This window comes from Pseudochaenichthys georgianus, chromosome 2 (genome assembly GCF_902827115.2).
Source record: "Pseudochaenichthys georgianus chromosome 2, fPseGeo1.2, whole genome shotgun sequence".
NCBI lineage: Eukaryota > Metazoa > Chordata > Actinopteri > Perciformes > Channichthyidae > Pseudochaenichthys > Pseudochaenichthys georgianus.
The window spans coordinates 3,735,142-3,796,089 of NC_047504.1; the positions used below are offsets into that span (position 1 = coordinate 3,735,142).

At 42.4% G+C, this 60,948-nt stretch overlaps 3 protein-coding genes across 5 annotated transcripts; 2 read left to right on the forward strand and 1 right to left on the reverse strand.

Annotated features, from left to right (window-relative positions):
- Positions 1-32,546: 32,546 nt before the first annotated feature.
- On the forward strand, positions 32,547-39,410 carry LOC117457935 (cyclic AMP-responsive element-binding protein 1-like). 3 transcript variants are annotated; one of them, XM_034098204.2, is made up of 8 exons: positions 32,547-32,829; positions 33,677-33,770; positions 33,864-34,043; positions 34,450-34,550; positions 34,701-34,840; positions 34,995-35,162; positions 35,277-35,433; positions 37,517-39,410. In XM_034098204.2, the coding sequence occupies exons 2-8, from the start codon at positions 33,684-33,686 to the stop codon at positions 37,659-37,661; spliced, it is 978 nt and encodes a 325-aa protein (XP_033954095.1). In that variant the 5' UTR covers positions 32,547-32,829; positions 33,677-33,683; the 3' UTR covers positions 37,662-39,410. The 3 variants fall into 3 exon arrangements, with proteins under 3 accessions (XP_033954095.1, XP_033954096.1, XP_033954094.1); XM_034098205.2 differs by having other exon boundaries at positions 32,547-32,657; positions 33,897-34,043; XM_034098203.2 differs by having other exon boundaries at positions 32,548-32,657.
- Positions 39,391-43,846, reverse strand: mettl21a (methyltransferase 21A, HSPA lysine). Its single transcript, XM_034098206.2, has 3 exons — positions 43,435-43,846; positions 43,240-43,351; positions 39,391-39,872 (listed from the first exon to the last, which is right to left on the reverse strand). The coding sequence occupies exons 1-3, from the start codon at positions 43,579-43,581 to the stop codon at positions 39,472-39,474; spliced, it is 660 nt and encodes a 219-aa protein (XP_033954097.1). The 5' UTR covers positions 43,582-43,846; the 3' UTR covers positions 39,391-39,471.
- A 906-nt stretch (positions 43,847-44,752) lies between these two features.
- Positions 44,753-50,406, forward strand: LOC117457983 (cyclin-Y-like protein 1). Its single transcript, XM_034098217.1, has 10 exons — positions 44,753-45,591; positions 45,707-45,781; positions 45,880-45,914; positions 47,090-47,190; positions 47,577-47,612; positions 48,507-48,558; positions 48,639-48,758; positions 48,971-49,137; positions 49,234-49,396; positions 49,768-50,406. Exons 1-10 carry the CDS (start codon positions 45,432-45,434, stop codon positions 49,882-49,884), a joined length of 1,026 nt encoding a protein of 341 aa, XP_033954108.1. The 5' UTR covers positions 44,753-45,431; the 3' UTR covers positions 49,885-50,406.
- Positions 50,407-60,948: the final 10,542 nt, after the last annotated feature.

The following is a 60,948-nucleotide window of genomic DNA, read 5'->3' on the forward strand; positions in this document are numbered from 1 at the left end:
GACCCATCTCTGCTTTTAGAGCATCCTACAGGCCTGTAGTAATTGAACACTCTGTTATGTCTGTGACTTTGGATGTGAATACTTCTTAAAATGACCTTAGGGTCCATCCGGGTCTTTACGAGACGCCGCTTAAACGAAAGCACTCGCTTCAAGGTCTATCTCAACGCTGTAATGTATAGTCGAGTGTCGGGGCCTATTTGCCGTTATAACACTTGAATCTAATCAGCAGATAGGCCACTTTTAGAGTGTTTGGAGAAACCACTTGTGCCCACAGGCAATCAACACCTCATCAGAGGCCCCCCTCTCATGTGGAGAGAAGGGGGCACGAGGCCCAGCGGTGAAGAGCACAATTTCACCTCCTCGTCTTCCTTCCCCTTTCTTCTTCTTTTCTGTTGTGTTGATCTGCTCTTTATCGTGTGTTTCAATTCTTGTCAGACTGAGTTTTGTGAGATGGTTGCAAATGAAACAGGTGCACACGGTCACAGGCTTTTGTCTGCTTTCGCTGATTTTTATCATCTTTTCCTGTTGTCATGAAGGCAAGAGGAGTTGTCTGCAGCCGACAGGCCTATCAGAAGCGAAACAAATGATGAAACGTACTGTTATTAACTGAGAAACTGGGTGTTCTGCTACATAGCACACAATAGCAGCTGCATCCCAAAAGGACGGATCCCAAATCTCGACCGGTTAAATCGAGTTACCGCTGTTTTAAAGATGGCAGGAGGAGTTTGTGCTTCCTGTGATCCTGCAAGGCAGCATTAATGTCCAATATTTACTTTGGTGACTAAGGGGCAAAGGAATCAGTGTTTATCTATGTTTTCATTCATGTCTCTCTTTGGAATTAATAAACTGAAACTCATCTAAAGTAGCATAGACTTAGTGAAAAGAGAAAAAGGAAATGGGCTCTCAGTTTCCTTTCCGAGCTTTCTCTGACTATACGCTTTGGGGAATCTTATCAGATCACTTTATATAGCCTCCATAGTAAAAGGTAAGTTGAAATCTCTTATCAGCATGATAGCGAAATATGGTCCATGCAACAGCTAGAAAGTGGATGCAGGAGAGTTAGCGTGAGCTCCCCTGCGAGAAATACTGTACTTGGGCCCAGACTTAGATTCCCACCAAGTCTGCGATGCGGGAATTATCTCCCATTGTCACCGAGTTGCGGTTGCATATCTCCGCCGCGGCACATTGATCTGCTTCCGAGACATAACAGAGGGAACGTATGATCTCTATGAATACTCTTCCACCTGTTTCCCCCCGCGATTCCCGTCAAGAGAGACAGACAGCGGGGGAGAGAGGTAAGAGCGGGAAGAAAGGAGACATAATACACACAGACACACTAATGATGTTGTCAGACAGCTTTTTCGAGCCTTTGAACACACTCCCAGTTGTGTTTGCGGGTGCGCTTCCCCACGCACACATGTGGACTAACACATCATTGTATTAGACAGGCACTCCATCACTGTCAAGTGGCACATTTGGAGGGAGAGGCGGGTTCCTGCAGTTGCAAAAAATCTCAAAAAGCCCTTTTGTGTGTGTCAGTCCAGGAGTCTTTCCTTTTGACGGCAGAGAGAAGCAACAACATCAGACTGAACAGCGTTCTTTCTCTTCTTGCCTGGGATAAAGGAAGACAAACAAACCTGTTATGGCCCCCCCTCCTCTGTTTCTCTGTCACGTGGTCCAATTTGTTTTTACTGGAGAGATGCACCTGCTATTTGGATCAAGTGGGATTATCCTGCTGGTTTTACCACCTAAAGTGGCGTTTAGTGGCCATTAAACAATATCACCCACTGTCATATCACTTTTCAGGGATTCTTTTAGCTTTAGAAATATCAAAACACTGCATGTTTCTGTTAGTAAGCACCACACATACGGAGCAGAACTTTTCCCCTACATACTCAGTAATGTTATTCATGGCCTCCCTGACTGACACTTTAATCAAAAGCACAATCTACCGATTATCCGACATGATCAAGTGTACGGTGCTTTGTGTCAAATGCCCCGACCGCTTGATGTAGATTGTATGGTTTAATAGTTGCACTCAGGACAGGGACAAGTAAACACAATCAGTTACGGTGATGGCGTACTGCTCACACACTGACAGGTGTGTCTGGGACAAAATGCTGCTACCACGTCGACAACTACAATCCATGCAGCGTGTTTCTGGCACTGCTGGTACAATTAAATGAATGAATGCTTTAAGGACAATATTACCAAATCAAGAACATAGTAAGAAACTACCTGCCCTTGCTCACCGTGGAAGTGTGTTTGGATTTCCCCCCATGTGTTTGTTTTTAGCTCCTACATGAGACTTTCCATTTGTATCAGTTGTTCTAAATGCAAGACATTTCCTCAAAAAACCATTTCAATCTTTACAGAAATATAACAAAAGCATATTGCAATGTTATGACACAGCAGTATGCAATTAAATACAGATTGCTGAAATAATGCTGTTTTACCACTTGTCATATGAATGCAGCTTTAGGGTATTACCACTGTTACTAATACAATTATAGTATAGTATTGCTGTTAATACTACTATTTCTATAACTCCTACTGTTACCTCTACTCCTATTACTTTACTAATACTGAGCTGTAGGCTTACTGCTTCTTCTACTCCGATTGTCAATTCTAAATAATGCTGCTATTATTACATCTATGGAAAATACTTCCCTAAGGATTGTATACACTGTACACAGATGCAACAATGAAGGCTTCCTGATAGCAAATCAAAACTAATATAAAGGTGCTATTCTTCACTTTTGTTTATTTAGTGTAATACTGACAGTTCAATTCTGCTTGTCAAAGTCTTATTGAGTATTTTCTGCGTTGTGGTATTGCTACTTTTTCATAACAGATACTCCTTCCTCCACTGACTAATATTACACCTGCTAGTACCACAACAACTCATTTAAGCAGCACCAGCGCCGCTGCTACCTCGCATAGCGGTAACTGTGGGGTGCACCGTGAATGAAGCAGACAGGAGGTAATGCATTATGTAAAAATATGCTTTAGGAATGATTCAGAGGATGATGCATTGGTTATTAAATTCAGTAACGCAGCAGAGCCGTTAGCTAACCAAACAGACAACAAAGACAACAAAATGCCAAGACTGTGATACAAATCTGTCGTGTTGTGTCTTTGTGGATGAATTGTTTGCCGCCCCCCCCCCCCTTCCTCGTCATGCTCCCCCACCCCCTCCTCATCCTCTTCATCCAACTTGAGAGACAATTCCTCTGTTCCTTAATGATGTCTGTGTGGGAGGGGCTTTTTTTTTTTTACAGCATCAAAGACAAAATACTCAAAGGCGAGTATAAGAAATGACTTAATCATTGCAGCAGCACTCAATCTCTCTGTCTCTCAACCTTTCTCTCTCCGACACACACACACACACACACACACACACACACACACACACACACACACACACACACACACACACACACACACACACACACACACACACACACACACACACACACACACACACCACACACACACACACACACACACACACACACACACACACACACACACACACACACACACACACACACACACACACACACACACACACTTCTCTCTTTCTGTGTAACTTTGCTAGAGGCGGCGGCTTGGCACCTTCTCTCTTTCTTTAGAACATTCTCGCACTAATCAGTGGATCCCATGTCCTCGCCCAACACACAAGGGGAGCATGTGGGGGGGCATGAATAAGCCACAGATTCAAACATGTTCTCTCTTTCTCACCCTGAAATAAAAAAAATAAAAAAAGACAAACCCCTCCCCTTTGAGCCCTGGGTGAGTTTTTTTTCTTCTGGAGACAGCACCCTTCTTTTTGATGTTTGACAACCGAGAGAGAGGAGAGAGGAGAGAGGAGAGAGGGGAGAGGAGAGAGGGGAGGGTTTAGGGGAGTGGGGTGACGGCACCTTTCATCCAGCGGATGCTATCCTAAAGGGAAAAAAGGGATGTGTGTGTGTGTGTGTGTGTGTGTGTGTGTGTGTGTGTGTGTGTGTGTGTGTGTTGTGTGTGGTGTGTGTGTGTGTGTGTGTGTGTGTGTGCGTGCGTGTGTGTGTGTGTGTGTGTGTGTGTGTGTGTGTGTGTGTGTGTGTGTGTGTGTGTGTGTGTGTGTGTGTGTGTGTGTGTGTGTGTGTGTGTGTGTGTGTGTGTGTGCGTGCGTGCGTGTGTGTGTGTGTGTATATTTTGGGTTGCTACTGTGCAGGATGTAAAAATGACACAGGTACACTTTTAGTCCAAACTACAAACCACACATTTTGTACATGTTCAGGTTTCAGGTTCAAGAATTGATCTACTTTCTCCATTTTATTTAAGGGTAATTTCATCATAATTGCATAAATGAACTGCTCCTCTGGATGTATTTTCATGCAGGGATCTTTTGAGCACCATAGCAATAAAGTGAAAGAGAGCAATTTGGTTCCAAGTGGAAACATCCGGTAATAAAAAATGCCATAATTGCTAAAACGGGTTTATCCCCATAAAATACCCAACTTTACAGCAGAAATAAACTGGCTTTACGTTCACAGCCTGGTACGAAATACGTTTCTGCTTGCTAATTAATCCCTTTTTATATAACTCAGGTGGGCTGAGTGACAGGTGGGCTACATTGCAAGATGCTTAGTGTTAGCTGTCTGCTAGCTCCAACAACGCTCCACCTCGTTGCCTCTTTTTGAATGAAGTTAGTGTTAGACGGCACTGCCAAGATGTCCACAGCTGGAGCCGCCCACATTAGGATTTGCAAAAGCTCATAAGAATGCTATAGGTGAGGTCACAGGAGCTACTTCTATATGTATTACACAGCTTGGTCTAATACTTGATTCTTATTGGTCAATTTGGACATTTCAGACGTTAGTGATACTCGCAAATACACCGCTGCTAAGGATAACATGACCATTACCGTTACTTATATGGTATATTGGTACAAAAAATGGATTCTTCGTCTTTATCCCAAATTTGCCATAACAAAACACAAAGGCCTGAATATATCAAAAACATCAATTGATCTACAAACAAGTAGTGCCAAAAATAACCAGAATTGACACCTGCAGGACGCTCACAGCACATGTCATGAAACCAGGCTAATGCATGTGTTTGAATGTGCATGCATGCCCACGTGTGTGATGCTCTGAGATGAGATGTGCAGTAATGAACCACATTCCACCACGCTCTCCACACAGCAGGGGTTAAGATGCGCGGGCCGTGTCCCTTCAGTAGCATAAAGCGGGACAGAATTGAAGTCACATGTGCCCTTGTCCCCGCGTGGAGGCTCCTGTCATTGTGCAGCAATAGGCCTATGATCCCCCCCACGCTCTCGCACACTAACATAAAGCCCCCTCAGGCTCCTCGCTTTGCCCACCTAAGGTTTCAAGGTTGTCGCTCCGCTGTCACATTGTGACAATTCGTCTCTCTTTTCTCCCTTCCTTCCCTGCGCTGTGAATAGACTATAATCACATCCCCCTCACTGACTTCACTGTGCGCTTATCATTATGCCCGGATCAGGCTTTGGTAATGGGGTATTAAAGTCAGTTTATATATACAGCACCTCCTACTACTGTTTATTTCCTTGACATAGAGTATCCCCACTTCTAAGCTGTAAGCATGTAGCATTCGTCTTCTCTTATTATTATTATTCAATATCTCTGCTTACATGTCATTCAAAAAGCATATCAGTGTGTGCATGATACGGTCAGGATGTATTTCTATTCATATCATTTACATACATTTACATAACTGTACATTTAATTAAAGGTGACATGTCATGCTTTTCCGGTTATTGCCCGTCCCCTTGTGTGTTATGAAGGTTTGTATGCATGTAAACAGTGTGCAGAGTCAAAACCCTCAAAGTACACCATGTAGCGAGTAAAACTCTAAAACAGAAAATACCTCCCCAAAACGCCTCGTTGGAGATACGTCACTGTCCATTTGATTCTTCCGGGGACATCATGATGTCATGTCGTCCCCGGAACGAAATGGACCAATCCGTGGAGCCGTTACGTTACGTCCGCGCAGCCGTTACGTTAAGCCCCCGCTGATTGGTCCAAATTGACCAATCCACGGACTTCCTCACACACACTCAGTGCAGGCAGCTCTGCTGATCTCTCCTCCCTGGCTGCAGGCTGATAACAGACAGTTGGGATCGCGGCGAAATTCTCTCTGCAGACCCATTCTCACAGCGTTTATCAACCTTTTGCTTCCTCAATATCAAGCCACACTTATTGTTTTTACTTCGGCTGTGACTTTGTGTGTGCTCAGGGTGAGTTTGGCTGTGTATCGCTAAACAAGGAAATCACACCTCCACGGAGTTTAGCGTGATTCACAACGTTCCGACTGATCCCGACCAATCGGAGCACACTGGGCTCACAGGGGGGGGGGGGGGGGGCAAGAGCTGCAGCGAGCCGTTTAGTGGAGAGAGTGAATACACATACTTTACAGAGATGCATATGAGAAACCAATGTGAGTTTGGAAAAATGCACAGTATACATCTATTCTAGTAGACCACAACAATGGAATTATGATCAGTGGAAATGGCCATGACATGTGACCTTTAAGATTTTCCCTCAGCTTTTAAAAATAAATAAACAATAATAATTGCTCTGTTTCTCCATTTTTAATCATCCAATCTCCAAAAACATTTGCAACACCGCATGACACAAATGTCTTCCATGAATGTATAACTCGTGCAAAAAAAATATGCGCAAATGTAACGCTAATTGTGTTTTTGTATGGACTTTGTGTGTAAACGAAAATACGCTTTGAATTTGGTGTTTTGCTGTTTCACGAAGAGATGCGTCTTAAAAGTATTGTTTTTTAGTCATTGTCTGAATGAAAGACAAGAGCCTTTTTTCAAACCACTCATTTCACACCAACATCCAACACGTAAAAAGCAGGAAATGCTTTATAGAGAAATAAAATTGTGCACATCAAAGAATGAGGCTGTAACATTTAATCACGAAATAACTCCCGCATGCCTCAAAGATCGCACAGTCATGATTTATTGCTGTATGAGTGTCTGAGGGCAGATCTGTCTTTTAAGACCCTCTTAAAATATCCGTGTATTGCTCCTCACTTAATAAACCCGGTGTAAATTGCCAGTGTCATTGCATTGAACAAATTCAAACACAGCTTTTAGGAGTTTCACAAGGTCGGAAGTGGAGTTAGGACTTGTAGTCTTTCACACACATGCACACGCACACGCACACGCACACACACACACACACACACACACACACACACACACACACACACACACACACACACACACACACACACACACACACACACACACACACACACACACACACACACACACACACACACACACACACACACACACACACACACACACACACACACACACACACACACACACACACACAGGGCCACGAACACTCTCATGTTCATAAATCCAAGCATGTCGGCCTTGGTGTAGTAAACCCGGCAGTCTCTCTTTTCTGTCTCTTTATCATTTCTTACAGAGTCGTCACACACCTCAACACATTCGTCCTCCATCTCTCTTTTTGCCCACTCGCTTACCTTCAGCTTCATTCAGCCTCGCTCAGACCTTGGAGAAGTCGTAATTGAAAGCATTCAGAAACGTCTAAAAAAAGCACAAGGTGCACTCAAGTCGTCTTTTCATGGATTGTCCCGCATGACTCTGAGAGTGGTGCAAGACAACCAAGCGCACTTCCTCAAACTTCAAACATTGGAGGTCACATCTTGCGTGGTATGAAAACTTTTCTTTGAGAATGTTTCAAAAGTCCAGAGATGTTGCCAATTCTCGAGCGCATGGAGGACAGTTGCTGAAAAACGAGGGCCTGATGTCATGCCATGGACCAACTCTAGACTGGTTTGCAGGCCAACCCTAACCCTAACCCTAAAGTAAAAAAACATCATGTCCTGCCTCCTTCACACTTCCAGCAGCTCAACTCAACCAAACACAGTATTTCAAGGAATGAAACGCCTAAACAGTGTTACTTGTGTGCTACAAGGGAAACTACGGACAATGTAGACCTCATTTTCCGGATGTTGTCCCAAGAAAAAGGCTTTAGACTTACCTCTTTTGTCAAGCTGGGGACGTTTATCCTTTGATGGTCTTGGGCAGAAATATGGAATTAACAACAATGTATCCCATTGGAGTCCAACTAATGTTGAGTAAGGTTAGATTTGCATTGCAACAAATGTCAACCAGATTTTTTACGAGGTTTTGCAACACTTCCACCCCCTCTAGAGTCAGCGATCCTCCCTTTCTTCTTCACATATCTCACCCCATCCCTCTTGTCCACACTCGTTCAGCTTTATTTTTTACGAGGACATTTACAGGCAGGATGACATACTGCCAGTAATTGCCCATCGTCCCATATCACAGCATTCCTGCTGTTGTTGGCCAGAGTGGTGGTACTCCAATATCTGTCAGGTAAAAAAGGATTTAGGGTAATGTTCGCATCATGAAAACTGTTTTTTATTGTTTCAACACTTGCGAAAAAATATCACCTGCTCTGTCAGAAAAAGTGAAGCAGACGTGGTGCAACAGGACAGAAAAACCGAGCGCGGAAGAGCTTGAAGAAGGGGTTTATCTGTGTGTAGTACATGATATTTTCTTCACTTTAAGACTCTTGAGCTGTGCTGCTGTCAACATGACGGATAATGTTTAAGGCTAGGTCTCCTGGGAGTGATCTGTTGTCTGTATCACGGACTGTGGAGAGCGGAGACGGGAAGAGAAAGAGAGAAGCTGACAGAGGGCGGCAGGAGGGAGAGAGCAGAAGAAGGAGCCCTCATTACAGACACATCCTGCTGGGGGTTGACCAAACTAGGGCGATTTGAAGTTTAAAGTATTTCCATGCCTAGCACTATCTCACAGTGCTTCTTTAACAAGGAAAAGACACACATGCACCTTCAGACAACACACACACATGTGGCGCCCGATCTCCAGCCTATGGGAACTCATTATCTGACGAGTGTGCCACGAGTTGCCAGGTTGGGCTCCTGCCAGGGTGTCATGTTGCACCGTTGGGATTGTCGAGACACTCGGGTGAGAGGAGACGGAAAGAAAAGGGAATGGTGGACACATGGGACCCAGCATCGGTCTTTGGGGACTCTCATGGTGCATTCGGTCGAGGTTTGGATGAGTCAGTGTTTTAAAATGCCAACAAACTTCTAACTTGAATCTATTTTTCTGCTATCTGTGGCGCAGCAGTGAGCGTTACTACGGTGACCCTGGATGGAGGTTAGCAGGTCATCCACTCACCTCCGAGCGCATGATCTACGCACCGCCTCACAGAAATAGGTCGATGGCATAAACTAAATCCAATAGGAATATTGCTTTTCATTGATTTTTTTATCCAGCTTGTGATAATACACGTATTTCAAGGAATGGTACGTGCGTGTGTGCATAAACACATGATGGATACAACCGCTGATGATTGGTCGTTACAGTATGTGTTGACTAATGCCTCCATCATGGGCGTGAATGGAAACGTAACTCTTCTCAGGCATGTAGGAGACATAATACAGTAAAAGACTATAACTAAGAGCGAGTGTGTTATTATTAGTGTGCCGGGGCTCCGACAGAGGAGAGTTATTTGTTAAATGCCACTACGACTGTACCGGGGTCCTAATTGGATTTCCTCTCTCGCTCAAAATGTCCCCTTCACTTTTTATGGGAATGACCTCTGAGTCGGTCACACACACGCACACACGCACACACACACTCATACTGAAACACTCCTATTCAAATACACACATATTTCGCAAATGTGTTACTTATTCAAATGATAGAACACATCCAGACAGAGTCGTCACTCGGACTTTCTTTTCAAATATCTAGGAAATAAATGACATTATGCATAATCAAGGTCACTTATTATTCTTTTTGTCCATGTGCATTTGTATGGGACTGAGAAAAGGAGGAAGAAGATGAAGGTAGAGATGATTTCGTTTCTATTATTCTTTGCGCGCACAGAAGACCGCATGAATTCCAGATAATGAAAAGAAAAAGATTGACAGGAAAGGTCAAGAGGCTTAGGCAACTGACCTCCCTCCTACTTAAGGATACAAAAAGAACAATACAAATACAAGGGGGGGAAATATAAGCATTTAAATAAATAAGAAAAAGAGAGAAAAAAATCAATGACAGAAAGCACAATGAAAGCCAACCAAACATCGGGAAATATCCAACAAAAATAAAATAAATATAGAATAATTAACAGAAAAAGAATTAGGAAATAAATGTGTGAGTAAGAGTAGAAGCCATGTTTTGTTTAAAAAAAAATTATATTGATATTACTCAGACTAAGATATTCTAGCATCTATAGTACTTATGCAATTATTCCATAATGCTACATCTGGCCAAATTGCTATAATAGCCTGCTTTTGTCCCAGTCAGTAGTGTTGTGTTGTACTGCAGTGCAGCCAGACTTTGCTCAAACAGACATAAATACATTATGTTCATAGTGTTTCAAAGATATATCTAATATGTCAAGATGAATTTTGGGGGGGAAATATTTTAAAGTAGCTAAAATGGTGCAGTTGCCATAAAAAAACCTTTGAATTATTCTGCCCGTGTCAACATCATACAGCTTGAATGAAGAGCTGGGAAAAGATATGGAATCTATAATACTGTCAGACAAATGATGAACAACCTTTAAGCTGTCTCGATGTGTTTGTGTGTGCGTCTGTGGGCGTCTAAAGCTGTGCAAACAATATGTGCTTGCAAGCTGGAAAAGAAAAGATGTTGTTTTGTTGTTCGAAAGTTTTATTACTATACGGCACCAACACTCGAATAGCTGCATTATGCTGAGATTTGTGTGCCAAGTTCACACAGCAGGCCATTCAGGTATACCTGCATTATGTATGCCCAAGCTCCTAGGGCAAAAACACATAGAATGCAATCGGTCCCACTCTCTTTCACACATGAAAAGGAAAGACTCTTCCTTTCTTACCCATAACAACAGCAAGAAAAACAATCCTCATTTATAGCATGCTGACTTTAAAATATTTATTTATGCTGTGTTCTGTCTCATCATTGTGGAAACAAACCTGTCCGCCTGTTTACAGATGGCAGAGCTCAGAATAATCCTCATCCACACACACGCACACACACACCGGGCTCTTTTTCCCCCCCTGCCGCTCTGACATTTTCTACACCTACTTTAATAACTGCTTCTGTATACAGGCCTCTAAACACCCACACATGTGAATGTATATGTTTGCCATATGCCTTTTATTATAGAATTCATTGCTGTGCAGTGAATAGTGAAGAAACTACAGGTGTGATAGATCGCTTCGTTTTCCTAATTAGACTTAATTAATGCTAACGAGCCTATCAACGGAGAATCATGTGTGTCGGCACTGTTTAATCACCGTATGAATAAATAAAGTGAAACGTTAACACCAAGTCAGCATATTGTTTACTGTTTGTATTTGGCCAACATGGATCCGGCAAATGTGTTAATTTACATACATGATAAGGAAATTGCCCCGCATGGCTATTAGCATGTAAATGGCCTCATTCACCACCTCGCCCATTGAGGCACCACTCAACCCACTCAGAGGATGTAAGGAATAAGCCGTTTTTCAACGCACGTGATTTAAATGCGGTTTTTTGCGCATCACATTTCAACCACGACTCAAGAAGGAGAAATTAAAATGCCACAAAGAACGATATTATCTCCAGTGGAAGTAAATGGTGGCAGTTTTCACGTGAAATGATTACTCCCTATCTATCTTTTTTTTCCTCTCTGAAAGGCAGAATGTCACATTTGATATTCACAACAAGCTCCTCGCCCAATCCCCCAGAGTTCAGCGGTGCCAGATGACGAGCAGGCTGCCAGGGGTCACCCGGGAAACGGGTCGCTCTCTAAACACCCGCCGGTTCTCTGCGGAAGTGACCTAATAACGGTGCCAGAGCCTCACTGCGCCCTTCCATCTCTGCGGCCACAGATCGTGATCTCGCCCACGCTGCCATTGAGGATTACCCCCCCGCCCTCCTTCCCTTCCCTACCTCAACCGCCTGAAGGAATCCTCACTTCTCAGAGCCGCTCAACAGTTTTACGAGTTAGGGTTTTATGAGCTTCATCTACTTATTTTTTGCTTCTGTTTTTTTTCTTTGTAACAGACGTTCCTGCACCGCCTTCCCAGCTCATTTCCATCGGATGCCCTACAGGGAATCGCCGAGCGTAAAGTTGTGTCTATCCCCTGCCACCACTCAACTCCTGCGCCCATAAAGCAAAATAAAAATGCGCTTTAGTGATTTGTCAACTTCTGTCCTCGGGGAGATATAATGTGAAGATGGGCTATCCTTGAAATCTCTTGTTCGGAACCATCTTTCAAAAGTGTTTGTGTGCTGAGACACATGTAATTCTGTTTGTGTGCCCCTGTGATATGATCTATTAAGTTGTTGCCATTCATCTGCAGACAACTTATCCATATGTTTTCACACGTTGTCCTTTGTCTCATTCGAAATCAAACCCCCCTCAGCCCACCACTCCATATCCTTTGTCATTCAAACACGACTCTCTTTATCCTTAACTCTCTCCAAACATGCATCCGGATGAAAGACGGCTTCCGCGTGACCTCCCGTTATCTCCCATCCACTCCTGTTTCCCGGACCCGCCCTCACATTCACACCCAGCCCGTTCCCGTCACACAGGCCGCCACGTGTCGCTCCCCCCCTGTCCCTCACCGCTCTGACGGGCGGCAACAATAGAGACAGGAGAGCCAAAATGGCAGCCGTCTAGCATGTCCCCGGGGGCCAGTCGCATATCGGCCCAGCCAATCTTAATGCACGTCTTCCGCAACAAATTGGCCAGTTTACTTAAGAGTCTGCTGTGGCCCATGAATATTTGATGCGGTCAGGGCTGTGGAGTGGAGGGATACAATGACAGGGTCTTATCTTATTTAGCCAGACAGAGGGGGTCGGTTCCTGGCCCGACCCAGAACACTCCACCGAGATCTGGAAGAGCCCGATCCAGGAGAAGTCAAAACATCTTTTTTTTTTTCATTCGTCCACACCTTTTGAAGTCTTGAAACGGTACCAATCATGGCATTTGGATGAGAACCAAATTGAGAGCCGGCTTTCTTTTCACCGTGATTGACATTTGGGAAATGACACAATGGGCTTTGAACAGGTTTAATGGACCAGGAGTGGTGTAACACACCCCGGAGAGCTCACTCTACTCACTTAAATAAAAATGTACATTTCTATCCAAACAACAAAAAGAAGTGCAGTGCTCATGTTCCTGTGTGTCATTAAAGATGTGGAGATTCCAGTCAGTGTTGTAAAACGAGACCACATTGTTCAAAAGGAAATGCGAGAAGAAATTGTGAAAAAATCTAAGCATTGAGGTGGGTAAGGCACGGAGAGGAAACAAAATAAGGATAGTTTTCCCAATTATCCATCCCCACCATCCCCCTCTTTTCTCTCTCTCTGTCCCTCTGGGCTCGGGGTGGCTGTGTGATTTAAAAAAGGCCTCTCATATTGCCTTGGCTGTGATGGCTAGTAATACTGTAGCCTCCAAATCAATGGAGCCTGTCCTAGATTTCGCTGCGGTCTCAACTCTCTCTCTATAAAGGGATCTGGAGGGCACTCTATATTTTTATTACCTGCAGAGAGAAATGGAGAGGCCGGGACCTGGATCTCATTTCACACAAACACACACACACACACACACACACACACACACACACACACACACACACACACACACACACACACACACACACACACACACACACACACACACACACACACACACACACACACACACACACACACACACACACACACACACACACACACACACACACACACACACACACACACACACACACACACACACACACACACACACACACAGATGCAAGTACATGCTCAAAAGCAGGGTTGCATGCATGCAAACATAAATAATGTCACACTTGCATACACACACACACACACACACACACACACATCAGGTGTTCAAGCGTGGAGCAGTACACACACCGACTGTCCACCTACTGTACCTGAGACCCCTAGTGGCCGGTATATAAAAAAAGGGACCCCAGCAGAGACTGTCTCTCTTCATTAGGCGCTGAACACACACGCACGCACACACACGCACACAGGGGCATGATGCAAATGCCACAGTGGGTTACGCTGACTTATCTGCTGACTGTGCACATTGGGAGGCTGCAGCAGGAAAGGTTGCATCCACTCTCCAGAGCGAGGGGAGGATGAGAAGGCTCGGAAGCAAAGGAGTGAGATGTGTCGTATGTCGTGTGATAGCATACCAAGCATCACCAACACACACAGAGACGATTTCCCTTCTTCAGCAGCAACAATTTATTAAAGACTTTAAGGAACGACAAATTCTGTTGCTATAGTTAATAAGGCAACACCACGAGAATAAGACACACAGTGTGTATGTTTATGTTGTAGAAGTACTTCTCTGTAACATCCTGAAAACAGTATTGATATGCCACATGTGTGCATTTTAAGAATAGTAACTTTCGCCAGCGAGGATTTGTGTTTATTCTCCGTTTGTTTGATCGTTAGCATCTTAAGCATAGCATAGCATTGGCCTATTCTCCATTGCAGCATAGGCCAATGAAGAACCCCTTAATATTGGTCTGAATCACAGGGCAGATACACAAATTAAGTTTTGTCTTCAGTTGAAATGTGGAGAAACGGGATTCTTGTTATTTGGGAGGAGAAATGTGTTTCCGGCTGGGACAATTCACGTGAACGCCGTCTAGGAAAAACAACTTGTAAAAGCTATTAATGTGTTAAGAACTAAACTACCTTCTTCTGCAGCTTCCATTCTATTTTTACATAAAGCTCATTATCACTTTCCAACTTGGGAAAAAGGACCACCTAATGCGTGCGCTACCATTGGCTTTAACGGAGGTTTGAGTATCACGCTAGTCAGTTGCTGTAAGTCTTCCTTTTATCCATAATGGCCATGAAGAGCTCCACGTACACATGGGTATGTGAGAAGTGTTTTGAGATTGACTGGAAGAAGTTCAATCTATCCTTAAGGAAAAACATGTTGTGAAACCCTGAGTTGCACAAGCTGAATTAGTCAATCATATTTCACACACAGTAGCAGCGCATGCAAAACCTTTGCCAACTCATCAGCTAGCGCTCCTCACCCCTCGACATCGTGGGGGTGAAGGGGAACAACGCTCGTCTCCCCCCATGTGCCCCGGCGCCCCATCAGCCCACCCGACTGCCAGGCAGCCAACCTTCGTCAGCTGCTAATTAAATCTACCACTATTCATTTGGCTCTAATGTGCTTTTAATTGGATTACAGGGCCGGTCATGGGGAGGGTTCAGGAAGGGGTGAGGAGGAAGACAGAGAGCAGGGCGCGAGGTGAGGGTACGAGGGAGGAGAGGTTGTTTGACATGAGCGTGAGTGAGCGAGGTAACCTTATTACTCCGTCCGAGGAAAGGAGGGAAAGATGGATGGGCGGGAGTAGGAGAGGAAGGATGGAGCTTTCATAATGATACGATGAGTGTTTGTTTTTCGCAGTCAGCAGGATTTGGGCTTTAAGAGAAAATCTGCACATCTGTACCCGGCGGGGGGGGACAGAGAAGGGAGACGGGGGGCTCGTGCGTAGAGAAGAGACAAGGCTTTGATGTGGTGATAAGAAAGTTACAGTGTGTAACTGCACCCAGGAAGACAGCACCCAGTGATAGCCAGAGAGGGAGGAAAAGATCAGAAGAGTGCGAGGAGTGACGAGAATACGAATGGCGGAGAGACGAACGGAGGTTTTGGCGCGGCGCTGAGACATTTATGAGTTGTTTATTGTCAGAAGTGGAAGTCCTGAGGGTTTGGGAGATGCAGCAAAGCGGGAGCTGCAGAGTAGAACTTTTTTTTGCACTGTTCCGGAATAAAAAGGTCCCCACTTTTTTTGACTCCTCACTTTGTATTCATGACACCGCGTCGGACGAGATTACAATTTCCAAAGAACGAGGTCAATGTTTAATTTTTGGTTGAATTGATAAATAAATTACAGTTGGATCGATGGAGTTTTAATCTGCGGGTGCTGTTGACAGGCAGCCATGTCTCGCCCCTCCCCTTCCCCTTCCCCTCCCCGCCTACCGCTTGCAGCCCGTGTCGGATGCCTGATTATGGATGAAACTTATGTCCAGCAAGATGACCCTTCATCTCTGCTGCTCGGCCCACTTTCAGCATGATGGTATTGATTCATTTGTTTATTACTTCTGTGTTCTTTACACCGTTACGGAGGCTGCCAGAAAACACCTATGTGAGGAGAAACGCGCTGCACTTTAAAAAACAATGATTCAAAACACAAATGTGCAATATGCAAATTAAAAAACATCTTCACAACCTGGCAACACATGAGCAGCATTTAGAAAACATTCGCCAACTTGACGAAACATGGGTAGGGTTTACGCATCATAAACAAAAATGCATCATGCAGCGCATTTCTACTAATGTGTGTGTTTTGGGCCTCATTTGCCCCCGTACATGGCCGACAATACAAATGCCATAGAAGCTGGTAATTGGTTCCATTTGTTTACAGTAGTTAAACGAATGCCTCATTTAATCAATGCAGCACTGATTTATAGATATTTAAAGATATAGCAGTTTAATTTATTTCCCCGTGCATGCAGTATACGGTATGTCATAAGCCCACCAATGGTGTTGCTGTGTGTTCCTCTGCAGGATTGTCTTACCCCCCAGAGCTCGCAGCCTCCCATTGTTTCCAAAAATCCATTAATGGGTACCTTTTCGTGTTTTCTATTACAGTGCACGGTTACATACTTCTTCTGGCCGCAATGAAGTGTCAAAACAAAAACTTCAGGCAGAGTGGCAGGCAAATTTAGGCGGAGAAGTGCATTGATTTCTTTCACTTGCAGTTCCAGTAGAGTGGAGTTACTTTCAATACAAATGAAATGACTTTGTTTTTATGGAGCGACAAATCCATGTTTGGCTAAAAAAAAAATTAAAAGGGTTATCATCCATCAAGTGATGAATTACATTTGCCAGTGCGGTAACAACTGCTTTAATGCACTTTTGAAAACAATGGGAGACTGTGACCTCTGGAGTGGAAGGAGAACCTGCAGCAGAACAAACATTAGTAGTCAGACATGTTGCTGCTTCGTTAAAGGGGAACGGACAGTTTTCAACATTAGGATCAGACTACACAAACACAGGGTTGTCTGCCGAAGAAGGAACAGTTTGGTTTGGTTGCTTTTCTCACTGGTTTTAAGAAAGCCAGGCTCAATTTGAAGTGTGTCTTCTGTTTTTAACTAATCCATTCTCCCCTTCCACCTGCCTTGTCTTGCTCTTAAAGCTTAAACATTTGCTCTGACTATCTAATAATGACATGGATGGTTTCACATTGGATTTGAAAGCCTGGTGCTTAACGGTGCCGCGGACAATCTGTATTTGTTGGAACTCGAGTAGGGTTAGAACAGGGTGTGTGAGCACCATTGTATTTGGGTTAAATTAGAAACACCAAAACCTGCTATCACAGAACTCAGGCAAATAAAAACAGAACTATTTCCCTGACAGCTAGAGTAAACCCATTTAAAGCAGGAGCATATACAATCATACTTTCTACACGACATTAACATAGTAATGTTAAGCTCATGGACGCAGAGTTGGGACCTTGGTGGCCCTTTAAGCATGCTGACACAAACAAGGTGACACTTTGGTCGCCTTGGTTTAAGACCCGGGCCTCTAAAGCACATCCCAAGCAGATGATGTCAAAATCAATATGGCAATGTCATCAGGTCGGCTCCAGGAGTAATGATGGTCCCTCAACCTGCTCGGAAGTCATGCACATGCACGCACTTAAACACACCCACATCACTCCCCCACTTCTTCATCATATCATCAAGCCCATCAGCAGTCTTAATGGGGATGCGATCAATACATCGCAGGGGTCGAGGTGAGGAGGCGAGTACAACGGCGGTTCGTGACACTCGTACTAATAGCGTCGCGGGCGGACACCACGCCACCCGTCACTGTCAAAGCAACCATCCCGTACGAGCCGCCCATTGTCCTTATCGCCGTCCCGCTTAAGCCACTCGCTGCCACAACGGGTGACCGATGTGTCGTCTGATAACGGGGCGAAGGTCAATCCCTCTTGATACTACTAAGTTAAGTGTAGGAAAATCTTGACATCCAAATTGGATCACTAGATCCTAGGATGGATGGAGCATGCTCAGTTCGCTTGTTGGCTCGAGTACCGGTTTACGTTTCCTCGCCATAACCCCTCATTACAGTCGGTTTATCATGCCAAGAAGAAAGTGGCAAAAACAAATTAGTCCACGAGAGGGGAAAATAGCCGGGGATATCGATTTAGCCTTTTCATGCCAGAGTGGAGCACAGAAAATATTGGGCTATAAAAGGGAAACAAGGATATAAAGCCATTACAGTGCGCACTTAATTGATCCCACTTCCCATAACAAATTAATTGAGCGGAAAATGGCAGATGGCTTTGATGAATGTCATAAAAAAGGCTTGTCAGCAAGCCCGGTGTGTGCGACCCCCTTGCTCACACACTGCATCGCATGAAGGAGCTGCTAAGGAAGGAGGCTTGTAGCGAGTGTGTGTTTCTTCCAGTATTTACATCCCAGTGATCCTGATGTTAATCATGTTGACTTACTGACACCGTTGCTAATTGTCTTCTTTCTTTTTTCCTTTCCTCATTGTCTTGTTTCATTCCTTCCACGTTCCTTTACTGCAGTTTGTGTACAGGTGCATGTTTGTTTGCCCACGTGGGAGTGTGTGTGTGTGTGTGTGTGTGTGTGTGTGTGTGTGTGTGTGTGTGTGTGTGTGTGTGTGTGTGTGTGTGTGTGTGTGTGTGTGTGTGTGTGTGTGTGTGTGTGTGTGTGTGTTTCACTGTATGTTTATACTGACAGGCTGCTGCCCCAGTAGCAGAACAAATGCTAATTTAATCAATTGGCCATAAATCCTACTGGCCGCTGACTCATGCGTCTTCTGCCCTGGGGACTCCAACAAAAACCCTGCCAGTGCAGTTTGTTCAGCATACACACACTCGTCTGCACACACACACACACACACACACACACACACACACACACACACACACACACACACACACACACACACACACACACACACACACACACACACACACACACACACACACACACACACACACACACACACACACACACACACACACACACACGCAAACGCACACGCACACACACACGCACACACACAAGTACAAGCATCCATCTTCCATTCTCATGTATCCCCTATTCCATCACTGCAACATTAGAATCATTTAAAACACACATGCAGATGTTGACACGAAGCTGCAATTGATCCATGTTAGGATTCTCTCACACACACACACACACACACACACACACACACACACACACACACACACACACACACACACACACACACACACACACACACACACACACACACACACACACACACACACACACACACACACACACGCAACTTTCCTGTTAGCCATCTTAACCAGAGAATTATTTATCGAGAGCATATTCCATCTCATTTCCGCCCCCTCTCGCCCACACACACGATGCTGACACACCTGCAGTTTCATGACATCCAAATCTGCTAAAGCTGCTGAGACAGCGTCTTCAGCCGGAGGGGGGTGGGTTTGTGAGACTGGTTGTGAGGGGGGGGGGGGGGCACAGTGGGGCGATAGAGTGACAAAGAGACAGAAAAACAGGGATGCAGAAAGCGGCAGAGTGACAGAGGGAGAAAAAATGGCAGAAAGAGCAACAGAGCGATAACGAAAAGTCAGAAAAAAGAATAACAAGAGAGCGAGCGGGGAAGGAGAGGAGCTGCTGTCTGCTAGCAGCATGGCTGGCTGCTGCCCACAGGCTCTGCTCAGAATTCTGCAGGGCCTCTGTGGCCCGCGTGTTCCCCATCAATCTCAGCCGGCTGTGGCAGACGCCAGCGGCTGCATCTTAATCTGCTGGGGCCGGACGTGAGGACGGACAGGTCGCCTGGGCCACGCAGTAAATAACCCTTCTCCTGACTGTCCCCTTCTATTCCCCTATGCATACACAGCCATGGAAACACACACACATTCTGGCTGCTCTGCCTCTGCACACATTTTTCTGCAAAATCCGGACTTTGGAAAGACAGCGGAGTGAGCGCCGTGGCAAGTTTTGAGCATAAAAAATGCATGCTGCAAGATTGCAAAGTCAAATTCCTGCAGTCGAGAGGGTAAAAAGTTGAAAGTGAAGCATTTTATTCACATTTTTTTGTAATAAACACTGCAAGAAGGAAATGTTCTATTAAATCAAGTGTTAGGATTATGGATTTATATGAGCATAAGGCGAAAAAGACACCCGGACTAAACAGAGCAACTTGATGAGATACTTGTTCTTCTTTAAGAAAATGAGCAGTATTTACTAAGACAATATGTTGAGCATGAAAGTAAGATAGTAATTCAACACAATGTTCTAATCTCTTGCTCTACGTACAATCTTTTTCATCAACTATTGCAATTGTCTCCATTGGGGGATATAGTGTGTAGAATATTAAACAAATGTTTAAAAGTGGTTAAAAGCTATGGAAAAAGCTGGTGAATGGATGAAAGAAATCTGATTTGACTTTACTAAAGATCAACTGGTACAATTCTGTTGATTTAACCATACCTCTGATAGCCTCACTGGATAATTTCTCAAATATCCTGACACATCTAGCATAAATATTTCAAATGTATGATATTTTATTTGTGACATTCCCTGACCCATGGGTTTGTTATGGATGGGGGAAGGGTTTGTAAAGGCACGTCTCTCATCTTTCACTATTTTATGTGTTTTTCTTTTCCGTGCCTCTGTCTCAGATTCACACACACACACACACACACACACACACACACACACACACACACACACACACACACACACACACACACACACACACACACACACACACACACACACACACACACACACACACACACACACACACACACACACACACACACACACACACACACACACACACACACACACACACACACACACACACACACACAAAGCCGGCATCATCCTTACAAGCCGCCGCGGTGACAGCTGCAAAGATCGGACACAAAAGATGCACTATCAGGGGAACACGGAGGAGGCAAGGTGAGAGAGACTCGCGGATTAGAGGGTCGGCTATCTCGCGCGCCCAGGGGTCTCTGAAATCCAGGAGGCAGCCGGCACGAGTCTCCGGGCTCAGGAGCTAAAGGCCACTCCGCCCACAACGCCGGCGCGTGGATCAGTTGAATTTACAACCTCGGCGCGGCCCTGCTTCGCTAACCCCCCTCTTCTCCTCTCTGTTAGCGAGACCTTGACGGGTCAAAGGTCACCGTATCCTCCCCACCTGCCACGCAAGCTTGCTCCGATGGCTCCGGGGGCAGAGCACACTGTGTTCCCACCGGGACGCCGGTAGCCATGGCAACCTTTGAACTCCACAAGCGAGAGGAGGTGAAGGATGAGAGCGGGGTTTGTAAGCTGACAGTGTTCTGCCTGTGTGAATGACAGCTTCCCAGGGTCTAACACACATATAGCCTATATATATATATATTTATATATCTAAAAACAACATATATAACATATGTAATCACAAGCCCATGGAGGAGATATACGGGCGTGTTCTCGAACTGCACGGACACACACAAACACACTTGGCTTCTCTGTTTGACAGATGACCTTATACGCTGTGTGTGAGTGAGCGGCAGTCGGCCTCTGCTGGGAGTAATAGTGTCCAGAATGACATGTTATGACAGGAAGTAGCACTGCGGCAAGTCACACACACACACACACACACACACACACACACACACACACACACACACACACACACACACACACACACACACACACACACACACACACACACACACACACACACACACACACACACACACACACACACACACACACACACACACACACACACACACACACACACACACACACACACACACACACCTAGCCAACAATGTGTGTGGCTTGTCTTGTCTTTAACACCCTCATACCAGCTCGCCAAAGGAAGAGAAGGCATTGAGGATTTGTTTTAAGAAAGAAAACATGCTTAAATGTAATAAATTGACTATTTTGATGTTAAACTTGACACATGTCGTCAATGAGACCGTCACCTGTCATGCTATTTTTAGGCAATAGCAGGTCATATGCCTGCTCATGCGGGAGATTCTACCGGCAGATTCTACCGGCAGATTCTACCGGTAGATACTGCCGTGATGAAACTCCATATCATGGATTATCAAGGATTCTCTCTGAAACAGTCTGGAGCTCAAAGGCTTTCTCTCTTGCCGGTTATACCACAAGGTGAGTTCCTTTCTATTTCCTGCTTCTTCACACACATGCTCTGTGCAGTACAGGTTAGCTCTGAGTGTTAGCGATGCTAATGTAAACACCGACCATATTACGTCCAAAACAGTCGGGCATTGTTTCTGATCAACCCTGTCTCCTAAAAATTACGTTCCCACAGAACTAAACTGCATTCTCAATTACGTTTTGCTAGAAACGTATTTTCTCCCACGTTACGTTCGTTATGAACGTATCTTAAAGACGTTTATTTTCTACATATCTTTGCCATTTATCGTCTTGCTTATGATAATGATAATAGTCATTTATAAATATCATTTTAGAGCACACATTTGAAATCAGTAGGCGAGGCTGTAATTTTGTCAGCTGTTACTCTCATGAGCGAGGCAGAAAATAATACTTTTAACATGCCAAAAAGCTGCTGTGTCGTTTATTGCACCTCAAACATTAAAACAAATCCAGAGTTACGTGTTTCTGTACTTCCTCTAAGAAGAAAGGACAGTAACAGAAAATCTCTGTGGCTTTAGGCTCGATCGCCGTTCAAATGACAGCATTGGTTTCCCCAAAAGTGGGCGGGGCTGTAAAGTGATGTAGATTTTACTCTCATACAACACGTTCTCACTCCCAACCCGTCACATATTGACGGACGGTCAGGGCCCCTCCCCGTGACTCTATTACGGACAGGGTACCCCTTGGAAGTCAGTTTTCAACGGGCAGGGCGTCCCATTGACTTGCATAGAGCTCCCTGAACGTTGGTAATAGAGGAGTTGGGATCGCGGCGAAATGCTCTCCGCAGATCCATTCTCACAGCGTTTATCAACCTTTTTCTTACTCAATATCAAGCCACACTTATTGTTTTTACTTCTTTATTTTAATTGAATAATGTAGGACTTTTGTTGCCGTCAGTTATGGGGAGAGTAGGGGCTCAGAATACTGAAATCTGTATTGTTTCATCGTTTTTTCCTTCTAATTTTGTATTATTTTCTAAACCACACACTGTTATTTACTCAACAATAACACATAATTATCCTTGTGTTTATTTATTTGTTTGATAAATAAACACAAGTTGGAGTTCGTCAGGACCGAGGGTCGGAGCAGCTCATAGTAGTTGCTTTAGAAAATGTTACACCCGGAAGTAAGTATTCTCTCCGCTTCGCTTGACAAACCCTGTGATAGTCCTCAAGCTCTGTGATTGGATGGTTGAGTGTGCACCGAGGGTTACGCCGAGCCTCGAACAGCACTTGAAATGGGATGGAACCACGGCAGACTGTCCAAAACTGGATTTGAACGGGTCCAACCCGTCCCCGCCTCCCCCACCCCGTCCCCAGAACTACACATGCTGGCTATTGTGTTTCGCAACATGTTCTCTATCTATGGCACGTCTCGCCTGGGAATTGTAGTTTTAAAAGACATTTTCGTATTTTCCATCATAAGAAGTTGCCAGTATTAAACTGTGTACATCCCTGGAGGTTTAGGGGATAGGAAACACTCACATTTAAAACATATAATTAATAAATGGGTGAAAATTGCTTGTGCCCATAATGGGCAGCATTATGTATATATATATTATATATACCCACATGACAGCTAAGGTCAGAAGAGCTTTATTTAACAGCTGGTCTTATGTCTGTGACCCCTCCTGTTGTTAATTGATAAGCCTGAAACATGCACTTGTCAAGGTTCAGAGGCACATATGGCATAGCCATCGATCATCTTACATTACATTACATTGCATTTAGCTGACGCTTTTATCCAAAGCGACTTACAATAAGTGCATTCGACCAACAAAATACAAACTTGAAGACAACAGAATCATATAAGTACATCAGGTTTCATAGAGCTAACACATTTCAAGTGCTACTCAACTGGCTTTTGATAAGCCAGTCCTTTATTAGTATATAAGTGCTTTGGTAGTAATTATATCGCTCGAAGTGGAGTCGAAAGAGATAAGATATACTTTATTGATCCTGAGTTGGAAACATTTGCGTTACATCAGCATGTGTAACAGTTGTAAATATGCAGTGGTGTTTATTTGTAAATCATTTAGTATAATCACACAAATTCTGTGTTTTATATTTAATAATTCTGTGTTCTTTATTTATTGATTGTTCAATACCTGACAAGGTCGGAGATGAACAACTTGGGTCGCAGGTTCCACAACAGTGCATTACAAGACATCTATCAATATGTGTGTATACCTCGACCATTAAACTGTCATATTCTGCACATTTCTTATACTATCTACATACATCTTACAAGAGTATAATACATATGTATGATATCAGTTAAAATTGCAGGAAAGCAATATATTAGTACTTTGTCAGGCTTAATATTTATACCCCAAAGCATTTTTCTTATTCAAAATATTATTATTATTACTTATATTTTTATACTTTATTTGCTATGAGTTATATCTGAAGCAAATTATGTTTCTGAAGATGTGTAGTCAATTCCACCCTTCAATGTAGCATAAATGTGAACTCTCATTACAGGAACAATACCGGAAACAGACGTAGGAAAGACCCTCAGCTCGCTGATTGGATGTTTTAACAGCGAAGCACGTTTTTAAAGATATTACTGATTTTTTTGAATATAAGAATGTAAATTTGGGATTTGGGTGATGGGAGACACATCTATGGAATCACAATTTCAATAGCTTACCATTAAATGACGGACATACCTTTCTGTCTGTGATGTTTTACAAATCGGATATTAATGTGTAGAAGTAAAACATGAGAAATAGTATAGCAATATCCTGTAAAATTATGTAAAAACATGAATAAAACTAAATATCTTCAGATGTTATACATACATAAGTGTCCTACACTAATAATTAGGGCTGTCAAACGATTACAATTTTTAATCAGATTAATCACAGCTTAAATATTAATTAATCATGATTAATCACCATTCGAACTATGTCTAAAATATGCCATTTCTTTATGTATATTGTTGTGGGAATGGAAAGATAAATGAAAGAAGGCGGATATATCAATTTAACGTATGTTTATTATAACATTTTTCGGTGTGTCAAAATGAAAGACAGCCCACACACCTATCAATCATCAAACCGTGGGGTCTTAATTCATTACGTGTTGATTTCTATCAACGGGGGAGTACTTCAGGAAAGTCGACGGGGGGGGGGGGGGGGGGGGGGGCTAGTGGAGTACTTCGTGACCACAGAGTGTGAACGTTGTGATCAGCTGTTTTAGCGCAGTTCTCCAGTGAAGGGGGGAGTCTCCCTCCGCAGCCGTTTGGCGTAGTTTTGGCACAATTCTGTTGTACAGGCCGACGTTAACAGCAGCCCTGTCTGTGCACACGGAGACCGGCCCTGTCTGTGCACACGGAGACCGACTCTGTCGTCCGGTGATCTAACCGCCTTCTAGAAAAGCTTCACAAGTACGTCGGTACGCAAATGCGCTTTGTGACACAAGTGACGGTACGCATTTCAGATTACGCACATAACCTGCGTACCAGTTATGTGCACCCCTGTACTACAGCAAAAGTATTCTCCATCGGGACTTCCTGCAACAACACCAAACCGTTATCTTGATTCTGATTGGCCAGAAGACATTATCAAAGATGTTCTATTGAGAAGACGATCACTACGTGACAAAAGTTTTCTGGTCTGGTCTTCGGTATTTCCAGACAAGTGGCTACTGAAATCAATCTTACTAACTGCTGTCTGTGCAATTTACTCCGCACGAGTTGGCGGACTTTATTTTGCTTACTTTAACATCATTTTTCAAGCCATTTCTTGCTATGGGTGTAGCCTACCCCAGCCATACCCTGGCGCTGCCACTGGAGTGATGTATGGGGCGGGCCATTCTACATATGCGTTAAATGCATTAAATATTTTAACGCAATTAATTCAAAAAATGCATTACCGCTGTTAACGCGATAATTTTGACAGCATTACTAATAATACAAAGTTATTATTAGTATGCTGTGTGTACCTTGTGTGCACTGCCTAGTGGTTAAAGCACGTTATTGAATTATTTTTGTTGAATAATGTTATTTGATGAAAAAAATATTAAGAGTACATACTTTCATAGGGGAAAGTAGGAGGTCAATGATAGAAATATAGAATATAAAAAAATCAAGAAGATACTGTAAGTGATCTCTACAATAAAACAGTACAGTGCTGGATGTACAAAGATATTAATATGAGGATGTGCAAAACAGACAAACTAATTAACCTTTATTAACACATTAAAGAATACTTTAGGTTAAGGTCTTCTTTCAAATAAGAAAAAAGCTTTGGGGATATCTATCTACAGATAAATATTAAGCCTGACAAAGTACTTAACTTCTAATATATTGCTTTCCTGCAATGTTAACTATGTTGAAGCACTTGTTTTAACTGATATTATACATGTGAATTACTGTCAACTTCTAATTTTGGGAAACACGAAAACGTCTTTTAAAACTACAATTCCCAGTAGAGACGTGCCATAGAGAACATGTTGCGAAACACAATAGCCAGCATGTGTATTTCTGGGGGGGGGGAGCGTTCGAGTCCAGTTCTGAATAGTCTGCCGTGGTTTTGTTCCATTTCAAAGAGCTTGACGCTCGGTGTAACCTTGGTGCACTGCCACTCCAACATCCAATCCCAGAGCTTGAAGATTAATCACGGGGTTTGTCAACAGGACTGTAGTCCCAAACGATAGCTGGGGATTATGGGTAGTGTAGTGTCTTCGGCCACCCTAAACTTTTTTTTTTCGGATATCATATCGCATTAACAACACCACATCTGGCGTCACAGAGATCTTCTGTTACTGTCCTTTCTTCTTAGAGGAAGTACAGAAACACGTAACTCTGGATTTGTTTTAATGTTTGAGGTGCAATAAACGACACAGCAGCTTTTTGGCATGTTAAAAGTATTATTTTCTGTCTCGCACATGAGAGTAACAGCTGGCGAAATTACAGCCTCGCCTACTGATTTCAAATGTGTGCTCTAAAATGATATTTATAAATGACTATTATCATTATTATAAGCAAGACAATAAATGGCAAAGATATGTAGAAAATAAACGTATTTAAGATACGTTCATAACGAACGTAACGTTTCTAGCTAAACGTAATTGAGAATGTACGGAGCCCCCTGGGGACATGGAGAAGAAAAGAAAAAAAAAAGTGAAAAAAATAAAAATAAATGTTTTGCGAGATCTCGCAATACTTTTCATTTAGTACTTCCTGGTCAGTTCGGTTGCTACGGCAACACAGAAACCACAACAATGGAGTGGTTCATCGATTTTACTTTGAGCTTGGCCTTAAATATAAAGATATAACATCAGTGCTTGTCAATAGGCACGGGTTTCACACATAGACTGTATATATAAAGGGTTTCACATAAGTGAAGACACCTCAAGAGAACACTCAGAGCGAGGGGACATGCACGTCCCTCTGAGCTGAGTTATTGACAGATTCGAATTTTCGCGGATCAATAACTCATGAACATAACGTTGTAAAAATACAAACAACATAACTTTACAATCATAGCAAGCTAGACAACGAGCTACAGAGTCGTTTTATCAGAACAGTTCGATACGCGCCGTCATCCGAGCTAAACATCAAGAATTGGTCACAATCTGCAGCTGGAGGAGGGAGAGGAGTGCTTACCATCTACAAACTGCAACGGGGTTTTGCGAGATCTCGCAAAGGTTTTGCGAGATCTCGGAGATTTTTTTTTTCTAGGGGGCTCCGTAAGAATGCAGTTTAGTTCTGTGGGAACGTAATTTTTAGGAGACAGGGTTGTTCTGATAGCAACGTTTCTGATAGTGCTGTGGGTCTGCATTGCCGATATGACGTCATATCAGACGCATATCTGGATCTGCTCCGTTGTACCCCCGTTTTTAGAGATTTGGGTACAGAGGAAAAGAGAGGGTTTTATTTTCTGACGCTGCGTGAGTTCCCTGACACACCAGGGACACATATTTATGTATAAAAGACATCAAAAAGTGCATTTTGCATGATAGGTCCCCTTTAAATCGACTTGCTTGGCTGCATCATAGAGTATTTTAAACATGTAATATCTACGGTGAAGAGCTTCTTAGGTGTTTGTTTGAATACCTGAATGAGCAGTTATCTCTCTCCACAGAAGCCCAGTATCAGCCGGCACTTCCTCACCAGACGAGATGGCTTCAGAAGTCCAATTTCTTTGACGAACGTGGCAAAGAGTGGGAAGAGCCCGTCTACCTGTGTGAAGACAAACACGGCCGATAAAGAAACACCTGAGACCAGCTTCAAACTCTGTGGCAGTCAAAGGAGAAAACTACGAATGCTGCAAAGCTGAAAATATTGAGAGTGACAAGATGAACAATTCAAGTTCGCACTCTTCACTGCCAAGTGTCTGTTAGGTTTTTTTTTTTTTTTTTTTTTAAATATATGTTATTCTTATTTGCTATTTGTATCTGAGATGTGTTGGAAATATCTTAAATTAGAGTATCTGCCAATACCGACATCTATTGTGGTCATTTCAGTCAGTTCATATTTGTATTTAGTGTCACTACTGTGACATGTCTCCATGTTTTAATGTTCAAAAAGCTCTTTATTTTTCTCATACTACCTGTGCTGGTGGATTTGTCAGGGCATCTTTGTTCTAAAAATCATGAATAAAATACCCTAACTTCGGAAGTGTCCCTCCTTATTTGTCAAACTCAGACTGCAAAAGTTTCATATTCGGCAGAATTAATTTTTGCACAGAACAAGGACTGTGGATATAGTTGAAGGAGGAATAAGCACAATGACCAAAAACGATTTGCAATGTACTTAAGGGCATGTGTACAGAAGAGCCAGACATAATGAGAAGAAAGTGAAGAGCAAGATTTTGGTTATTTTACACTTGGAGAAGAAAGTTTGAGAATTAAGTTTACATTTTTTTTCAAAGAAGAAAGCTAAAATGTGGTGAATAAACATGAACCGTTGGAAAAGAAAAGAAAATACCACGTAAGCCAAATAAAACTAAAGTTTGACCTAATACTTGACATTTTGTCTGGTGAAATGCCAATATTAAAAAAAGTCTCCATCCCCTTATTTCCCCCCCCTTATGCCTGGCACAAATAGCCTTCCGTACATGTGGGTATTGTATCAAGAAAACACCCTTAAGTATAACCTTTGAAAGAGAAAGGGGAAGAGAAGGCATGGTTGGCTGGAAGGTGCAGCAGGGGGAAGGGAGCGGGTGAAAAATCCTTGCAGGAGGCAGAGATAGCGAGGGGAGGGTGGAGCTGACACCTTGACGGATTGATTGAGATCGCCCAATACACGGTGTTGCCTCCAGCCGAGATTAGCAAGAGGTCTGGGTCAGCACAATCTTGGTGTGTTAGATAACTCCTGCCTCGCAGCTGCAGCTCCATACTGCACCTCAAAACATTTCCCTAGATATCTCAGAAAACTTCAGGTTTGAGAAGCACGTTTGTGTGTGCATGATAGAGAGAAAGAGACACACTGTGGGGGCCCGGTATCCATGGCAACGTCTGCCAGGTGCACTGGTTCATATGCGATTCAGGTAATTCCACGTACAAAGAAAAGCATGCATATAAGGTCAGTGGTATTCAAATGCACTGCATGTTTTCCTCCCTCTGTATTCATAGTCCCTCCTGCACATATGAACCCATACCTGCCATAATGCCCTGCTTGAGTGGCAGGTATGATATTTGCACAGGGTTTGATTGAAGACTGCATTTAAATGTTGACGGAATATGTCATGCATGTTATTGTGTGTGCTTTTTACACACACTGAAGATGATGATTTAGACAAGGTCGTGATTTAAAAAAAAATTGAAACATATGGAAAGAGAAAATAGGACCTGAAGTGAAAAATTGGGGGAGAAGAAGTGTCATAGGGCTTGCTGTCGATGGGGTTTTGGAGGCTTGTGTTAAGCCAGGGGCTTTGACAGCTGGGTTTAAGGGGAAAGGAAAGGGCTATGGATTGGAGTCAGGTCTCTACTTCATATTCTGAAGATTAAACTCCTATCCTGCTCCTCCTCCTACACCATTTTGGACGTCTGTGGCATGATTTTTACTCGGCTGTTTGTGGGTGTTTTCTGCAGTGATTTACAGCCAGGGTTAGTTGCTGCTGGTAAAGCGTGCAATCAGATATTCCGTGCCAGAACTCGCCAGCATTAGCAGTCCGAGTCGTACATTTGCTGTAATCACCAGGCGCGCTGACAATGTTGATATGCACTCCAATGTGATGGTGATGTGATAAAGAAGTGAATAATGCAAGCACGGGCTGATTGTGTTTGTGCGTTCATGTGTTTTCAACTGAGAAACATGAAAAGATTTGGATTTAGAGGCAGAATTCAAATGTATTTATATAAGATTCATAGCGGAGAAGATTAGTGGATACACAGACAATTAATGGACTACATTTTAAATAAAAGACAATGGCCAAAATATGACAGATATGTGAATATGTTCAGTTTTTTTCCATATTTTCCATAAATAATGATAGCAGATGTACATTAATGGAAAATTGCAAAAGCTTTTTACATTATGGTATTATTATTATTATTATTGCGGGCAACCTTGATATAAGTGTATCTTGGGAATGAGAATTGTGCAAAATTGATAAAATGTGCACAACATGCATATAGATTGAAGACTTATTTCCACACGGGAGGGAAAAGCAACACTGCAAATGATCTGAATGTGCACAGCTTGCAGAGCCAAGTGCACATTCAGTGATAACTAATGACACCTTCCTACTCATAGGCTAATTATGGTCTGCCTATAGGCTATCCTAGCTGCTGGTCATTATTAAGGGGAATCAATGTCCAATCAGGTTATTGACATGGACTCAGAAACGGATAAGAAGGCTGGATTGCAACACATATATATGATATTTGCTATAAAAGGGTTTTAATGACGAGAAGACGACTACACGGTACATTATTGGTGCTTTACTTTGATAAGAAAATAGAAAAATGTAATACTTTTGTTGCCTACACATCCAGGTTTTATGGCAGAGGACACAATATTGGTTGGGTCACCAGTGAGTATGCTTGCACCAGTGGTGTAGTCAATCACTCGATAGGTGAAGATGGGTATGTTTGACTTGTGTGTGTGTGCGTGCGTGTGTGTGCGTGCGTATTAAAAGGCCTCCGAAATGACCTCGCACATATAGATGATGGTCGTAAATTGGGTTGAAGTCTCATTTTCCCCGCAGGATTTTGACCAGCTGCCACAGCTTAGAACCCATTTGGCTCCTACAGCACCGGTCCTCCTCACATACACCAAGTGACACAGTTAATGAGTACATTTTATGGCCAACTTCGGCGACCAAGGAGAAGCAAATGTAATGTGAATCACGAGGGCAGTAAAGAGAACACATAATAAGTAATACAGGGCTGTAGCCCACTGGTTTGTCATTAAAATCACAATATGGTTTGGTGGGACAAAGCCAGTGTCACAGTTAAGATCAGTGCCATTCACAGATCATATCAGGCTGGGATAAATGAGACATGTGCCAAGTGTAACATAATGGGGCAATGCTGACTATCATGGGGGGAATAAATAAAGAAGGATTTTGCTGCCACCATGTGGATTATAAGATAATTGCAATTTCAACAATACACAAGATATTTACAGAAAATAAAAATGTTTTAAAATCTAACATGTGATCATGTACAAGTGACGTGAATTGACCTATTAAAAGAATAATTCTAGGTACGATATTTCATGTAATTTTGAAATGAAATGTTCTTGTGTTTGTAAACGTAATGGTAAATTAGTTGTTGAAATCAATATGGGTGTTTAGGTGCCTCTGTTTCACATCTCTTGATTAACAGTATAGTCAGAAAGCATTATATGTTTGAATTTCAGTAAATCCTTTTGCAAGGTTTTAAAACATTCGCATTGTTTAAAAATCTATTTGCACACAAACATCATTACATTATTATAAAAGTATAGTTTATCATATCACAGTTTAAAATGACAGCAGTGAAGTTGAACTATGTATTACATGTCCATGGTTCCCCAAAATGCCTTAGATATAGATATATGAGTTATTTTTATTTTTTGAATAGATTTATACTTAAAAAACTTGGCGCATGCTCAGATGAGTTGCACAAACTCAAGCACTTCTCTCGGCTACCTCCGTGGTTTTGCAGCCTTACCTCGGCAACTTCCGTGACTTTCCGGATATCTCCGTATCTCGGTCGGGTCCTGTCGACAGAGCTGATTTTCGCTGTCGTCGTCTCCCTCGTCCTCCTCTCCGTGTTGTTGTTCTCGGTGACGCGACGGAGGTGTAGCCTGACGCGGTCTCTTACGTGTCGGTCTGAATAAAAGTGGAGCTCCGTAGACCCGGGAGTGACGAAGCGAGTGTGTGTTGGTAAGAGGATACGCATCCGATGTTTGCTAAACAGATAGATGGCTGCCCAAAGAAGTTATTTTCGCCTAATATCCGCTCAATGCCAACAAAGAGATCATGGCGGCGGTGTTGCAGAGGCTCTCAAAATGAGTCAGTCTCTCTCTGCAAGGCTCGCAGCACAACTGAGACATAGGTATTAATATGGGAGTGGGCTTGAATGTTTTTTTCTTTTAATACATTGTTTATAAATAAGTCACAGAAGCAATTCTTCAAGCAAATGCATGTATTCTAATACTAACCTTACGTAAACATATTCCAACCACTCGAGTCGTAAGTGAAAGTGGGAGAAAAAATCTCTAGTTGCAAACATAACTGACATTCAATGCATGCAGACATTTCCCTCCATAAATGTTCACAGCTAGCAACCTAACGTTATTAGTTAATTCAATGTAATGTTAATGTGAAAACCTGTGTAATTCCACAGCAAATTGCCATATTGCAAAACAAGCTGTTAAAAATGGAAATAAAGAGTTGCAATAGAGCCTTGATTAATATTTAATAAATGGAGGTTAAATGTACTTGCACCCAATGCACTTCCATTAGCTAGCTGGTTAGCATGCTAACAGAATCAATGAAGCTCATACTGCTGAAGCTAGCTAGCTACATGCTATCTGTACATTGGTAACACTCGAGAACATGGCTAGTCAGGCACTTAGCTTTAGCATTCTGTGTTTATAGAATGTGCGAGCCTTATTAAAATGTTGTATCATGTTTAAAATATGCAAATGTATGTTATATTGTTGATGAAAGTCAATACAACATGCGCCACATTATTTTACGAAGACGTATACGATGTTTTACCTATGAATTGTATGCTAGCATGTTTAGCTAAGCCACACCCTCCTTTACACCATCAACAAGCCTGGTGGACAGGGTACAACCTCCTGAGTGTTTTCTGTACACCAAAGACCTCTTTCTCACTGTGTGTGCTGCACAGTCTTATTTAAACATGATGACAAGCAGTTTCTTACTTGTTGCAGATTTTAAATGACAATGGAGGCTGGTTCAGACACACAGCAAAGTGGTGACACAGTTGTCTCGGAGTCTGAGACCCAGCAGATCACTCTGGCCCAGGTAAATCTTTACAAAATAAATGTACACGTTTCAATATAAGAAACATAATACCTGATGGAAAATAATTGATTCTTGTGAGCATTTTGTACACAGATAGGGAATGACTCAGGGTTGTCATGGTTGCAGGCTTCTATAGCAGCTGGCCAGGTGACAACCAGTGGTCCTACAGTGACTCTAGTGCAGTTACCGAACGGTCAGACAGTGCAAGTGCACGGGGTGATCCAAGCTTCTCAGCCCTCAGTCATCCAGTCTCCACAAGTCCAGACAGTACAGGTGAGAGAAAACCCCTATGCATTGATATTTGTTTTGTTACAGTTCATAATCATTTAGCTTTAAAGAATGTTCACTATTTTCTAACATGTTTGATCCGAATTCTAAAAGTTGCTTTGCACCTGAAAACATTAATTTTTATGATTCGAAAAGCGCAAATATGGACTTTTTGCTATTTAAAAAAAAGAATGTCGCTCAACACTGTGCATTGGTTTAACAACGAGTCAGTTATTATTAATGACAACTGTTCAGGTAACAATGTCCCAAAAAAATAAGCTGTTAAAATAAATAAAATAATAATTTGCAGGTCTCCCTTGAAAAAGAGATCTATGATCTCAATGGGACCAATCTGGTTAAATAAAGGTTTGAAAATGAAAATAAGACTTTAATGATTATTGTTTGCTTACAGATCTCAACTATTGCTGAGAGTGAGGACTCTCAGGAATCTGTTGACAGCGTGACAGATTGTCAGAAGAGGAGAGAGATCTTGTCCAGAAGACCTTCTTATAGGTCTGTGTAGCATCTTATCTTTGGGGGTTTTATGTCTGAATTTAGAAAGATAATAACTGATGCTTTTTAATTTAATCCAATTATTGTTGCATTTATGCAAAAACCTTGAAAAGCTTGTTGATATATTTCTGCGATTATCCCGTTCCACAGGAAGATTCTGAACGATTTATCGTCGGACCCTCCCGCAGTGGCTCGAATCGAAGAAGAGAAGTCAGAGGACGACTCAGTCCCTGCCATCACCACGGTTACAATGCCCACTCCCATCTATCAAACCAGCAATGGCCAGTACAGTGAGTACTTTTACATACTGAGAAAACAAGAAGTGGTTTGTGTTGAAATATGCAAGCTTCCCTGCTATCAGGCCCTTTCTCTATCCTATGCAGTGGATTTGTTGAGTTTAAGTTAATTTGAGACTGATTCTAACACTATTATGTCCCTCTGCAGTTGCCATTACCCAGGGTGGGGCCATCCAGCTGGCCAATAACGGCACAGATGGCCTGCAGACACTGACCATGTCCAACACGGCCCAGTCGGGGGCCACCATCTTGCAATACGCCCAGACCAGCGACGGGCAGCAGATCCTGGTGCCGAGCAACCAAGTGGTTGTACAAGGTGGGGATACTATTAAAAACATGTTCTGCTGAAGCATTATAAAGGAGAATTCATGAGTTTTGGAAAACTGTCAAAGTGGGTTTTTTTTTTATTTCTGTGACTCTTCTCTGTCAGCTGCCTCTGGGGACGTCCAGGCCTATCAGATCCGCACAGCCCCCACCAGCGCCATCTCATCGGGGGTTGTCATGGCGACCTCACCTGTAATGGGTACAGGAGGAGGCGGCACTGAGGAAGTCACGCGAAAAAGGGAGGTCCGACTAATGAAAAACAGGTAAGGGTGTCACAAGGTTCACTTAATACTTTGTACTTTTCTTTTTAACGCTGTGTTGTCTCCAGGCAAACGGTTGCAAGTCCTGAGATGCTTCAGTGTCACATAACCATCTTTAGGACAGGTTTCAGCTGACTGTCAATTAGGGTTGGGTATCATTTGAATTTTCACGATTCTGATTCCGATTCCGATTCTACTTTTCGATTCCGGTTCTTAACGGTTCTCAATTCCGATTCTTTGAGGGGCAGGGTAAAAAAATGATACATGCTTCTTCCACCAAAAAAAATTACATTTATTCGAGACACTTTTACACGGGTTAGATTACAGTAATATTCACATTAATCAGTCTGTTTATATTCACTGCTATGTAACTGTAACCTGAGAACCACTGAAGCTGCAACAGTCTAACTTTTAAAGGAACCCCCCCCCCCCATTTAAAAACAGTTCTTGTTGAGAAAAACAAGCATATCTGCCTTCTCAGGCATACCGGGAAGAAGTGTTTTTACACAATTTAAAGTAAAATGCTTCAATCTGGTGCACTTTAAGCAGAATGACTAGAGACTAGATCTAGGAGGTACAACTCTAAACACCCATATGAGAAAGATCGGTTTACATTTTAATAATTAAATAAGTATGTGAACATAACCAGTAACCCATAGCCAATAACAAATACATGTAACGTATTTTATTTTTGTTGTTCATTCATATCTTACTATTTTATTTATGCATATTTGTTTATCTCTCCAGTTTAAAACGATATGTCTGGTTTACTGTCCTATAGTATACATTGGAATGATTTCAAACCTGTTTTATCCCAATAATTATAAAGGAGTGCCTTGGAAATATGTGTTTACATAAATTGTGATCAAAACGTTTGAGACCCACTGAGATAACTTAGACTAAAGTGAACTATCTAAACACTGAGAGTCCTTTACCTCACTGAGCTGAAGTCATCAGCCTCAGTCTGACTGGAGAGGACTCTCCCTCCACATCATTGTAGAAACATCTTCTTCTTCCGTTAGAGCAGCTAGCACCAGATGCTAATAACAACAGCGCTGGTACCGGTGCACCCTCCCTTTCTCCCTCGCGCGCTCCCACGCTCACTCCTCGCACTTTGGCTGTGAGCTGCGGGCGCCAGATAAGCCAACATCCCTCATTTTCATCACTTGCAGGCAGCGGCCATCGTACAGGGAAAATGAAAAGTATAACCGAGATGAAAAGGGTGTTACATTTACTTAATTATGAATGTTGTTACATCAAGGTCGAAAATTAGGATGAGCACCAACGGTCAAAACATTTGTTTTCCCTCCCAGAGCTGTCAGCGCAGCGCCTCCACAGATCTGGCGCCCTAGGCGAACATCTATAACGCCAGTGCGACGGGCCGGCCCTGCCGCCCTGGTCTCAGGTTACACTGTAGGAAGTGTAGGTACAACGCTACATTTCCCGCCCCGCCGCAGTCATACAGTAGGCTACGGAGAGCGAGAAACATTTCCTCAGGCATCGAAAAGCGGAACAGAAATTCACATTTCTAAATGATGCCGTTGGAATCGAAATGTTGGAACCGGTTCTCGGTACCCAACCCTACTGTCAATGTTGGCTCAGTACATGAAATGACACCAGGTGCTGCTCTGTAAACTATTATTGTCAGATGGTAAATGCATTGTAGTTGGTGTGATTCATTCAGGATGGTGTGACAGTTAGGCCTGTCACAGTAACTGCTTTTGTTGGACGATATCTTGTCCCAGAATCAGTTCCGATAAACAATTTTATTGTAATTTCTAGACAATTACAAGCCACGATCATCATCTAATAATAATCATGAAGCAAGTACACCCTATTTTGAATTAAATGTGGATCTTAAATACATTATAATACGTCTCACATCCACATAATTGCAGCATTTGGAAATAAATTCAATATCAGCAAGTTTATTTTATTCAATTTTATTTGTATTTCATGTAAATATTGTTTTGTTTTACTGTTATAGCCATGCAAAATATAAGAAGCTAGGCCATACAGGTCATTGTAGCATATGTTTAGACCTTAACCACAGAAATAAACTCACACATATCCTACTGTCACGCAGGGAGGCAGCCCGCGAGTGCCGCAGGAAGAAGAAGGAGTACGTCAAGTGTCTGGAGAACCGTGTGGCCGTGCTGGAGAACCAGAACAAAACCCTCATAGAGGAACTTAAAGCCCTTAAAGACTTATACTGCCACAAATCGGAGTAGAAACATCAGCACGTGCCTGCCAGAGGGGGGGCGCGGGGCAACAGCAAGCGTCTGTCCCCATGTACAGAGACTCGGCACAGGACCCATGCATCTGGGTGCCACGCCCCCTTCTCCTGCTCTTGTGCTTTCTTTTAAAAACTGCAGTAAATTGACTCACCGGGATTAGAAAACACACATGAAAAGTCGGAGGAATGTTCAGAATGGCAACAGGGTCCTTGAATGAACAATGAGGATGTTCCTTTCTGATTGTTTGCGATGTCACCAAAGGGAAGCATTCCAGTCACCGGTGCCTGGATACACACCAGCAACAGGGAGCGGCTGCACTACCATCGCCAAGGACCTTTTTACAGGTGAATCTCCCCAAGACTCTTTGGGAGAAGCGACGTTTGAAACCGAAACCGCTCTCTATCACTCGCATTAACGTCTGTTACTTACTAACGCTTTGAAATGTAGACGGGCCAGGTCATGGGACATTTGATATTTTTTTAGCTGCGTTTTGTTTTATGTATCAGATGATCTGCTTGCATAATGCCATTTTATTTTTTAAATTGACTTTGCCTTGATACGGGATGAACACAAAATGTAACCAGTATGTTTGGGTTGTAACGACACATTACAAAGTAGTCAAAAGCTCTCATTTAAGGTTACAGATTTCTTTCTGATGCATGTTCACAAACATATTACTGAAGGCTCATTGTTTTTGATTTCGGGAAAGATTAATTAAATCGAAATGCAGCTCATCCAAGTATGTCAACCAACAAATGGTTAAACTACAGTTTGTGATAAACCTGTTTTCAATAATGTTTTTGTATGAAGGATTTTTTAAAGACAAATGACTTTAAAAAACGTGCCTGTTAAGAATGGGCATATCATCCGGGTTATTTTTAGACCACTTAATAGGGCTTTCCCCCCTAATACACTAGTGTTCATAACAATCAATATATTCTGTAGTCCTAACCAAGTGTCGGAACATCATCGGAAAACACTGCTTTTTTAAGTTTGATTTAATTAATTCCTAGATTCTTTTTTAGTGCAAATCAAAAACAATGAGCCTTACTTCTTTACAAATAAATAAATACTTTGTCTCCATATTTCTTAAACTCATTGCCTGTCACTGGAATCAGAGATTGCTTTATATGTTGGTTTATTATACTGTCTTTGAACATGTAATGTCACATTGAGAATTCTGTATAATTGAAAAGTCCTGGGGTTCAGGTTGGTGTGTAATAAGAATATCTGGACCTGTCTATGTACAGTAGGGGGTCCAGGTCTCTGAAGGAATAAGCAAGAGGCTGTCTCCAAATTCTGTTTACAGGAAGTGGGATGCACACTTTCCTCGCTTAAGCAATCCTACTACATTTCACACCAGGAAAACACTGCTAATCACAAAGTGTACATGGGTGTTTTGCTGCTTATGAATGATCAAGGCGTTATCATGCATTTGATTGAACGGTTTTAGTTATCTAGAGCTTCCAATCTCATCAAAAACGTCTGGATTGCACCTATCAAGAAGAGGATTAAGTGCGAGCAATTTAAAAGGACTTCTTCACCGTGAATAAATGTCATCAAAATGGAATGCCATGTTGTATTATGTATAGTCATGACATAGTATGCTTTTTTTATGTTGCTTATCATTAATTTTGTATTCACACTTTCTAAATGTCAACTTGTATAAAACAGTGCGTTATGTTAGAGCTATTCAAATATTTACATTGTTGGCAGCTCTTAATAAATGTGTTTCTGGTAATATTTTATTGGATTATTATGCAAAAACAGCAAATTATTACAAATGAATGAGTGAAAACTCATGTCACAAATCCCTCCGAGGTGGCACTTTCCAAGATTTATACACATGGATGTCCCTCTGTTTGTCGTAGTAGACTTCTTCTACTGTGAAACGCTGCTTCAGCATGCTCAGAAAGTCTGTGTCTCGCTTGTAGCGGATCTTGCAGGCCAGTAGAACCACAGAAGTGTCCGAACACAGGTGCTCCAGAGTCTGCAGCAGCGGCACAAATGTGTCCTCCAGGTACACGATGTCTGCTCCCAGCACCACATCATACCCCCCTGCTGTGTAACGTTCAAGGCCCTCTCCCCAAGTCAGCTCAGACACAGCCACTGATCCCTGGGTGTCTTGGGGTAGGTTTGCCTTCACATTTGCAGACATGAAGTCCATGGCCTGCTCTCTGTCAGTGATGGTCACTCTTTTTGCACCTAGAAAGGTTGCACAAGAAGAATAACGATTTTAGAAAAGGACAAAGTGCAGACTTAAGGGTTGTACTGTCTCTGAATGACGTCTCAATGCAATATGTAACACAGTGTTTCCCACAGATCTGAAATATACTTGGGCGGGGGGGGGTTTAACAACATGGTTATTTATTGACTTTTCATTCCTGTATAATCATTTTGCGCAACGATGACACTGTTTGTCAGAGCACTTCATCCTGGGGGGGCCTTCACGCGATGGCAGAGCGAACAGGTACAGGCAGGGCCCATAATGATAGCCCTATAGTTTAAATCTACTACCCACACATGAACATATGGAAATGTACGGAGCCCCTAAAGGGACATGAAAAAAAAAAAAAGTCAGGATAACGGGTTAGTATCTCGTGCGCACGAGAAACGAATCCGTTATCCTGACTTTATTTTTTTTTGTGAAAGTTACCGATGCACCAAGGAGGAAGTTGAACACGAGACAACCATGTCATTGCAGACTGTTATGTTTACGTGGGGAAATGACAGTGCATACATTATTTGAGATATATTTTGAAGTCAGACTTAATTTTATGGACATTTCGGCCAGGGGTGTAGAGCTATTGGTTTAAGCATGGCACGGATGTCCGTGAGCGCGCGCACACACACACACACACACACACACACACACACACACACACACACACACACACACACACACACACACACACACACACACACACACCATCGGGACGATTCCCATTGGGCAGGTACCGAAGTGGGCCGCCCGTTGACAGTTTACGTGGGCTGGGCTGGGTGCGATTCCCGGGGTGATTTTTAGTCCCAGTCCGCCCATGATTTATAGCTGTTCAATGAAGGTAAACACAGTGTAGGCGGTGTGTAAAAGCTCTTTGAGCGCTGGTTCTGCTCTTCTCTGAGTTACACCTCCCGCTGCCTCCTGGAGTGACCACACACCCCTGGCCGAAATGTCCTTAAAGTGAAGTTTAAGTACGATATATATCTCAAATAATGTATGCACTGTCATTTCCCCACGTAAACATAACAGTCTGTAATGACATGGTTGTCTCGTGTTCCACTTCCTCCTTGGTGCATCGGTAACTTTCTCAAAAAAAAAAAAAATCAGGATAACGGATTCGTTTCTCGTGCGCACGAGATACTAAACCGTTATCCTGACTTTTTTTTTTCTCCCTGTTTTTTTTTTCTTTTTCTTCATGTCCCTTTAGGGCAGGGGTGGGGAACCTCCGTCCCCCGGGCCGTATACGGCCCGCGAGACAATTTGATACGGCACTCGAGGTAACACACGCAAAAAAGAAAAAAAAAATCTAGACCGCAAAATATGAAACAAGCGAGTGCCTGTTTTTCCTGGCCAAGGTCAGGGTCCTTGAACACAACACGAGCCTAACGTGTCGTCACGTGGTATATGTCTCGTCCGACAGGGGTTTAGAGCTGCCGGAAAGCAGAGCACCAGAACGCCGCGGGTCAGGACTTCACAAATGTCAGTAGCCATAAGGAGCCGTACACATGCCGCAGTTTTTGCGTGGCTGTGTCTTTAGTTGAAAGCCCAGTGGCGATATGTTCATCTGACATACTGATCATACAGTCAATAACTTTGTTGTTATTAGCATCTGGTTAGCTAGCTATGCTAACGAATATAAGAAGCTTTTTCTACAACCAGTGAGGTAAAGGCACATCTTTATATGATCATTATAGTTATACAAAAATAAGAGAATAAAGTAAACAGGTATAAAATACTATATGACAGTAAACAAAAAGTTGTTATTAATAAACAAGAATACAGTTTGAAAGGGGAGTGATTTGTAAAATATCCATAAAGAAAAAGAAAATCTGCTTCCAGTTCTGTTTCATATGTGTTGAGAGATGTATCCATAGATCTACTAATGTTGCTCTCAAAGTGCACCAGATTGATGCTTTTAACTTCAATATTTAAAAAAGAAAACCTAGAGTAGGTTAGGTCCCCCCCCCACTTAAATCATGTTCACATGGATAGGAAACTAAATTGCACACATCTTGTGTCCATATCTTTCTGTTTTGGTGGTCATGCCACAACTGTGCACGTGCATGCATGCGCGAATCATGGTAAAATATCTGGATTAAGAGGTTGCTTTTTCTTTGCACAGCATGAAAGAAAGGCGAAATGAATGGGCTGTGATTTTAGTATTTTAAGCAGACGTCAATAATTTGTACGGCCCTCGGAGGACGTTGAAAAAATTGAAATGGCCCTTGAGAGAAAAAAGGTTCCCCACCCCTGCTTTAGGGGCTCCGTAGAAATGGGTTACTATTTAAAAAAATAAATGTATTTATAAATGTATTTAGGAACCATGTGATTTTTAGTGGGGGTCGACCTCAAATCCTCTATGGGGGTCCAGGGGCATGCCCCCCCCCGGTAAGATTTTATTTTGGAGTTAAATGCATCAATCTGGTGCATTTTGAGGGGGAAATATAGAGACTAGATCTATGGAAACACCTATATTAAACAGAACTGTATACATTTCAATAATCATAAAATCATGGCCATAACCAATAACATACAATTTCCAATATGAAAAAAACACTGAAACTTGTTTATTAATTTATTTTTGGTTCATTTATAGTTGTGAGTGTGTCTGTGCTCCTGAATCAGCCTCTCCTGTCTCCCTCCTCTTTGAGGCAGCAGCAAAGACTAGTTTTCTCTCAACAAGTTTTAAAAGTGTATCTTACCTTTTTTCACCTTAATATGTGTTTACATAACTGGTGACCACACCGTTTGAGACCCACTGAGAACTTAAACTAAGTTGACTATCTAAACACTCAGAGAGTCCTTTACCTCACCTGAGCTGAGCTTATCCCGAGCTTGAATGACACACAGGCCATGGCCATGTCGGCACTGCAGGCCACATCATGTGGACAGCCAGTCACCCTGTGTGAGGCAGGCCACTTAACAGGCCAGAAGGAGGCGAGATCAGTGCAAGGGAGCGAGGGTTCATTGTCCACAAGTTAATCGATCGCAGATGGCGTCGTTGTCACGGACGAATAAAAAAAAAATTATTAAAAAAAAAATTATTACAAAAAAACAAACCTAAATGGGTCGCGAAATATACTTGGGCGCCGTTAATATACCTGGGCGGCCCGCCCAAGTATAGTCTATGTGTGGGAAACCCTGAATGTATTATTGCTATATAACGTTAATGTTTATTGTCGGGGGCCCTATTCTCAAACTTCCTATAGCTTAGGGTGTCCCATTTCACATGTCTCCATTATGTCTTATAATTGTACTTGCATCTCATTTAAAACGTGAATAAATGATGACGTAGGCTACAAATGGGACATTGAATGGCCAGTATTCATATTTCCTGGACAGTGAACTCACCAAGCAGTGCTGCAACAATGCCCACCAATCCAGTGCCAGCTCCGAGTTCAATGACCTCCTTCCCCTTCAACTCCACCTTTCCCATCTCCAGATAAATGCACATAACAACAGCCTGGGAAACAAAACGTAATATACTTGTAGTCAAATAATAAAACGTTAGTAGGCTATTAATGTTAACACCAATGTGTCACTTACCGCATCCCAAACAACCGCTGCTACCCCGAGTTTCTTCCAGTCCTGGGTAAGATGGAGGTCATGGTTAGCAAAGCGAAACTGTGCTGATGAATTATGGAGTTTAGAAAGCGCAGGTAACGGATTTTCTACGTACGGAACCAGAGCCATGCTTTTATAAAAGGGGTAGAAACGAAACAATGGTGTATTTTACCTGTGACTTCACGCATGGGCACTATGGTTCTTCTTCGTCTTCTTCTTCGTCTTCTTTTGATTTTTATGGCGGTTGGCAACCAGCGTGAAAGGTGCATTACCGCCTTCGACTGCATTGGAGTGTGGACCAGAATTATCAACCTTCAAAAATACAAATGTATTTTTATTTTTTTACTTGAATAATGTAATAGTCTCCCTGACCCAATTTCTAACATTTCATTTGAGATTCGGTTGTTCAAAATTCCAAGCTTCCTGATTTCTGACTTTCTTTGGTAAGGCTTCAGGCACTTTTACTGAGTCAATACCTCCATCTTCTGGTGGTTTGCATGTACTTCAGTGCCAATTTATTTTTAAATAATTCCGTCGTCTGTTTCTTCTAAATCATCATAACATTTCCTGTTTCTTTTAGGAACAAGCAACTTCAGAGGTTTTGCGTTATTAAACATTGTAGCGTATTTGCAAGACTCATTTCCCAGCCCACTCCTCATCAATGAGCAATTTCAACCAATCATGTAACAGCTTGGCTAAAAGTGACCAATGAGCAAGCTTGGTTTTAAAATGGGCGTGCACGCAAAGGATTTTCTCAACGGCCGTGTTTTCTATTTAATTAAGGGGGCGGTGCCTGCAAAGCTCACAACCACAACACATAGCACCAACACAGTTTCCGTTTTACCTGCGTTCTTGTACACAAAATAAAAGCATGGCAATCTGGAAATAAAAGCTTCATCACATAAACACTTTTAAACCTGACATGAGGGGCGTTTCCTATTCAGAACCATGATGCATATTGTATTGTATATATATTTTTTTACAGGTTTTTAAGATAAGATAAGTAATACTATTCTGTATTAATGTAAAACTTGAACAAAATAAGCAAATTAACTTAATTAAAAGCTGGAGAAATCAGGATTTTTATTTTAAGTATAACTTTTTTTATTAATAAAATGTCCTTGCATGAATTTAACGGTTCAAATGAAGGCTGAACTGAATAATTAGCACACACATTACCAGATATAAAATATACGTCACTAAATAAGAACGTTAAGACCATCACACCATCAAATACAAGAGGGCCTTTACTTTGAAAATCAGTAGCCGGAAGTTATATCTGAACTTTCAGTGCTGCGTTGAATTTGACATACAAGACGTGTCTCCTGCAAATGCGACGAGATGAGAGCTAACGTTGGCTACCTCTTAAAAATTCCAAAACTCGTTATCTTTTCACGTATTTATTGAACCAAGGAGTTGTTTCCAGTTGGGTAATGTAAAGTGTATTCTTGTAGATAAGCCTTTAAGTGTGACAGGGACTGTAACTGCAGTAAAATATGAATTATTCCATGCAAGCCAGGAATGGATTGAGCTGCGGAAGCTAGCATTAGCCGGCTAGCTATGGAGGGAGCTAGAGGAGCCTGTGACTTTGTATGTTAGCTTTTATTCAATAACATTAGCTAATATTAGTCATTTAACGCCCAAAAAGTATTAAGTTCACGCGTGTTGTTGTTATTAAAGTGCACCAGTGCTATGCTGCGCACACGCCCTGAAAATGTCAGCTGTCCTGCACATACTGCAGACACCCAGTTGGCTGTCATTAAATCCCATTCAACTCTGAAGCAGAATTCTTCACTTTGCTGCCAAAAATACAGTCTAGATTGGGTCCTAGTAAACTAAATGCTTTATCTGAAGAGTCAGTCAGCTTTAGATTGGGGTTTCTTTCATTGACTGCCACTTAGAGGATTTAGATTAAACCTAAGCTGCAGGAGTTGTATGGGAAACATTGCTGGCTGTAGCAGGACTGTTGTAGGTCAAAGATGGGAGGTTCGGTGTCTTGCTGCATCTCTCCTGGAGAGAGTCCCAAGATCCACAGGAGGGAGGTGGAGCTGGAGGAGTGTCCCATCACCACCACCGAGGACGTGAGCGAGGACACTGGCACCTACCTGCAGCACATCAGCGACAGGGAGCTCCCGGACGGTGGGTGATGAATCACTTGGCTGCTTTTTTGGGACACTTTGCAACATAGCATCATTATGGAGACTTTTGGGACAAACCGATTCAGTATTTTAATGCTTTCCACTTGTTCTTACAGAGCTGGCCCAAGAGTCAAACCCATCAGACCACCCCAGAGCCAGCACCCTCTTCCTCAACAAGTCGCAGACAGACGGTCAATATTCCCTGCTAAAGCCATCACCAATAGTCTGTTTTACACCCTCTGAATCTCCTAAACCCACTGACTTCTTATTTTATTTTTTAATATTTCAGTGCGTGAGAAGAGGAAAAGCAACTACTTGAATCATGTAAGCGACAGGTCTGCGTGTACTTGATGCTTAAGTTTTTCTTACACTTGGGCGAAATTTGAACCAGAAATGCCATTCGTTTAATTAAATGTTTAAAAGGATGTATTGCTGTGGGGCTCTTTAAGGTACTTATCCGTAATCTGAAGCTAAGTAATGTAATTTGTAGGGATGTAACGATATATCGAATATCGCGGTAAATAAATGTCTCAATACCGTCGTGAGACTGACAAAATCTACCGCAATCTTTTTATTTTTTAATTTTTTAAACCTTTATTTAAGCAGATGGTCCCATTGAGATCATCGATCTCTTTTTCAAAGGAGACCTGTCCAACATGGAAGCAAGTAGGTTACAACATGAACATAAAACAACAGATAACACAAAAGGACATCGTATTTACAGGGCTACGTACATACCTAGAGACATTGACAAGTACCAACAGTATATGTATATCTCGCCCTGTCAATAAGCCTCACCTTCTTGGCAAACACTGTATTGTTTTTGAAGTGGTGGAGAGACAATGCACAGTTTGACCTACTGCTGTCACCCATGGCCAAAGCATATCTCTCTGTCCCAGCAACATCAGTACCAAGCAAGAGAGTTGTTTCCACAGCAGGGAGTTTTGTAAACGCCCAAACATCCCAGCTTCTACCTGAAATGTGGACATGCTCATATTCCTAAAAGATAACCTTGATGATGAGTTAGAATTGAGTTAAAAACTAAAGTGAAACTTGATTTATTCTATTGCAGGATCTGATTATTATATTGTTGACACTTTAAAATACTACTATCCTACTAAAATGCTGTACAAATCAGATTTATTATTTAATAAAGAAAATAAAAATCAAGTAAAAAAAAAAAAAAATCCACATGTTTTCCTTTATTTTTCAATATCGCGATAAATATCGTACTTAGCACTTTTTATCGCGATAAATATCGTACCATGGACTTTTTATCGCGATATTATCGTACCGTGAGTTTTTGGTATTGTTACATCCCTAGTAATTTGTGATGGTGGGAGCAGCAATATCAAGACGCAGCATATTCCCAATTTCAGCATATGTAGGTAAAACACTGAATAGGGTAAAGTACCTCATACAGCCCCACTTTAAAACATCCAAACTTTAACAGGTATCCCTCCACTCATAAGCATGCTCCATTCCCTCCTCCCTTGCAGATGTCCCCTGGGCAGCTGACAAAGAAGTACAGTTCCTGCTCAACAATATTCATCGATGACAGCACCGTCAGCCAGCCCAACCTCAAGAGCACGATCAAATGGTAAGTAACACTCCCTCGCCTCTGAAATATCTTCACAGTAGTAGTTTATCTTTTGTAATTTAGTTTGCTGCTTTCCTTTTGAGCAAATTGTGGTCATGGGACAAGGAAAGAGTCATGGGCTTTGTCCCTCACTTCTCAAAACATTATTATTTCAGCTATTCTGCTTCGAGCTGACACGCTAACCCGTTGTTAGCAATGTCTTACTTCGGCCTCTTTACTAAAATGCAGATAAAATATCAATATGTCCTTCAGTCCCATTCCGACAAACGTGATACATAGCAGCCGGTAAAGTTACGGCGGATATTGGAAGACATTTAAAACGCAGCCAGGAGGAAATCACAACCAGTGGTTCTCTGCTTATCAATGTCGGTTTCTCTTTGTTCCAGTGTCGCATTGGCCATGTACTATCACATAAAGAACAGGTAAGAACAGTTTGTTATATATCATACATTCCACTGCTGTTGTGTTTTTAATACCGTTTCATCTTCATCTCCATCATAATGGGACCATTTTGTTAGGGACCGGCTAGTCAGTGAGGCAGGTAGCTAGTCAGTGAGGCAGGTAGCTAGTCAGTGAGGCAGGTAGCTAGTCAGTGAGGCAGGTAGCTAGTAAGTGAGGCAGGTAGCTAGTCAGTGAGGCAGGTAGCTAGTAAGTGAGGCTGGTAGCTAGTCAGTGAGGCAGGTAGCTAGTCAGTGAGGCAGGTAGCTAGTCAGTGAGGCAGGTAGCTAGTAAGTGAGGCAGGTAGCTAGTCAGTGAGGCAGGTAGCTAGTCAGTGAGGCAGGTAGCTAGTCAGTGAGGCAGGTAGCTAGTAAGTGAGGCAGGTAGCTAGTCAGTGAGGCAGGTAGCTAGTCAGTGAGGCAGGTAGCTAGTCAGTGAGGCAGGTAGCTAGTCAGTGAGGCAGGTAGCTAGTAAGTGAGGCAGGTAGCTAGTCAGTGAGGCAGGTAGCTAGTCAGTGAGGCAGGTAGCTAGTCAGTGAGGCAGGTAGCTAGTCAGTGAGGCAGGTAGCTAGTAAGTGAGGCAGGTAGCTAGTCAGTGAGAAATGTAGCTAGTCAGTGAGGCAGGTAGCTAGTCAGTGAGGTAGTCAGTCAGTTTGAAAACAAAAAATAATGTGTACCATGGTTTATCAACCTATAATGGTTTTCCGATAAGCCGTAAGTTAGATAGATAGATGTGTTCATCATATAATTGAAATGCCATTTAGTGTAAGGCTGAAGTGAGAAAACCAAACGCATTTAAACCCCCACAGGTATGCCATTTGGTACAAGCGGAAAACAATCCTATAATATTTAACTTTGCTTTATGTCCTTCTCCTGCAGAGACTCCAACCGCACGCTGGACATATTCGATGAGAAGAAGCACCCTCTGACGGTGAGTCGAGGCGTTTGATCAGACCGAGAACATTTACCGTTTGCTCTGTGCCGATTGACTAATGACTCTCTGCCCAACAGCGGGATAAGGTTCCAGACGACTACTCCGTGGTGGACCCCGAACACAAACTCATCTACCGCTTCATACGAACGCTCTTCAGCTCGGCGCAGCTTACTGCTGAGTGCGCCATCGTCACTCTGGTGAGTGTACAGCAGATTCAGGGCCTCTAATCTCCATCACTTTCACATCTACTGCAACCCTGAAATTATGCAGACATTACCCAAAGGAGCTGCATGTGAGAAGGCAACTGTGCAATCAAAATGTTCCCTGCAAGCTTCCTTGTACAAAGTCCATTCAATGACCACTTCTTGCCCGGATCATTGACAGCAACTGAGCATGTGTTCTGTGTTAGGTATACCTGGAAAGGCTGTTGACGTACGCTGAGATGGACATCTGTCCTTGTAACTGGAAGCGTATCGTTCTCGGCGCCATCCTGCTAGCCTCCAAGGTCTGGGACGACCAGGCTGTGTGGAACGTCGACTACTGCCAGATCCTCAAAGACATCACAGTGGAGGACATGTGAGTGTTTTCTTTCAACCATGAATGAACCGTTCTGCTGCTGCAGTCCAATGCAACTAAACTCGAGGAGACTCATTTAATGTCTATTCTCTGCAGGAACGAGATGGAGCGTCACTTCCTGGAGTTGCTCCAGTTCAACATCAACGTCCCGGCCAGCGTCTACGCTAAGTATTACTTCGACCTGCGCTCGCTGGCGGACGAAAACAACCTCAGCTTCCCTCTAGAGCCGCTGAGCAACCAGCGGGCCCAAAAACTGGAGGTGAGGATGCCCAAGGCTGCATTCCAAATCTGGCATGTTTCCTTGTTTTGTATAAGTAGTAACCAGGGTTGGGAGGGTTGCTTTAGATATTATAATTTATTACATATTTGGTTACATATCATCAGAAATCCTTTTAGTCCCACAGCTGGGAAATGTTGTTACAGCAAAAAGGCATAGCAGGTTAAAAAAGCATGCAGTAATGAAGATTCATATAACTTGTGAAATATAGATAAGAAAAGCACACATTAATTAAACTGTTAAAGACAAATGAGTGTGCAGCCATGGCTAAAATGATGAGCAACAACTTAGTGGCATAGGTGTTGAGACATTATAAACAATTTTCAGTCATTACATTTTTTTTTTCTCTCTAGGCTATCTCCAGGCTGTGCGAGGACAGGTACAAAGACCTGAGTAAATCGTGTATGAGGCGGTCTGTCAGTGTAGACAACATGGTCGGAATCAAGAGCTCCCATGCTGTTCTGTCTTAAGCCTCTGGAAGTGGAGCAACGAGCGGAAAGTCAAGATGGAGGATGTCATTGCACATTCAAGAGACATTTCCAAAGTATATCACTAACTGAAAAGTGCCATTGCAAAACTTTTCGGAGCTTTAACATATCCCTAAAGTATAATGAATCAAGTCTGTGTTCATTTAAAAGAACTTCAGAAATCCACCTTCAAAGCATGATCATTTCTCGAAACATGTTGTCGCGTTTCTTTCAGAAATAGACTTTGGAAGGAATCTGCATGAAAATGCCTCCTGAAGTCACAAACTGAGGACCTCAGCTAATTCTTTTCACATCAGTCGATCTTTGGAGGAGTACTTTTGTTTTGCCCACAGCTCTACCCCCTCACCTATATTCACATGACTGTCTCGAGCTACCCTGTGGAGTGGTTCTGCACACGGACAGAGAGTAGATTTTGTTTTGCTTACTGTGTAGGCACCTATAGCTGTGAAATGTACAAGACTTTATTTAATTCAAATAAAATATCAGTCGCTGTTTAAATCTTGAGGCTGCCTAGATGGTACAATGTGTTGCTTTTCTTTGCTCTATTTTTTTCTCTTTGCAGGAGCTTTTTGAATTACAATGCTTGGAAGAAGAGTGCAAAAGGTCAGAAGTGCTATGGCGATGTTCTTTCACGAGAAATCAGCAGTTGCGTTTAAATTACCTTTCTTGTACAGATCCATTTAATGATTCTGTGACTTACTGGATTTCCTCACAGCATGAAAAGTCACAGAAATGAATGACATTAGAATTGAAGCCGAACAAAAATATGTCAATTTTCATCAATTCAGATGCAATGTTCTGGTGTATTCAAATGCATGACGTACAATAATTCCCATATGTCCTTCAATATGATGCTAATGCACTTTAGATGCCTATGTATAATTCAGTGAACCAAAGTAAACCATCACTACAAAAATATGCCTTCCCATTATATTTGAAAGCTAATAACAGGTATTTGGTAGGAAATCATGATTATAGCTTTTGAATATAGCCTGTGTAAAGGTCAAAAAAATACTTGTGATGGAGGAATTTTTTTTAAGAGCATTTTTTTCCGATGACGTAATTTAAACATGCTCTCCTCAACGAGCTTTGATTCATTCATGGCACCTCCCCTTCCTCCTCACAATTACTCCGTTAAAGACCTCCATCCTCTCAAACAGCAGCTTGTGTTCTACCTTGAGTGATGGCTGAACCTCTGAATTCCTCAAACGGCTCTATCTCCAATACATCCAACGAGACGGCTACAGTCGGCTTTAATGACGTGGATGAAATGTCCACCTGTCTCTCCTGGGACTTCTCTTTTTCAGACAAAACTTTCCTGGCTTTTATTCTTGTCTTTCTTGCAGCCAACGGATTCCTCCTTTTTCTGACTGTGAGATTCAAGCACCTCTTGAGACAGCCACAGTTCCTTCTGCTGAGACACATATCGGCTTGTGGCATAGGGCTAACTTTTGTTACCGCTTTGGTTGTACTGACTTCTATCGTGCGGAAGCAACGTCAGATCTATGGATGCTGCTGCATTGCACAGTTCTGTATCATACGTTGTTTTGTCCTCACGGCCCAGATGACCCTGGCTCTAATGGCCGTGGAACGCTACATATTTATTTGCCACAACATCCACTACCTCCGAATGATCGATACCTGCAATGTTCACGTTGGCACGGGACTCATTTGGTTGTTCAGTTTGGCAGTGAGCCTCCATGGAGGGATAGTGGTGAGCTTGCATGAGGGGGGCTTCCTACAGCCAACCAGTGGGTTCCTGTGTGATGATATCACCACCATGAGTGAGCACATCACACTTTCCCACAGAGAATTCATTCTGCTGATTGTTCCCCCAACGGTCATTACGAATGTGTGCATATTGTCTGTGCTACTGCTACGGGTGCATGTATTGTACTGCCCTCAGGGTGAGCATGACCCTCAAGCGTAGTAACCACAGAGCCAACCGCACTGTGGGTTTCTACTTTTTGATGTTTCTGCCCCAGCTGTTGCTGGCCTTATTATTTTTCATTCTCATGATGTCCGAGAAGAGAAAAGCATCCTCCTGTGTAAAAAGCACTGCCTTGGTGACACCTCTTCTATTAATCATACCGTCATTGGTGCAGGCAGCATTCCATCTCATAAGGACCCCGCAGATTAGGCGACTAATATTTCCGACAAGAATTGAAGAGGAGGAGGTGTTTCACGGGATAGAAAATCACAAGCAAGCTGAGCGGGAGAACACATCTGCTTCACCTGCTTGAGTTTTACCTTCTATTTCTGGGGACTGATAATCAATCAATCAATGTTTATATAGCCCAATATCACAAATGTTACATTTGTCTCAGTGGTCTTCACAGTTTGTACAGAATATCAGTATGACAATACGACACCCTCTGTCCTTAGACCCTCTGTCCTTAGACCCTCACATCGTACAGGAAACACTTCCGGAGAAAACCCACAATTTAAAGGGAACATGGGAGAAACCTCAGGGAGAGCAACAGAGGAGGGATCCCTCTCCCAGGACGGACAGACGTGCAATAGATGCCGTGTGTAAATTGAAAAGATAATACATTTGCAACATAGGTAGTTCAAATGTTTGGAAATGCATGTGTGTATAATAGGAAGATGAATCCACGAGGATATCCATCCAGGACCACAGCCACGACTCGCGATCCAGGACACAGGACCGCAGGATCATCCATGACTCCGGATCCCGGCGTATATAGACACCAAAAAGAAAGACATTTGGGGAAGCTGGGTTAATCGGAACATGAGAGTACACAGGTATAGACAGAGAGAAGGAAGAAGTAAGATGTCCCCCGACAAACTAAGCCTATATCATCAAAACTAGGGGCTGAATCTAATCAGCCCTAACTATAAGCTTTATCAAAAAGGAAGGTCTTAAGCGCAATAGTATCAAAACCGGTTTCAGGTGTCATCAACACTGCTTCAGTGTGATCATTTGGTCATATTTATGTCAGCCTGCTTATTTGGATCATATAAGAGGTATAGAATGGTCTAATTATTAATGTTATTTGTATCAATAGTGGTAATATATGATGTGTAAAACTACATAATGTGCCTACAATGGTGTTATTTTGACTATACAGTCACCAACATCGATTGGCAGGAGGATTTGTGTCGCTGTACATTTTTTTAACTCAAAGATCACAAACACAAGACTGTTTTATCACCTGTCATTACATTTCAATGAGCTCACACTTTAATCCAGAGTGACTTACAATAAGTAAACGGTTCGGTAAGTTAGTACTGTAGGTTCAATAGAGAAGTGCAGATTGTGCTAATAGTATTGATTGATTCCTAAGGTTAAATGTGTCCTTATTTTTTATTTGGAATAACTTTAAGTATTATTGACTTTCTTTTTGTCAATGTGTGAATTAGTTGACATCAAAGTTTTGTTGTGACTTCAACATCTATTGTTTCTTCTTTCCATATCCTCAAATACCTTTTCAGAAGTCTACATCCTTGGGGGTTTTCTTTTCTCAGTGTACTTTCTTTTTGCTTTTTCCAGCAGAACCCTATTACTGGTAGATGCACAATCGTAGTACCTGTTTGCAGCACAGAGAGGCACTGCTGCAGTTTGTAAGGCATCCGGTCTGACTGCAGGCATGAGATTAGTCCGTGTGTTAATGCGACACCCTCTCACTCTCCCAAGCTCTGGTGCAGTTTGCTTGCATCTTTGCCAGAATAAAAGATAGACACACTCAGGCGTTTTTCATCTGAGCTTTTCCGATAAAGACTCCTGAAAGTTTGAATCAATTGGCATAATGCTGAATTAAGAGAAGGTGCCATCTAAAAACAATCACATTTTATATTCTATTTATTTCGGATGGGAGAAGCCTAATTAGATAAAACTGTAGATATGTATTGTTGAAGGTCCTACTTCCAATTAAATGCACGTTCACTTCTAATAAATCGAATGTCCATATGTCGGTGTACCACCCTCAGTGTAACAAACACTTGACTCGCATCATTGCAGGTACATGAAAACTGTCACAAGGCGAAATGAATAGTGTGTGTGCATGTACGCTTGTGACTGTGTGTGTATCCTGCAGGGATCACCGTGTCAGCGCAGCTTCATTAATCTCTCGGCATCATGGGACTTGTCTGAACTCTAAAAGAGGGCTGGAGAGAACAAGCTGCCCCCCCGGGGAGTCACTCCGTTTACCCTCCACACACGCGGGTCACTCCTCCTATCACACACACTTCAACTATACAATGTCAAACACTCCAGTAGGCCCTTAAAACGAAGCTGATGTGCTCAGGATGCGTATTGGCGTGTGCATATTTGTGTTTGTCCATGCGTGAAGAGTGATAGAAGGTGAGAGCAGCGTATTAGACAGTGAGCCTTTTTTTTTTGTTGTTGTTGCAGTATGTGGGTCATACTGGATGTGCATGATGTCTTCAAGAAGCAAAAGGCAAAACTGTGCCACGACTGTATCATAAATATGTATTTCCCCTCAATAATGCATAGGAAAGCACATATACTGATTACATTACAAAACATACTGCTATACATATCTCAAGGATAAGATTCACATTATACGGATACTAAACAGATTAGAGTTAAAGCAACATTGTATCGGGACAATATTTTTCTTTTAATAAAACTGGATGCCTTGTAGTGACAAAAACATTTGTGTAGCTTTGAGCATGATGGCTGACACAGTAGGATTCAGAGGAATACATCAGTAGCTGTAGTACTCTTGAAATCAGTCATGATCCAATCAAATCGTTTGTTTTCTTTCCCTTTTAAAGCGTTGCACTCTGCACCGCAGAATTGTCTCGAGTGGATTCACCACAAAGGCTTCTCCCGACAGGAACGTGGTTTTCCCCGTGTGGAAGATGAATGGGAAAATAAATGGCACTTATAATTAAATTAGCCTGGGAGGATGTAACACGTTCGGCTTCTATGCTGCTCCAGCTAGTCCCCGAAAAGGTTCCTGCATGATTCTCACTTGGTGTGTCATGGTGTACACTGACAGCTCTGTTTAATGGCATTCACACGACAGCCGCATGAATTTGAAAAAAATTAGCTGTATAACTCATAGAGAAGGAAAATTGATTGCTTACGATCTGGTGAGTTCATGGTACAGCTAAACTACCAATCATGGATATCACTGACATCAAGATTGCACTGTATGCTTTATGACTTATTGACTCGTCATATAATTTACCATTTTGGAAGTCAGTCTTAGACAAAACTGCAAAACCGCAGATAATCTGTCAATAGGGAAAGCATTATTCGGTTCCCGATGTTCTCTATCTTCTCAGGTTTGTTTGAATTCATTTCATCTGAATATCCTACATGTCTTTTGTGTCAGGTTTTTTTCCCACTTATCTTTTCGAAATCAAGCCAAAGAGCTCAGTGTTTCTGATGGTTTTCTACATTTATCTTTGTGCAGAATGGTACAGCTTATGTACGTACTTTAACGCGGAAAAAATTCACACCAAAACATGCCGGTACATATTATTCTATCCTCTTTACAGCTCATTTGAAAGTGAGGATGTATAAGCGTGTATTAAGTTTGGATATCCATGTCTTGGTCTCTGATCCAAGCTCCTACCGTCTCATGGCAGGGCTTCCATCACAACTTTGCCGCCCCACTGATGCTACTGCTGAGCTGGCATGTTAATGGTGGTAGACTGCTGCTGGTTCGTCTCTCTAATGAGCTTGGTGTAAGATTTAAACCTTGTTTTGCACCCCTGGCTCCTGGCATTAGGAACACAAATACCAGGACTGCCAGTCTGTCAGTATTAAAGCAGACATTAGGCAGATGACAACTTGGTCCAAAGAGGGTCAAATGCACTTTGACCTTTTTAATTTGAGAAGAAGGGAAGTTGAGGAAGCTACCTCCATATACCTTACTGCAGGTTTCCAGTAGGTACAGGACACAGGGTGAAATGTAGTGTTGTAGTCTTTATGTTGCATTGACCTCTGCGTTATATCGCTGAGCCGCTGTGCTGCACCTGCTGGTAACAGTCCTTTTCACTACAGCTCTTATCAAAAACACAAAACTGCTTATTCATATAAATGTTTTCATTTGAACAGCAAATTCTCCCTGCAAGCTGAAAACATTCCAATACGATTTGTCCTGAGTTTTGCTTTGTGTGGCACAGGGCGTTCAATATGCAGTCATTGCAGTGTTTTCCAGCCCGTAACACTGTGACAGCAGTATATTGCACACTGATGGTATTGTACTTAAAGTCTTTTCCATGAGGATGCTGGTCAAAATGGTCCTGCCAAAAGTATTATCAGCATTAGATTGTGACTTAGTCTTTATAACAAATTAGGTTCTTTTAATTTGAAGTCAGGCAATCGCCTTGTTTTATGTGTGACTTATAAAAGCCTTAAAGGTTTTTACTTCTTTCTTGTTCCAGTATCACACAAGGAAGGGGGGGGGATTGGGAAGGTTTGCGATGAGGCCAATGTCCCATGTTCCCCTGGTGACTCGCAAAGCCTGTGTTTTAATGTTCCTCTGCGCACTGTGATCATCGGATGCATCAGAGTGATGATGACGCGCTGAGTAGAACAAAACTGTGTTTAATGGGCTACAGGCCCAGGCTGCTGTGCAGTGCTGGCACTGTGTGTGTGTTTGAGAAGGCTTGATTGCCAATCTCAGTATTGTCTCATTTACTTTGTAAAGTCTTGGGAAATTGTTGTATTCTATATTTGGAAGAGCTGTATGTGTAAGATCTGATGTTTTTAGATCTTGACCCTTATGTTGTTGGCGGTGGCGGACTGGCCATCGGGACGTTCGGGACGAATCCCGATGGGCCGGTACTGAAGTGGGCCGGTCGGACGATTTGGGCCGGTCGGATAATTTCATTTCATTTCAAACCTTTATTTAACGAGATTGGTCCCATTGAGATCATAGATCTCTTTTTCAAGGGAGACCTGCAGCATATAGGTTCCACATGAAACATAAAACAATGTTTATAAGTCACTAGCACTCCCCCGTCGACAGTTTACTAGCGGTATTTACTTGCGGTACCGAAGTGGGCCGGTTGAATAAATCACTAGCAATTGGATTGCCATCAATTTGGTGCCGTTGGTGTTAGATTAAAAGTCAGGGGATTGCAGAAATCTGTATCGACTTGAGACCATGAATGTACCATCTTTCAAGACAATCCATCCTATATTGTTTGAGTACCAAAGTGTCGCAAACAGCCCTCTGACAGACATTGTGTTCCTTAAAGCTAAACCTTTGGAGTTGCTCAAAATCTACATTAGCCTGAATGATTTACTATGGATTATTTTTGCGGTTAATCCTAATTTTCATTTTCCAACATACATCTATTGAACTACGTACACATAAAAGCTCCACCTGATCTGTGGCTTTAGGAAAACCCCTTATACTAACGGCAGAACGTTATCAAAACCGCAATGGATCTTTCGTTGACCTTCATGATGTAGTAACAGTTCAATAGCCCAATTCCTCAGCCAAGAGACTGTAATAAAGCTAATGGAGCAAAAGAGAGTGAAGGGAATGGGGGAGGAGACCAGCGATGCATAGGTTCCCTGTCCAATCTCTTTGTGAGGCTGCATGTGTGCGACTTCCCATCATCCACGTCTGATTTTATATGAGCTTCCATTTCTCTGTTGCTCTATCTTTCCCCCCCTCTCTCTTCTTTCATGTCTGTATAATCCTCTTTTGTATGACTCGTTCATACTCTCTGCTTTTTAATCGGGATAATTAGGCTTTGACTTCTCCCTTGCCGTTCCTTTTCTACAGAAGATGGCGGAATACACTCATAATGTTCATATTATTGAAGGGTAAACATTTTTTAAAGGTTATATTTTTTATGGCAGTGGTGAAGGTTGAAGATAAGGCAGTGAGGTAGGGGTTTATAGTCCATGATGATTTAGACTGCCCTGCAAAAAAAATCAATTCTAGTAATAGCTCTTCAGTATGAGATGATACAATGCTGCATTACAGGGTCTTGCTCAGTTTTGCATAACTTCTGCCTTGACATTTATCATTGTCTTTCCTGTTCCTGACATATAGATAAAGATCATCAGTAGTGTAGGTCAATAGAAATGTCTGGAATATACTGTATGTCTTTTCAAGGCGCAGGCAAATCGTATGGGTGTCAATGGGGGATGTTTCCAAGAGGAGAGTGTCCCAATTGTTATTTATTTTAAACCAAAGATATGCTATCAGTTTGACCATGAAAGAAAACGTCCCAATCACTTCTCCGTGTTGTCTTCTCCCCAAATGCCTAAAATGATCTCTTCCTGTTTCCCTTTTTCACTTGTTTCAAGAATAGGTAAAACCCTGGTGTTCATTGAAAGGACTTAAGATAGACCATTTTTGCAGTGCAGCATTGCCCAACACTTTTGCTGCTCCGCAGCCACAGTAACAGTTAACAGGATTAGGCATGGCTTACATAAACATCTCCCATGGCAACCGTGCACCGGCACCGGGCAAAGGCAGTGAGAGGAGCCGTCACCGGAAAACATCATCATCGTTCTGATCAGTGTCAGCTGGCTTTAATGCATGATCTTTACAGCTATGTGCTTCCTGTGCAGGAAAAATGTGTCCATCTTAGTTCCCTACTCAGCAATCGTGCAGTAAAGTCTTTTTTTGCAGCATACTATTGTTAATTGTGGTCACTAAAAAGTAATCCTTCAAATTGGGTCATTTATATTTGCCATATTCTGTGAAATTCATATTGCCCCTTTAATGTTTTAAGCCAAAAGACTGCAGCGCAGAGGCTCTTTGTGTGTTTTCATAGCTTCTGTGTGTGTCTTTGTTCGTATGCGTCAGTGTTTTCCGGCCTGCCAGTGTTGTGACACTTTGGCAGCGATGCCTGAAGTTGTGTCCCGTTGGATATACTAGGCCTTTAGAACGGTTCATTTCCCATTATTCCCTCAGGACAGACACATTGCTCACTGCCTCTCGTGGCTTTGGCTCTGAAGGAGAGTAGAGGTCTATGCATCTCTCGCTGTTTTCCTCAAAATGTCTCTCCTAATATCTGCCGGACATTTTCTGTCCACGAAAGAGGTCAGGTTTGCCAAGAGCTTTAAAGGGGACTTCAACATTTGGCAATTTTCTTATTCTAAACACACTCTTACAGTTAACACTGACAGACATATAAACACACATTTGCCCTTGCAGCTATACAAATGCTCACAGTTTCGGGTTTAAAGGAAGGTTGATCGGTCAAAAAACAGAACAGTCAAAAAACAATGAATAATAAACACCCACAAAGGATGCAGTAGTGGGTTTTGACAACCTTTGTGCTTTATCATTTTAAAAATGCCAAAAGAACAGTGAAACAAGCAAAAGAAAACACTCAAATGCGTAAATCCACCTATGTCTCCCCTACCTTGAAGCCAATTGACTAGCGATCGGACGACAATAGGCTTCTGGGGGGGAAAAAGGGGCAATATTTTAGGGGGGTTCAGGTGTAGCTATCACATATGCAAGCTAAGATTCCTTTTCCTTGTGATAGTCAATTGTTTGCAGTCAGATTAGAAACTTGAGATGCAATACTAGAGTTGGAATTGAGAGCAATCCACATCAGACGATAGCAGATATGTTCTGAGACTGCATTTCAGCACTTTCTTTAATCCCAATGTTTCCTCTAACCATGACCATAATTATCTTAACCAGTTGGTTTTGTGCCTTGAACAACAAAAGCCTAGTTCCCAGTAAGGTAGCAACATGGAGCTTTAGCATTTTCTCTGACTCTGTCTCCTGTGCTGTCTGCCCTATGTGTTCCTCTCCCCCTTCCCTCTGCCTTTCAGCCGAGATACTGCAGGAGATTTAAAAGGAAATGAACTCCAGTGCCTGACAAGTGTTTTGCTCTTGCTCCTTTCTTTCCGTCCATATCACCAACGTTTTTATTTGCTTAAGAAGCCGACAGACTTTAGTGTCTCAATGTGAATTTAATGTCACTCATGGCGACGAGTTTAGTACTGGTCAATGTGTCCTCTTTCTCTCATATCTATATATTGCTTTTTCTCATCTAAAAAGGCCAGAATGTACTTGCTGCCAAAACAAATTCTAGGTCTGTAGGTGTGTCTTGACAAAGGATACATTTGAATAAACATGAAGTAATACCTTGCCCTTCAAATCATCGTTTTGTAAGCTTGAATAATTGTTCAGACCTTTTTAATTGGTATTTCTCCCCTTACTGGGAAAACAAACAATCTATACTTGTTCATAGTGGCAAGAACCCTATTGCCAAAGATAGTATTGTTAATTTTCAGCCCTAAAACCCAATAAGGCAAGGTCCAGACAGATCTCTGTATCTTCCCGCCGCACAGTAATTGCTGGGACTAAAGCATTTTCTTGGCTTCCAGTGTGTGAATGAATTTGATCTGCCTAGTCTCATATGAACTGAAATGTTCTGTGATTATCCAGAAGACATTCGGCCTCTTCTCTTCTGTTCTCTCCCATTGGTCCGGTGGTTATTTGCTCTGATCCTTATCCTCAGCACTGCAAATTGCTCTAGTCTTGGTTTACGGATGAACTGGAGTGCGGTCGGACTGTCACTTTGCCTTACAGTACAACTGAGTCTCAGCGGTCAGTATTCAAATCCAAGGCTTTGATTGGTGATAAATGTGTATAATTAGACTGAGTAAGGGCCCGGAGTCGTCCCATTGATTTCCTTGCTCATTTAGGGAATTAAGGGGTCTGCAAATTCCTAAGCACAGCAGACAGGAATGGGGGATTAAATGGAATAAGTCAATTTTTCAGGGGGAAAAACCCACTTGCAAGATTGCGAGAAGGATGCACAACCTAGCTGCAATAAGCAATCACATCTATGCCATTTTTCTATATATATCTCTTTGGAATGGATAAAAACCCAACGTGCTTTTTCCTAAGACTATTTGTCATGGCTTAGTGTTTTTTTTGTCATGTACCACTCAGAATAAATCAATCAGAGCTGAAATATGTCTCTCATGACATTGTTGTCCTATTTATTGTCGCCGCCACCTCTGAAGGGAGAGTGTATGATCTGAACAGTGTGTTCACCTTGAGATGTCTCCCCTGACACTGGTGTATTTGTCGACCACGAGGGGGTCTTTAA

What these genes read in the sequence shown, in the direction of transcription:
- LOC117457935 (XM_034098204.2), top strand. Translation starts at nt 33,684, where the DNA reads ATGACAATGGAGGCTGGTTCAGACACACAGCAAAGTGGTGACACAGTT. An exon ending in TCCAGAAGACCTTCTTATAG is followed by an intron (nt 34,551 to 34,700) that starts GTCTGTGTAGCA and finishes CCCGTTCCACAG; the next exon opens with GAAGATTCTGAACGATTTAT. An exon ending in AACCAGCAATGGCCAGTACA is followed by an intron (nt 34,841 to 34,994) that starts GTGAGTACTTTT and finishes GTCCCTCTGCAG; the next exon opens with TTGCCATTACCCAGGGTGGG.
- mettl21a (XM_034098206.2), bottom strand. Translation starts at nt 43,581, where the DNA reads ATGGCTCTGGTTCCGTACGTAGAAAATCCGTTACCTGCGCTTTCTAAA. An exon ending in CAGCGGTTGTTTGGGATGCG is followed by an intron (nt 43,352 to 43,434) that starts GTAAGTGACACA and finishes TTTGTTTCCCAG; the next exon opens with GCTGTTGTTATGTGCATTTA. An exon ending in CATTGTTGCAGCACTGCTTG is followed by an intron (nt 39,873 to 43,239) that starts GTGAGTTCACTG and finishes CAACCTTTCTAG; the next exon opens with GTGCAAAAAGAGTGACCATC.
- LOC117457983 (XM_034098217.1), top strand. Translation starts at nt 45,432, where the DNA reads ATGGGAGGTTCGGTGTCTTGCTGCATCTCTCCTGGAGAGAGTCCCAAG. An exon ending in AAAGCAACTACTTGAATCAT is followed by an intron (nt 45,915 to 47,089) that starts GTAAGCGACAGG and finishes CCTCCCTTGCAG; the next exon opens with ATGTCCCCTGGGCAGCTGAC. An exon ending in TACTATCACATAAAGAACAG is followed by an intron (nt 47,613 to 48,506) that starts GTAAGAACAGTT and finishes CTTCTCCTGCAG; the next exon opens with AGACTCCAACCGCACGCTGG.